Raw genomic sequence first — 72089 nt, forward strand, 5'->3', positions numbered from 1 at the left:
TATTATTTCACTTAGAATTTCACACATTAGGGCACTAAACACGCAGTTTTTAGGACATAGGTACCCAAAATCGTCCCAAATCCTTAACTGTTCATGGTGTTCTTCACTTTCTCTGATGAACATTGAAGATCTGGGGGCGGACCGGGCTCCAGGTCTTCTTTTGATCCGAAAAATCACTCCGACCGAACAAATAGCTTGTTTGCCTCAACCTTCATAGAAATCGGGGTAGCAAAAGGACTTGGCCGCTCGACTGGGCCATTCTCTGGTTCGCTTCAGCGACCGAGCTCCTTAGCTAGCTTTTACGACCGAGGTGGTTTGGCACAATCCATGACCGAGCTCAAGTCCAGCTCGTTTTGCACGACCGCGCTCCCACTTACAATTACCCTTCATTTTCCTGCAGAGTCCAAGGGGACCAAAGACCAATTCCAAGGCTCTCAAGGACCGAGCAGCCATTAATTCCCAACCCGTGCCAAACCGCCCCAACCGAGCTAAATTAGTCGGCTACACATGGGGAAATTTTGCTTCCTTGTGGACACACCTGCTGCCTTGGCGGCCTTCAGGGAAGAGTACGGTATCCCAGCAGACGTCCATTTAGAGCTCGCCGAGATGGAAACAACCCCCTGGGGTAGGCTTGACCAATGTCCCTTCACCGTGCTGTCAATAGTTGAAGGAGGCCTCCGCTTCCCGGTCAACCCTTTGATGACCGAATTCCTGCGCCGCACCGGGCTAGCTCCCACCCAAGTCTCGACCAATACCTACCGAATAATCAACAGCGTGCACGAGCTAAACAACCGGCTAGGAAAAAACTTAGGTTTAGCCGAGATACTATGACAATACACACTCGGGCACACCAGCGATGGCCTGGCCTACTATTTAAAAATAAGACCGGACAAAGAGAAAATAGTGACCGACACCCCAGACAAGGACTTACATGATAACGACTTCTTCTGGGTGTCTGGCAATTATGAAACAGCCGACGTACCGGGCTGGTTCATCAGCAAGAACTTCGGTTCCACATGTAAGCCACGCTAATTTGCTCGGTTAATACCCTGCCTTCAACATTCTGTACTTAACAATTTTTCCTGTTTCTTTTGCAGCAATTCAGGCCTTGCAATGCAACTACCAATATCCCAACGTTGAAGCCATCCGAACCGTGCTCCGTTATAACCACCGGGATTGTAACGAGTTGCTCGGCTACACATCAACCTACAGATACTCAGCTCCACGCCGGAGCAAAGTTACAGACTTTCTCCGTGCTCCAACGCCTCCTCCAGACCCAACTCTACCGGACGTGCAGCTAATCCGGTTGACCGAAGAACAAGAGATGGCAAAATGAAGCCGCATCAAGAACCTCCTAACAGCCACCTCAGCCGAGATACTGAGCATCACCACATACTCACAAGCTGTCGGACAATCCAGCGGCCCCGTGGTCGCCTTGGCATCTCCAGGTGCCGGGTAACCCAGACAAGAAGCTCGTCGGGCTGGCAAAAGGCCTCGCGCAGACCCATCCGCCAAGCTGGTTACCGAGTTGACCACCGAGCAACCCACCGTTACTGTCGACCCAACACCACCACGGCGACCGCAGTTGAAGCACCGGGGAAAGGACATTCCGGCAACCGCTTCCATCAAGGGCGACAAAGAGCACCTGCTCGCCTTTGACCTTTCCAAAGCCCTTCTCCTGTCGAGCGACGTGGTCGGCAGCGACCACGTTCCTAACACCCGGTTGGTGAAATCTTCTGTTAAGTCCATGGCCAGGGTAAGTCTCAATCTTTCACTAAAATTTTTACCAAGTGTTTGCACGGTTTCTTCTCTGATCAGACTGTCTTCTTGTAGGCCATCCAGAAGCAACACTTGGTCATGGAGAGAATCCATCAACTGCGACAGAAGGCGAATGACACTGCCGGCCAAGTCCAAAGCCTACAGACCGAGCTCGGCCGAGCAAAATCCTCACTTCAAATTGCCAATGCTGACAACAACAGGTTGCTCGGCCAGCTTGAGGAGGCCGAGAAGAAGAGAGATGAGCTCCAAGCCGAGCTGGACGCACTCAAGGCGTCAAAGGAGAAGGAGTGCGAAGATACCAACAACACCGGCTTCAAGAAAGCCGAGGACAGCTACAAGAAGCAGGTCTTCGCAACTCAAGACATTTATTTCAAAGCGAGCTGGAAATCAGCCTGCGAACATTTCGGTCAAGATCTTGACACCGATGTGTTTGCCACTCCTCCGGTTGCTTTCCTACCGGTCTACCTCGTGCCTTATGCTAACGACGTCTTCAGCGCGATGCAAGCTGAGGCCGAGGAAGAGCTTGCTAAAGAAACCGAAGTCAATGCCGAGGAGAGAAGCGGCCAGGAGCAGCCCGGAGAAACTGAGGCCGGTGTCCAAGAGCGAACTACGGTCGACCTGGAAGCAGCTGATGACGAGTTCTCCAATCTTTCCCCCCTAGTGTAGTTCTCTTTTTCTTTCATTGTTTGCTTTGCATATGTAACCGGGCTCTCTACCCCTCCTTTTGTACTTCTTTTACATCAATGAAAAGGCTTTAATTTCATTAAGTGTTTGTGCGGTTTTTAAGCCTCATAACTTTAGTCGAACAAGATATCTCGGCGGGCAAACCACTTTAATTAATTGATCTAACCAGAATAAACATCTCGGTTGAGAAGAGCTAAATTGAGCAAACCATCAATTCTTTCAACCGGAGTAAACATCTCGGTTGAGAAGAACTGAGTTGAACAAACCATCAACTCTTTCAACCGGAATAAACATCTTGGTTGAGAATAACGGAGTTGAGCAAACCATCAACTCTTTCAATCGGAATAAACATCTCGGTTGAGAATAACGGAGTTGAGCACACCATCAACTCTTTCAAACGGAATAAACATCTCGGTTGAGAATAACTGAGTTGACCAAACCATCAACTCTTTCAACCGGAATAAACATCTTGGTTGAGAATAACTAAGTTGACCAAACCATCAACTCTTTCAACTGGCGTAAATCATCTCGGTTGAGAAGAACTAAGTTGACCAAACCATCAACTCTTTCAACCGGAGTAAATCCTCTCGGTTGAGAATAACTGAGGTGACTAAACCATCAACTCTTTCAACCGGAGTAAATCATCTCGGTTGAGAAGAACTAAGTTGACCAAACCATCAACTCTTTCAACCAGAATAAACCATCTCGGTTGAGAATCTCAAAACTTAAAGCAACATTAAAAAATGCTAAGGCAAAGATGAGTTCTATATATTTGACACAAATGAATATTACATGTAAGGCAAAAAATTCCTTTGCACAAAAAGAAAGCTAAAGCTTTACACAAAAAGAGAGCTAAAGCTAGAAATAATGCAGCTTGAGGTTGGCTGCATTCCATGGCCGGGGTATTCTTCTACCATCCAAGTCCTCCAGGTGATATGCCCCCTTGCCCGCCAGACCGGTTATCTTGTAGGGTCCTTCCCAATTTGCCCCTAGTTTGCCTTCACCTGGCACCAGGGTATTCCCCATGACCTTCCTCAAGACCCAATCGCCTACTTTAAACGGTCTGTGGTGCACCGTTTTATTGTATTTCCTTGAGAGCTCTTGTTGGTAGGCAGCCACATGGATGAGAGCCTTTTCCCGACGCTTTTCTACTAGATCTAGTTCAAGAGCAATGGCTTCGGCGTTCAGCTCACGTTCAAAACCTTCACATCTGAGGGTGGGCACGCCGACTTCCAAAGGTATGACTGCCTCCATGCCATAAGCCAAAGCAAATGGAGTTTCCCCGGTAGATCACCGCGGGGTTGTCCGGTATGCCCAAAGGACGGTGGGGAGCTCTTCAGCCCACTTTCCCTTAGCTTTTTCCAGCCGTTTCTTCAACCCATCAAGTATGATCTTGTTCGACGCCTCGGCTTGTCCATTGGATTGTGGGTAAGCCGGAGTAGAGTTATAGAATTCGATCTTTAGATCTTCACAGAACCCCTTAAACAGGCGGCTGTCAAATTGAGTGCCGTTATCAGAGATCAGAATTTTGGGGACGCCAAACCGCATGACCACATTCTGCCAGATAAACCGCTTCACGTCTTTCTCCTTGATTGTTGCCAAGGGCTCCGCTTCAACCCATTTGGTGAAGTAGTCCGTGGCCGCGATGAAGAACTTCTTGTTGTCTGGTGCGGTTGGTAGCGGCCCCACTATATGTAGCCCCTACATCGCGAAGGGCCAAGGGCTGGTGAGGGGAAGAAGTTCCCTGGCCGATTGGTGTATTTGGTGGGCAAACTTTTGGCATTTCTCACACTTGCGAACATATTTCTGGGCGTCGGCTTGCATGGACGACCACCAATAACCCTGCGAAATAGCTCGGTAGGCCAAGGACCTGCCCCCTATATGACTGCCACAGATGCCTTCGTGAATTTCATAAAGGAAGGCTTCCACACTGCTCGGGTGCACACACTTCAGGTAGGGACTGGAGAAAGACTTCTTGTATAAAGCGCCAGATGGAGAGAGCCAAAACCGCTCAGACTTCACCCGCACTTTATGTGCTTCCTTCTTGTCGGCTGGAAGGGTCCGTTCTCTGAGAAAGAGGATTATGGGATCCATCCAAGAAGGACCTAGCTCGGCGCAGAGTACTTCTGTCTGCCCGGTTTCCTCAATGCTGGGCCTTGGAAGGAATTTAATCAAAAGAGGGTTGGGAGAGGCGCTGTCGACCATAGAAGCAAGGCCAGCTAACTCATCTGCTCGGCCGTTTTCTTCTCGGCCAATCTGTTAGACCCTGATCGCCTGAAATCGCTTGATGTGGTCTTTGACCAGAGCTTGGTACTTCATCATTCTGTCATCCTTTGCCTTGTAAATCTCGGAAACTTGGTTAACCACAAGCTGGAAATTACTGTAAACCATGAGTTCGGATGCTTGCATCTGAAGCGCGCTCTTGAGACCGGCCAATAGAGCCTCGTACTCGGCCTCATTGTTGGATGTTGGGAAGCCAAGGGTGATAGAATGTTCTATAGTCAGTCCGTCTGGCGAAATCAGAACTATACCCAGCCCGGCACCGTGACGGTTCGAGGCGCCATTAACAAAAAGTTTCCACATTTCGCCGACAAAGAGCTTCCAACACTCTGAGGGGTCCTGAGAAGCTTGAAGGTTGATGGGGTCACGGTTGCTCGGCTGTTCAGCTTCCGCTCCCGTGACGAGCGGTTCCACTTCAGCCCCCCTTGGTGATTCAGCATCGGACTCAGCAAGTTGATTCACAATGCCTAAGTCCGTGGGCGAATCGCCAGGTTACGGTATTATGCCAGCCGCAGGCTCTGTGCTGAGCGGTTCCATTTCTTCCCTCCTCGGTGAGGTGGTGTCGGACAAAGCGGGTTGGTCAGTGGTAGCCAACTCCGTCATCGCATCACCGAGCTGTAGTATCGTACCAATTGAAGGGGCTTCGGCGGGGCGCGCAAGCTCCGCGTTGCCAATGCCGCCAAGCTGTGGTATTTCAGTCGAGCTTGCATTCATTTCTTCATCTGCCACGGCAATATCGACCGGGCACGCCGGATGAGTTCCAGGTGAGAACTCAGTATCGAAATCGGCTAGAGTCTGGGCTTTTATAGCTGTGCGCGGCTGGAACTTCACATCAAACTGTCTCAATTCGACCGCCCACTTAAGAATCCGACCGGAGAAGCCTGCCCGTTCAAACAAGGCTTTGAGAGGGAACTCGGTCAAGACGATGATGGTATGGGCATGGAAATAGTGTGCCAACTTCCTTGAAGCCATCATTAATGCTAACGCAAGTTTTTCCAGCGGCAAGTACCTCGACTCTGCCGGTAGCAAGGTTTTGCTGACGTAGAAGATGGGTAGATGTTTGATTCCTTCCGACCGGACAAGCACGGCACTGACTGCATGCTGCGATGCGGCCAGATAAAGGTAAAGTTCTTCTCCGGATTTTGGTGTAACCAATAACGGCGCAGAAGACAAATACTCCTTGAGCTCCGCCAAAGCCCGATCACACTCTTCATCCCATGTGAACTTTGATTTCAAGGCTTGAAAAAAAGTGCGGCAGCGATCTGATGACCGGCTTATAAATCGGTTAAGCGCGGCGGCCATTTCGGCCAGATGCTGCACATCCTTAGCCGAGCTAGGCTGTTTCAATTCTTGCACGGCTTGGATTTGTGTAGGGTCTGCTTTGATACCTTGATTCGTGACTAGGAAATCCAAAAATTTTTCGGATCCCACATCGAAGGCACACTTAGACACATTCAAGCGTAACTTGTGCTTTTTGAGAATGACGAACATTTCGGCCAAATCGGACAAATGGTCTGCTTGATGCCGGTTCTTAACCACCATATCGTCAATATAGGCCTCCATTGTCCGGCCCAGCGGAGGAGCGAACATCTTGGTCACCATCCTTTGAAAAGTTGTCCCGGCGTTCTTCAAACCAAAAGGCATGACTCGGTAGCAGAATAGTCTCCTTGGTGTAGTAAATGAAGTGATCTCTCGGTCGGGCCCATGCATGGCAATCTGATGGTAGCCGCGGTAGGCGTCCAAGAAACTGAGCCTGTTATGTCCAGCTGTTAAGTCCACAAGCTGGTCTATTCTAGGCAGAAGGAAGCTGTCTTTCGGACAAGCTCGGTTGACGGTCTTGTAGTCAACGCAAACTCGCCACTTCCCATTCTTCTTGGGCACCACGACTGTGTTTGAAATCCACCGAGGGTAGTGCACTTCTTGAATTGCTCGCGCCTCAAGCAAGTTCTTCACTTCCTCCGCAACGACCTCGGCGTGATGCAGCGCCAATCTCCTTGTGCGCTGAATGACCGGCTTTACTCCGGGGAAGACATTGAGATGATGACATATAAAACTTGGATCGAGACCGGGCATGTCGTAGGGTGACCATGCGAAGACTTCGATATTGGCCATCAAAAATTCAACCATGTCGGTCATTTCTTGGGCTGTAAGGCTTTAGCCGAGCAAGAAGAATCTGTCCGGATGCTCTGTATCGATGCGCACTTCCACCAATTCCTCGACAGCTTTGTCCTCGGCCTTGGTGCCCACATCATCAAGGACTCCCCGGTCTCCCGGTCCCTCAATCATTTGAACGAAGCCTTTGGCAGCTCGGCTCCCGTTGACCGCCACGAAGCATTGCTTCGACATGACTTGATCACCCCAAATCTCCTCGATTGCCCCCATAACCGAGGGGAATCTCATCACCTGGTGATAGGTCGACGCTACGGCTTGCATAGCGTGAAGCCATCCACTTCCAAGGATCAAATTATAAGTGGATGGCACTTGCAACACCCAGAACTCCACCTGTTTGACAACGGATCCCGCTTTGACCGGCAGGATAATCTTTTCCAAAGGCCACTCCGGTTGTGAGTTGAAGCCAACCAGTGGCGAAGTTGCCGGGGCCAAATCTGTATCCTGGAGCTTGAGCTGTTTGAAAGCGTCGTAGTACATGATCTCGACCGAGCTTCCCTGATCGATCAAGATCCGTTTGACATCGAATTCTTTGACACGGAGTGTTACCACTAGGGCATCGTTGTGCGGTGTCTAAATGCGCTCTAGGTCTCTTGAGGAGAAACTGATCACGTCTTTCTCTTCGGTCTTCCCCCTTTTGATTGCAGGCTGAACCGACAAAACTTCCCTCATGTGTTCTGCCTTCTTGATCATTCCTCAGAGTTCGCATACACGCGCAGGTTCCACTATGCCGTGGATAACATTAATAACCCCTTGGGGAGGTGCATCTCGGTCATCCGGTCCCCGCGGATCAACTGGAGCTTGATTGGCCTTCACGCCGCCATCAATGTAAAGGTCCAATTGTCCGGCTGCCACTAGCTCTTCCAAGTGTTGCCTCAAAGGCAAACAATCCTCTATCCGATGGCCTCGCTCTTGGTGAAACGTGCAACGGTACCGTGGATTGAAGCCCTTCTGTCCGTCGCCTAACTTAGCAGGAAACCGAATATACTCCTCGTCACGGATTTCACTAAGTATGCGATAGATTGGAATCTTAAAGACCGTTGTGATGCCTGTCCTTGCTTTCAACTTTTTGTTAGCATCGGCTACGTCATCCCGGGGGTAGTCATCCCGGTCATTCTGACGTCCCCTACAGCGGTTTTTGCGATTAGTGCCACGGTCCGAGTCCTCAGCGCGGTCGCTGGATCGGCCGGCCTCCTGCCCGACCGCGTGCACTTTGCCAACTGACCGCTTGTCTGTTGCTACCGGAGTTACCTTCACGGTAGATGCTGATGCATCATCCTCCACTCGGATGTGCTCATTGATGCACTGCATTAGCTGTCCCATGGATGTCGGCTGGTACGTGGTAAGCGAGTCCCGCAGTCTATGTCTGACCGGGAGACATCGCTTGTATTGTGTGATTGCAAGGTTGGTCAGGCAATCCAAAATCTCGTTGAAGGTCTCCCAATATCTGGAGTTGTATGCCTTCAACGTGTCGCTCGGTTCCATCTTGACACTCAAGAGGTGATCAACTTCCTTTGGTGTTTTGGTGTTGGTTTTGAAGCGCGTCACAAAGGCTTCGGCCAACTGCTACCACATTTCAATGCTCCCCTCCGGTAGCCTCTCGAACCATTTCAAACCCAGCTCGCCCAAACTCGACAGGAAGATCGAGCATATAAGAGCGTCATTCCGCCTATGTCCGGCCATGACCTGTCGGAAATGACTTACATGCATATACGGGTCGGTTTTTCCGTCATAGAGTGTGAACTTTGGCTGGTGGAAGCCCGCCGGAAGCGGTGCGGTCTCAATATCCACGGAGAATGGGGTAGCACTCAACCTTGCCAAGTCTGTATCTACAAGGAGAGGCGCGGCTGGGCGGGGTAGAGGCATTCCGACCTCCTCGCTGGCGTGAACCCCATAGGATAGCCGCTGGAATCCCGGCACCCTTTGAGCCTCCCGCCGGCGAGCCCGCTCCTTCAAAAGTGTCCGCAAATCTTCTGAATGAGCAGAATAAGAATACCTTGACGTCGTCGCCGGACATGAGGGTCGGTAGGTATTATCTTGCGCGTTGGATTTCTCTTCGTGTGCGTCGGAATCTCTAACCTTGTAACTTCTGGTGATTGAGATGGACGGTGTACGCCGCTGGCTCTGACTGCTTGAACGGCGGGGTTGGGTGCGCTCACTGTGGTCTCCCTCTCCAGCTACACCCTTTCCTTTGACATGCTGCTTCAGCTCCTCCATCTCCGCCGCCATTCGCCAGATGACGACGTCCTGGTCCCTTAACTTGTGTTCCAGACGTCTGGCATGTGATTCTCTTCGCCGCCGATGACCGTCTGGACTCCGTGAATGACCATAACTTCTTCCACGCTTATCCCGCGCATCTCTTGAATGTCCTCCTGGAGAAATCTCCAGGTCCGCCATCGGAGGAATGATGGTGGGATGTCCTTCTCTTCGTCTGCCCGACTCCGGGGTAACTCCGTCGACGGCGGACAGTAGAATCTCCTCTATGTTCGCCATGGATGGCGATCAGATGAGCTTGGAAGACAACGTTTTGTCTGTCGAATTCCCACATACGGCGCCAATTGTACGGGGAGCAAATATCCAGGCCAGCCCGCACTCTTTGTTTCCGAGCTCCGATTTTATCCGATCACCTGCGTGCACAACAGCAATGAGCTACCCGGCGGTGTGTGGCCGGAAAACCCCTCCGACGATCAAGTCAGACACACACAGGGATAGAGAGAGAGAGAGGGGACTGAGTTGAGTGTAAGTATTTTTTTTACCAAATGTTCGTCTGCTCCAGTATGGGGGGCGTAGACTTACTTATATACCTTCTGCGCGCCAAATCCACTCTCATTCGTCTCTCGACACGTGGTGTTACTATTCCAATTGTCAGCACAAATCTTGCTGAACATCACCTAACCCGACTGCCAGCCCACTTTACTGGGAGCTCGGCAGCCGGGCTGCATCATCTCGGCTGTAGATGGCCGTGTTGTATAGCTGGCCAGAGCGCCCCGCTCGCCGCGCTCCGCTTCGACCGAGCTCGGGCATATCCCGGCATCGCCGAGCTCGGGACAGCTATGCTTGTTTGCCGTGGGCCTTACTGCCGAGCAAACACATGTAGCTCAGTCCAACCTTGTCTTTCTTGGCGCCGGACAACCCATTTGACAGGCTTCGATACCAAGAAGTTATGTAGCTCGGTCAAACCACGCCTTGCATTAACCGAGCAGGATCTTTCAAGACAGGGCCGTACTACCTCGGCCCAACCCTTGTTCAGCCCAAACCCGTCTGGTCCAATTCCAGATTATAAATCTCCCTCTCAGATAGATAAGTATAAAATAATAATATACAACTAACGGCCCAAAAAAAGGTCAGAGAACCTCTTTGTTGGCACTGGAATTATTTCACCGGTGCATTTTTTCCTAAAGTTTATAAATGCCGGTAATTTTCTCAGGATTTAATAAGGGTTGGTTTAGGATGTCCTAAAAAAGTGCACTTTTTGACTTATTGGTGGGTTTGGGTTGGGTTTGGGTTGGGTTTGATGTGATGTGTTTGAGAGGTGATGTGATTTAAATAAGATGATGTGACTAAAATAAAATAGTGACTTTTTGACTTTTTGACTTATTTAGTACATGCCAAACTAGCCCTAAATGATGGAATCATTTTCAAACTTCAAGTATTGAATAATTTCCCAGACTCTCATAGTAAGATTTTTATTTTTATTTAATTTAAACTTCTTTTTTTTTTCTTTTTCTTTTTTGGTAATAAAGTTTTTATTTTAATGTGGAAGGAATTGATCAAACTTAAATTATATACTTTTTTGACTCCTTCTCTAACATCACACTTTGCCGTGTCTCCGTCACCAGACACGGTTGTTGTTTTCGCTACGCATTACCTAACGTTAATACCAAACCAAATGCGCACAGCTAAGCAATTTCCTCATACCTGACTACAAAATTAGACCAATCACACTCTCTCTATATATACATCCCCACACATTCGATAGACCCCACTTTTTTCCAAATTCAATAATTCCTAACATATCCAACAAACCCATCACATTATTTAATTTTTTTTTTTATATATTCAGAGTTCTCCATCATGGGATTGTTAGGGCGGCTAAGGAACGCGGTGAAGAAATTAAAATTTCTTCTAGATTTCAATGCTAATCGATGGCGACTCGCTTCGATGATTGCGAAGAGCAATAAGAGGGTGAGTTTCAATGACCGGCCTGGATTGAGAGCGTGCTGCGAAGATGATTTTGTTGAATTATTTGATTCACCGGGATCTTCAAGCCTAGGAGGAGGAAGTGGACGAGGAGGAACACTTTCAAGAACATCGAGTTGTGTATCGGAAGATGATATTGACAAGAGAGCTGAGATGTTCATAGCTAATTTTCATCGTCAACTTCAATTAGATCGACAAATTTCTTTGGAACTCAGGTACTGCAGAGCTAATAGCATTGAGTCCACGTCAACTACCATGTCGCCTTAATCAACGTCGCTTAATTATGCACAATTCATGATTATTATGAGAAGGAACAGTTTGAAGTTCTCTGTGATGGAATCTGTGTTTTACGAGTCGATCTCCATTGCAAATTTTGCAGTAATTGGTTTGTTTTCCTTTTTTCTTATACAAAATTACAAATACTATTTTGTATGATTTTATTTCTTCTCTTCTTCTTTTACCCATCAATTTGGAGTGTGAAATTCTCTCTCTCTCTTTTTTTTTTTGGAAAGATTCCATCAAATGTTTGATTTTTTTCAGTTTTTTTTTTTTTTTTTTTGGTTTCGGATTCTTTTGTAAAATGTATTGTACAGATTGAATGAAAAAACTTGATATGAAATACGTGTTTGATTGTGTTGGTACATAGAAATTTTGTTCATCAATTAGCCAAATAAATCGGTTTGTGTCTACTGTTAATTTTAATTTTAATTTATTATTATTATTATTATTTTTTCTTTTGGTAGCTTGGAATCATTTTTTTTAAGGACACTTTCATTTTTTTGATCGTTTGGTACAGCATATCTGAATTGCTTTTATTTTAAAAGTTTGTACTAAATTGTTTATAAATTAAAAGTTAATAATAAAAAAGTATAGTAAAAAAACCACACTTCTCCTAACTTTTTGATATTCAATTTAGTTTAATACAGATTTTTAAAATAAAATAAATAATAATTGACTCATTTAAGCTATAATATGTTTGCCTACGTTTTGGTAATTACTTGTACTGTTATCACTATTTGGGCATGGCACGAGAAAACTATATACAATTTGTTTTTTGGGCAAAACTTGGATTTGATGATGTTCCTTCACTTCTTCGAAGCTTGAAATTAATTTTTTTTCATAATTTTTTTATAATTTTTGATATTTTATAATAAAAAAAAAGTATAAAAAAAATAAAGAGAATAATTTAACTTTTTATATTAATTTTTTAACTAAAATTTCTACTTTCAAAACAAGGCCCATGCAACTCTTTTATTGCACAAATGACTTTGTCAAAAACATTCCCCTCCCAAAGATAAATGATAGTAAAATATATTTGGCTTGCACAATAAAATTTCTAATATATATACAAGGGTAAATTACAAAAATATAGTAAATTTTATAAATTAGATATAATTATATTGATTTTTTTTAATAAACGTGAATAATATATACATTTTAGCATAAAATAAATGATAATATTATTTTTTCATCCATAGAATTAATGAATTATAATGAAAATAAACCTAAGTAGAGTAAATTATAGGGATACAATAATTTCTTTTAAATCTTTTTAAAAATTCTATTTTCAGTATAGCATATAGATGGCCATTGTTTTTGCACAACGAGTTAGACATCTGACCTCAAATGAGATCAATAGGCTCCGTTTGGCAAGTTGAGTTGGAGGCTTTTTTGGCTATTTTAGTCACAAAAGATAAAATAGGCTATTTTAGCCACAAAAAATAAAACATCACATCCAACCTATAATCATTACACTCTTCTCTCACAAAAAAAGTCAAAAAAGCCAAAAAGCCAAAAAGCCCTTCCCAAACCAAGCTTTTTAGCCCAGGCTAAAATAGCCAAAAAAGCCTAAAAACCAAAAAGCCAACCCACTTCCCAAACCAAGCCTAAATGGTTTACCTCATCCATGATTTAACATCGGCGATAAATAGTTTGTTTGGTTATGTTCGGTAAACATAATTTCACCTCCATTTATATTTTATGTTTGGATGGAGTTTTCAAAATGTGATTCTATCACACATTTTAAAATGTAATTTTTCTTCACGTTTGGTTACACTCTCTCTTTCGTGTTCTCCATTATCAAAAGTAGATGATTTTTGAATTTTAAATCTATCCGATCATTCCTCCGGACGTCCCCAGATGTCTAGCCGGTTATCCGACCGGTTGACCAGAACAATATATATATATATATTGCAATTGTCAATCGCCAATCGTCACCAGTTATTTCAAAGAAAAAAAAAATTATATTTATTTTTGATATTTTTTTAAATATAAAAATTATTTTTTTAGATCAAAATGACATTTTTTTTTTTTGAATGTTAAAAAGAGTTTGGTCATGAGTTTTGAATAGAATTTTCAATAGAGTTTTGAATTGTGTGTTTGGTTATGAGTTATAAATTTTTGAGTTATTTTCAATTAAAAAATTTTATGTTATTTTTTTGTTGATAATTAATTTTTTGAATTGAATTTTAAAAAGAGTTTGGTTATGGGTGTTGATCAGAAATTTCAATAAAGTTTTGAATTGTGTGTTTGGTTATGAGTTATAACTTTTTAAATTAAGTTTTGAAAACTCTTTTCAAAATTTATAACCAAACAAATTTTTTATTTCACATATCACATCAAACATTCAAAACTCAAATCAACACTCAATTCAAAACTCATAACTAAATAAATTTTCTACACTTAAATCATAATTCCAAAACTCACAAACTCAAAATATAATTCTATTTTCAAATCATATTTCTAAAACTCTATCAAACGGTACCTTATTCTCTTTAAACTTAGTGTCGATATAGAAATATGGACCAAGGCTTTTCTCCCGTCTATATTGGACTGGAAAGTATAATTAGGCTTCCACGAGTTCATTAGGAAACCCATATCAATGATTTTATTTATTCAATGTGTAAATCTTGTCAAATATTTTATTTTTATAAAAATTTATGTTCATCGATTACAAATAGTTACATGATCTTGAGGGTAATTATTCAGTAATCCCAAATCATGGACATGTGGTATTCCATAGTATAATGATTGGTGGAGAAGGTGGATAAGTGGAGTATTATGTTGGGTGATTGAAAAATATGAGGGCACTACTAAAAAAAATACTTTTTGCGACTGCTACAAGCCGTCACAAATAATAAAAAAACAGTCGCAAATGACTTTTTGCGACGGCCCCTGCGACGGCAAATGAGGGTCGCAAATGTGGGGGTGACAAATACTTTTTGCGATCGCAAAATAGCAGTCGCAAACTATTTGTGACTGCTTAAGAGCATCTCCAACCCTGAACCAAAGTTTTCATCAAATCTGAGTAAAAAAATAACTTTTTCCTCAATCTGATACCGAGTGCTCCAACGGCTGATTTTCATCAAATTTTCATCAAATCTGTGCCGGGATAACCGGTTGGTCGACCGGCCGGTCGATCGGTTAAGCCAAATTTTTTATTTTTTTTTTGAACTTTTTGAACCTTTTAGTGGTCGACCGGTTGGTCGACTGGCCGGTCAACCGGCTGGTCGACTGGTAAGGCAAATTTTTTTTTTTTCAACTGTTTGACCTTTTTTTTGGAACTGTTTGAACCTTTTGGTGGTCGACCGGTTGGTCAACCGGCCGGTCAACCGGTTAGTCTCCCCCAATGGTCATGCACAGTGTTTTGATGAAATGCGGAGCCTGTCCTCATTTTGGTGAAACGTTTGGTGAAATCTCGATTTGATATCAATTTGGTGAAACCGTTAGAGCATGAAAAAGTGCTTTTTTCACCAAATTTTAAATTTGATGCCAGATTTGGTTTAGGGTTGGAGATGGTCTAACCTACTTATAACGACTGATATTTTGCCGTCGCAAAAAAGTTTAAAAATGCCTACAATGTATTAGCGACCATCTTCTTACCGTCGTAAAAAAAACAAAAACAAATACCAGCAATCATATATATAGATATATATATTAAAATATTATATACAATAAACGTAAAGACATTTGCAAAAATCTCAAAAAACTGGGATCTAGCTTTAAAATAAACTCTCTCAGTGAAGCTAACTCAAAAAAAAAATAAAATGTGAACGTTAGACCTCTGTGTCATTGAAAACAACATCTATATCATCAAGGTTCACATTCTCTCCCTACTCGAATTGTGGTGGCTTGTAGCTTTTCTTACACTAACCATTTTCTAAGATTTGAGGAATTGTTATTCGCTACAATAGAACAAGCAGAGTTTAACAAGAAAATAAAAGATTTCATATGTGCATCTTCATTGAAGTTTAAACCAGGAAAGGATGTGGAGCTCACGGTGAGTGGATTAGGGTCCAAAATACGCATAATCAATTTTTTCCCCCCTAATGAAAACCACGATGGACAAGAAGAATCGGCCTTGTGGATCTGAAAAACAGTTAGTCCATTCATAATGTTCTTAATAAATTTCAAAGCATCAGAAAACAGGTAGTAGAGTTCTTGAAACCTACTCTCCTGTACAAAGCCATGTGGTTCGGCTCGTCAAAAGGTAAGTACCCAGCCATAAGAACAAATAGAATGACCCCACAAGAGCATATATCAGCTGTTGTACCATCATAACCTTTATCAGTGAACACCTGATAGAAAGGGGAAAAAAAAGAAAGAAAGAAGTATCACAAATGCAAGAAACTTATAAGAAAAGAAGAAAAAAATTGCATCAAAGCGACCATCCATTTCCATGACATCATAATTGATACCTCAGGAGCAACATAATTCGGGGTTCCACAGGCAGTGTAAAGCAGCCCGTCTTCCTACAGTAAAAAAGGTAGTCAGTCTTTGATTAAGCAAAGCCACAACACTAACTTACATTGATGAATGAGGGTTAGGTTTAGGCAATCCATGACTTATGTGTCTGAATGACATTGAGATCATATAACCTCCATGTGGATTAGATCAAGTCTTAAAAAATGGTCACTGAATGTTTTCAAAGTGTCGAAATCTAGATGATGCATGATACAAAATCTTCATATGAAGAAGTCAAGTAATAAAACTAAACTGCCTCTTTCATTTGGGGAAACTAATATAAAAAGAAGGAAAGGAAAAAAAACAAAACATAAGAAAAAGTTAATTTCCAAATTAATAGAAACAAGAAATGAACAAGCCACTGAAGGATAGAAGAAAAACTAATGGCCACATTATTCCTGAGGAATTCCTTTCAGAATAGGGCACTGCTCTTGGCTAGAAAGGTAGCTTCTGGACTAGGTGATTTTAGTAAACCAAATAGACTGCAAAATTGACTCAGTGCTGTAACCACTTTTAAAAATTTAACGTTCAGTTTATTAACACCCACCTGCTAAAAATCTGTTCTTAGATGAGGAAATTGTTGCAAACTCACATAATACTTACCCACACTTGCTGGGAAAATGCACTCAATCCAAAGTCTGAAACCTTGAGAACACTAAATGAGTCTAGAAGCAGATTCTCGGGCTGCAAAAGATGTAGGGTAATGCAAATTTTAGTGTCATGGTCGAATAGATAGCCAAAGAAACCAAATTACTGTTAGATAATAAATTCTTTTTTATAGGAAAAAATTAGAATAAATACATTAATTAATCAATGAAATATGTAAGAAAGTTTGTTAAACCTTTAAGTCTCTATGGTACACACCTCTACTGTGGCAGTAGTCTACAACATTGATGAGTTGCTGAAAATATCTCCTAGCTTCATCCTCTTTAAGTCTTCCTAGTTTGGCCTAGTTATAAAAGGGTCAATAAGGGAATATTATCAGACAAATACAAGACTTGGTACCCACATGATTTACATAAATGAGCCTCAATAGAACACACATTACCACAACAAAATGGTAAGCATGACATGAACAAATGCCTAAATTAAGATGTAATGCATTACACAATTTATTATATTATGAATGAAATTATAGGTGCTCAGAGAGTAGAAGCTCAAAAAACAATGCCTTACTATTTTGTCAAAAAGCTCGCCCCCGCCAACATACTCGAGCACAATGTAGATCTTTGTCTTGCTTGCCATAACCTATTTTCAAGCATAGAAAAAGGATGCATTAACACGTAAAGCATGAAGCACTTAGACCATCATATTTCTAGTAGTGCAAAGAGCATTTAATTCCTTTTAAATTCTGCTCATAAATATTAAAAAAAAAATCAAAAAATGTTGCAACAAATAGACATATAGGATAGGCTACTAGTAGTTAGTTAGTTACCTTGGCATAGCAATTGACTCTTCTTAATCTGGCTTTCCTGTAAGATGGGAGCACATTAAGGGCAGAAGTCCAGTCCTCGATTGCTTTCTCAAATTGACCGAGTTTGGACCTGCAAGTGGCTCTGTTGCACAACAACACCGAGTTGTAGGGGTCATGGTCAAGTCCCTCTCCATATACAACACAAGCCACTGAGTATCTTTATCTCCTAAACAAATCGTTACCGTTGGATCGAGCCATTGCCACCGCCTGTGTCCTCCCAACCACCATGTTCACTTCCTTGCTGCTTGAGTCTAGTCGTGCTACTCTTTGAGTCGCCACCACCGCATCATCAAATCTGTCGACATACGCCATTGCCCATATATATTAAAAAAACCATATCTTGGCTTAACAATTCAAAGTTAAAAACAAGTTTAAATTAGGGAAAATTGCATATACCTCCATCGAGGTTTAGCTAAATTATAGATAACCCCCTGAGGTTTCAGAAATTACAGATACCTCCTTGCAATTTATATTTTCATAACAAATTGCCCCCTGAGGTTTATATTTTCATAACAATTTGCCCCCTAATTTGTTATGCAAATAGTACCTTCAGGGGGTATTTGTAATTTCTAAAACCTCAGGGGGGTGTAGACGTCGTCGAACGTCCCAGGAGGGAATCCCATTTTGTTCATTGGACTCACTACAGTTCGGACTCGAAATGTCATGGTTCTGAATCTAATTTCGCAAAGTGCAATGCAAGATCGATAAATCACCAAAGAGTCCAAATCCGACAAATCGTTTTGAAAAACTTATTTTTAGAGAGAAATGCCAAACATGGACTGCTTTGCCAGATACAGAGTCGCCACCTAAATATTTTATTTTGGGAGAATTTAGGAAACCCTGACTCGTGCCTAAGGCCACGTGTCCGTCATCACCAAAGTTGTCTCGGCTCGGGAACTTGGGTACGATTGGAGAAGGTCACTTCGTGAGCACCTCCGCTCGCCCGATCAAAGATCGGCCTCTACTAACCATGATATCGAGTTTTGAAAACATTATGTGCTCTTATTCCGATTTATCAGCTTAGAATTGCTATGTGATGCGCACAGCATACAAGTATAGACTGGATCATATAAGTTGGAACAAAACATCTCATGTTTGTTTTTTAAAGCAGTTTGCTACTCGTAAGTAGGCTAAAATGCGGATTTTGCCACCCTCAAGTGGGCTTAGAAAATATAGTGATTTGCCACTCTCAAGTGGGCTTAAAACTTGCAATCAATGAATTGTTCTAATTCAAATAATCCAACCTTCACCCACAGGCATTCAGGCAGTTATATCACATAAGCACATAGCCTCATGGTAAGCATGCTATCATGGCAGTCACTCACACACATGCAAGGATGCTAAAGCATAAACACTTACCGAGTACTCCGAGCCAAAGAAAGAAGCTAATTAGAAATCATGCATGAATCCTAATTATGCTAAGAATGCCTAATGCAACACATGCAAAAATGCAACTACAATAAGCTCGGCTATTCTAAGATGGCATATGAGATGCAACAATCGATACATGTATTCAACTTGGAATTAAAATACAATGCAGTTAGCATGATGCGCCGAGCCCGGTGCATGCAATACAGATGAATGAATGCAAATATGCGAACATATAGATGCTAATTGAAACATGCCCTAAAACTAACCATCATAAGCTGGTAAATAAAAGGGAGAAAGACGTGGGGTTGGAAGACATACGTCACACACATGCGCACTTATTACAACATTGCCCTCTCGCAGAGGGTCCGAATAAATATTACACAACCAAAATGAATAACTAATTATTACACAACACTAGCTAATTAACAAATTAACTAAGAAAGCGAGTAAACTAGCATGCAATGCTTCATGAAGTAGACTGCCTCAGCTCTGTTCGGAATGATGAAAGATGCATGCATGCTCGAGTCGCCTTGTCGGGAAATCCATCGCGATGCCCCGATTTTCCTCTGTTTACAATTGACCCCGGAATACTGTACATAACTCCATGGGAACTTGTAGGGATACTGCTGACTAGTTTTTGCTGCTGGCTTCCGGTTTGCTGCAACAGAGAGCAAGAAAGGGACATGGCAAAGTATTTTCAACATATGTATGCACAACTACTCTCCCTGTCATTGCATGAGCTCTAGGGAGTGTAGTCCTCGATTCTCGTGCCACCAATCACACATCTCGATGCATGATGGCCGAGGAGTCGGATTGCACGACTCGATGTAAAATGAATGCACATATAAACGCAACAAGGCCTAAACTCCATCATGGGTAATTCAGAGTGTCGGCGACCGAGAATCGAGACACGTTTCGTCACTTGGAGTACGAAATGTCCTTCGCTTCCCATGTTTGGACTAAACCCTACTCCAAATACTATGCAACAACTAGCATGCAATCCTAAATGAAATGCAACTAAGACATGCAAACATGCAATAAATGACATGCAAAGATGCAACTAGCATACGCAATGCTATGAACTAAGAATGGCATACTCAATGCACACGAACTATATGGCATACACAATGCACATATGAAGACTATCAATGAGACGATCAAGGCATACACAATGCAATGGTCAATTATGCAACAACATGGACTACATGGCATATACAATGCAAGATAGACTTAAACTAAAATGAATGGGCCTCAGCCACACTCAAATCAGTGGCTAATACATGATGAAAATGAAGCAACAACACACATGCAATCATGCACAAATGCAATGGATCAAACCTAAGGCACAAAGTGCAACTCCACCAAAGCATGGTAAGCATGAAATATGGCATACAATCACATATTTTCCAGCTCTGAAATGACATGCAAGATGGTCCCGAAACATGCAAACACCTCACACAATGCATGCTAGATGGCCCAAATACCGAAACTAGTGAAGTGGATTACACTATAGGTACCCAAAGCAATGCACAAATGACCCAACCAGCCCCAAACAGTCCCTATGCAGGTCCAAGACAGTGGAAAAATGGCCTAAAATGATGGCTCAAAATGCATGGAAATGAAGCTCATGCAATGGTCCATAAACGAGGCATACAAGCACAACTCTCAAATGCATTTAAAGAGTGGAAAATATGGGAATATAGCACAAGTATAAGCTCTGAAATAGCATGCTCAATGACCCGAAAACATGAAAACACCTCAGTATAAGCATGCAATAGGCTCCAAAACTCAAAGCTAGACAAGGGTATTGAACTACAACCATGCATAGCAAGCATCATTCGACCATGAGGCATAAAAACAGAGCTAAGCCAGTCCAAAACATGCACAAAATCAGTTTAAGGCATGGCCAAAAAGTGCTAGAATCAAGGGCCAAAACAACATGCAATACAAGCTAGTGAAGAGGGTTTACACTACAAGTATACAAGGCATTCAAGAGGCCACTAAACCAGTAAAAGGAAGAGGTATGACATGCCAAATAAAGCCCAAAAATCCACTAAAACATGGTCTATGCATGCAAGAATGAGATGCTCCTTTGATAGGCCATGAAGGTTGTTCTACACATGCAAGATGGACACCAAATATGACAAAACCACCTCTGGACAGAGGTTATGTAGGCCCTAAAACTCACTGAAAAGGGCTTGAAATGAGGCTAGGAAGCATGCAAGTATAGGCTCCTTTGATATGTTATGAAGAGGGTTATTCTACATATGCAAGAGGGACACCTAATATGGAAAAAACAGTTCTGGACAGAGCTCATGCAGGTCCTAAAACTCACCAAAAATTACCTGAAACATGGCTTGGAAGCATGCACACATGGGCTCCCTTGTTAGGCCAAATATGCTATGAAACTAGACAAGGGGTGAGAGGGTCACCCCTCTCTGATTTTGGCTCTCAAAAATACATAATAATCACTGAAAATCTGCTAGATTTCAGTGGTCAAAAGGGCCAACAAAGCTCAACACAAAGGCCTTAATGCATGGCTCAAAACAAGGTGAAATGAAGCATGCAAGGGGGTAGATGACCCCCAACATAAAAATGATCTTAAACAAACATGTTAAAGACCTCAAAATAAGATTTTTTTTCAGTTTATGATAAATCCCAAATATGCTTGTAAATATAGATAAAAGATGAAGCTAAACAATGCTTAAAAGAGGGAAAGAAGTGTTACCCTTGAAGCCAAGAACTCCAGCAACTTCTGGACCACAAATGCAAACCTTCAACCTCTAAAAATGGTCTCCAATATGCTTAGAGTGATGGTGGAGGGGTTAGGATAGGAGGTGGTATGCAATGGGCCAAGAACAAGGGACTTTGGAGCTTGAAATAGAGAGATAGAGATGAGTGTATGTATATGCCTTAACCAAATTTTTTTGAACCCCTCTAAAGGAGAGGGAGGGCCTCTCTTATAGAAAAACAAGAGGGTTCAGGCTTCTTGGAGAAGCTAAAAAAAGGTTCAACCTTCTTGGAGAAGCTAAAAAAGGTTCAAGCTTCTTCAAGAAGTTAAAAAAATGTTCAAGCTTCTTGGAGAAGTTAAAAAAGGTTCAAGCTTTTTGGAGAAGCTAAAAAAATGTTCAAGCTTTTTGGAGAAGCTAAAAAAGGTTCAAGCTTCTTGGAGAAGCTAAAAAAAAAGGTTCAAAAGGTTCAAGTTTCCTCAAAAAGGTAAAACAAAGGTTTAAAAGGTTCAAGCTTCCTCAAGAAGCTAAAACAAGGGTTCAAAAGGTTCAAGCTTCCTCAAGAAGCTAAAACGAAGGTTCAAAAAGTTCAAGCTTCCTCAAGAAGCTAAAACGAAGGTTCAAAATGTTCAAGCTCTCCAAAAACCGTGCCAAACGGAGAAAGTTAAGCGGTCCCGAACCGAGACGCACGGTCAACGACTCCGAAAATCGAAAACTGGTCTCCAAACGGGAACAGTGGTCTACGATCACGAAAAGTAGCCTACGGCCATTGAGAGATGGTCTACGAGGCCTCTCCCTCCCTTTGGGAAGAGAAAACAGAACCTGATTCGCAAACCGAGGCAAAGCACAAAAGAGTCCCGAGGTCCGGAGGCAAGGCTCTCAGCCGAGACTCTGTAACCTCAGAATAAGCACAACATGTGTCATCACCGAGCGCTCAATCAATGACGTCTGAATCTTAAGTTCGGTCAAAAATGGGGTGTCTACAGGAGGTATCTGTAATTTTGCTAAACCTCGAGGGGGTATATGTAATTTGCCCTTTAAATTAATAGCATAAGCTTTTTATGTTAAATATACTTGAAAATGCCAATTGTTTTCATGTTTACACTAGACAAAATTATATGCATAGAAAGTTGCATAGTGAAGTGGTTAGAAAATTAACTGTGTGATGAAGAATCAAGGTTTGTGAAAAGTGGTAGCAAGAGACAAATTATTGGTTGTGGTATTAGAAATGTTGAGCAATATGTATCCAGAATCAGATGATACAATTGTGAATTTTATTTTATTTATTTTTAAATCATCAGTAGCAAAAAAAAGTTTTATAGTAACTAAATCAACTATAATCAATCATGAACCAATTGTATTAACTGTGAACCAAATCATGAATCAGTTATAAACCAATATACGTATCGCAAACTGGCTGATATATATGATTTTCATTTCTATTAATTCTGGTATTAAAAGGCTAAAACCCAATACATACTGCATCTATGAATATAAAAAATCATGAGTGAGCACTACTACAAAAACAGTTAAAGATCACACTTTGACAAAAAAAAAAAGATCTCACTTTTATTGGAAGTGTGATAAAAAAAATTAGATTGATCTTTTAATCACACTTAATTTGATTGAGTGTGATAATATTTATTTTTTATGTCATTTTTCAATTAAGTGTGATTATATATATATTTTTTAATCACACATTCTAATTAAAGTGTGATTATATATACACTACTACTTTTTAATCACACTTTTTAAATAAAGTGTGATTATATATATATTTTTTAATCACACATTCTAATTAAAGTGTGATTATTTATATATTTTTTAATCACACCTTCTAATTAAAGTGTGATTATATATACACTACTATTTTTTAATCACACTTTTTAAATAAGTGTGATTATATATATATTTTTTAATCACACATTTTAATTAAAGTGTGATTATTTATATATTTTTTAATCACACATTCTAATTAAAGTGTGATAATATATACACTACTACTTTTTAATCACACTTTTTAAATAAGTGTGATTATATATATATTTTTTAATCATACATTTTAATTAAAGTGTGATTATTTATATATTTTTTAATCACACCTTCTAATTAAAGTGTGATTATATATATATATATATATATATATATATATATTTTAATCACACATTCTAATTAAAGTGTGATTATTTATATATTTTTTAATCACACCTTCTAATTAAATTGTGATTATATATATATTATTACTTTTTAATCACACTTTTTAAATAAGTGTAATTATATATATATATATATTTAATCACACTCCCCAAATAAGTGTGATTGTATACAATATTTCAATTTGATTTTTATATAAAATATAAAATTTTCAAATCTGCGCCTCTATTCTACCCATGAATGACAGAACGGCTCACTATTAGTTAAATGTTTTTTTCCTTAAAAACTATAAAAAAAAAAAAATTGGGTGAAAAAATAAACTTATTATTTTTATGAATAAAGCTTCCGACCCCCAGTGGGGGTGCTGGGAGGTCGTGCGTGTCGAACCAGGATTGGCCAAAAAAAAAAATATTTTTACTTTTTTTATTTTTAGCGAATGGTGTGCCGCCACGTCACTGGGAGTTGGACCCCAATGGGGTCTGAAACAAGGTTCTATTTTTATATAATTTTATCTTTTAATTCATACACTGTGTAACAAAATTGACTTTTTACGCAACACATCGACATACAAGACACTGATATGGGTTCTAATCATAAGTGACATATTAGAATGAGGGGGAGAAGAAAGACAGTGAATTGGTTGAAAGGGGAAAGGGTTCTTCAAACCCTTGTTCTTCAAAGTTCTACTATCAATTGAATCGGTGGAGATTGAGAGGCAAATACAGAAGTCCCGAAGCCCTTTCGAGGTTCTTCAAAGCCATACGTTGTGTCGACCTACACAAAACAGAGAAAGGATCTTGCTGTGAGAAGCAAATGGTACACTCTTCTTTTCGGCGGCCAGACTAGTTCGACGGTAAGGCACTCATCTCATCTCTCTTCTCTCCCTTCTTCCTAAAACCCTTGTTTTGGTTCTTTCTCGCTCTCGCTCTCGCATTCGGTGCAGTTGGCGGTGTGATTGAAGTGGCTGTGGGCAATTTCACTCTACCTAAAACCCTAATTCAACAAAGAAAGAGAAAAGAATTTGAAGAACAATTAGAAAATCTGAAGGTTTTCCTCTCTCAATTGATTATTTCTGAAACCCTCCCTCTCCTGAAACCCTATTTTCTCTATCTGAAATCGTCCCTCTTGTAAAATCCTCTTCTCTCTGATTTTTCCCCTCTTTCTCTGTGTAGGGTTCTCTCAGAATTCTGATTCCAATCTTTCTTGGCTCTTACAGATTTGGTATTTTTACATTTGAAATGAGGCTTGCTAAAATTTTATTTTATTTTTTATATATTTCAGTTGACAAGTAATGAAATTATCGATGAATATTCTCAGGCATTGGGCTTTTTACATTGATTAGTGTAGTATTTTGGAGCCATACTTTTTGCTTCTAGGGTGTAAAACACGTCATATTGTTTTGGCATTAGATTTATAGATCTAATTATGTTCTTTGAATTTTGATGATGTTTGTAAAAATGCATTAAATTGTTAGCAACTTAAACAAAAGTATTTTGGAACTATATTTTCATTGTGAAAACTTGTGATTGATTTAATTCATTCGCACCTCTGTTTGTTTTCGATGAAAATAGTAACAGAAACAAAAAACCAAAGTTTGAAATTTTTTTCAGTCTTCGTCCTGTCATGATAATGCAATTATTTTGGTTGAATTAAGGCGAAATCTATATTCTTGTATTACATTTTCGTTTTGTTACAAATGTATTGTCGTTAATTTTTTTCTTCTTGCTACGAACTTGAATGAATTTGAATTCAATTCTGAATGGAGACACTGAATTTTGTTCTGTTTTGTGATCTGTGTTGGTTGAGAAAAATTAAAAATGTCTGAAAAATGTAACACATCACTCTGATTGTGGATTTTTGAGCTTTCCCATTAGGTTGAAGTTATGCTGGTTGATTATGTGTATTCTTTCTTACTTACTATCATGGAATTCAATGTGCCATCTGTACTTTGGGAATGGTAGTTGCTCTTGGTTGTCTTTAGCATGCAAATGGAGTTAAACTCTTTGTTCTTGATGCTCATTATCTCATATAATTTTTGGATTTCATTGGAACTTGTCATATGGTATAAAATGTAGTTACAATTCCCGTAAAATTATAAAACTTGGCTCCAAAATGGTATCTTTATGCCAGGTAGAATTGCAGTGGTAGTAATTGTGAGAGGGGTTGAAGGTTTCATATCTCGTTGACTGTTGTGGTTATCTTAAGGCCTCGTTTGGGGAGTGGCTATTTTAGCCAAAAAGTCAACTAAAACTAGTCACATCACCTCTCTACTTTTCTGCACATCTTTTCGTAAAAAGTCAAAAAATTACTAAAATAGTCTATTCCCAAACGAGGCCTTGTAAATGATTATGAGTTGCCAAAGGTAGGGTGAGGTGGTTTACTTTGAAGAAGTGATATTGTAATACTGAAGTTCATTTGTGGTGTTGGGTTAGGGTAGTGCCTAAATGGTGGTGGTAATGATGGCTATTGTTGTGGCAATACATTGTGGTTCTTGAAATGAAGGCATCAACAATGACCACTTTTGTCACATTGACCACTTTTCACTGTCTAATTTACTACAAAAATATTAGAATTCTATAAAAAAAAAATTATATATTGCTAAAACATTTATACAATATTGACATAAATTTTTAATATTGTTTTTGAATCACTAACATTACTCAATTTATTAGGATCATTTTTGCCTCTTTTCATAGAAAAATTATATGAGCAGTTTATTGTTGTAATTCGCGATTTTTTCTTGAATTTCTAAATTCTAGGGCATATTTGGTTTCTATTTTAGTCAACCAACACTTTTTCCCTCAAGAAATCCAGTTTCTTTTTCATCAAAAATTGAGTGTATATATATATTCATTTATTTCTTTATCAGTATGTGTACTTTTCTTCATAATATGAAGTGTATTGAGTGAGAATTGTTTGAATCAGTGAGAGAAAAGTTGAAAGGTAATTGGGGTTTTTAGGATAGCGAGTGTGGTTTTATTTTATTTTTTAGTAGTTTGTAAAGCTTTATATATCTATGTATATATAAAGATCAAATGAATTGTAATACAATGTGAGAGAATATTGATTCAACAAAGAGGATCTATATATATATATAAATCAAAACAAACCAATAACAAACGATTTTACTAAAAAAAAAAATTTGGAAGGGGAAGCAACAAATTAGTTTTTATTTTGAGGCTTGTTTTCATTATGTTGCATTATTCTTGTTGAATGTTTGCTTTTGTGCTGTTTTTTTTTTATTTTATTTTGTCTATGAATATGTGTCCTGTTATTCACGTCAAAAGAATTCATACCTTATTTATCACACAAAATTGAACATTAGTGTTTTTATCATAATATTCAAATGTAAGATGTACTAAATTTCAAAAATGAATATTAGTCTTTTTGTGTTCCTATGAATTTCGATGGGTCTATGAGAAGCTTCAACAACTCAAAGGATCATAAGCATTCTAAGAGCTCCTCCGAGAAGCTCGTCAAGAGCACCTCTTTTGGTGAGAAACATACAATACCTATTTTGATTCTTAGTCCATAGTATGCAATACTCATTGAGTTTTCATCTGGGTAACTGATAAATTTTGATATAGGGACTTGGGAGGATATGATTTGTTTTTACCAGCTATTACCAGTATAGGTAGATTTATCTTTTATTTTTATTTTTTATGGTGGAGTGGCTTTAATTTGTTGTTTCACTAGGTCTATTCATTAAGCAACAAATTGGGATTTGATTTATGGTAAGAATAGAGGTATTGACCAGTTTCTGCAAATGTAAGGTCCAATATGGATGTTAGTAATGGCTTTGGTAATAGGATGGACAAGGACATGTCTCAGATTTGTGCGGAGGTTTTACATACAAGCAGTTCATCTCCCCAAGAGCTTGGAGATTCATTTAGAAGTCATGTGAGTGAAGCGATGACTGTCTATAATTCTGATTCTGCTTCTGCTTCTGCTTCTACTTCTGCTTCTGCTTCTGTTGATTCGGATTCACCGGTAACTTCTCACCTGTTAAGAGATGATTCTCTTCAAGAGACCATATCTCTAGGTCTTGGATTTCTTGTTTCAGATAGGGAACGAGGCCAGGGAGGTGAAAGTGTACTTCAAATTGATGTGGTTAGTATATCTTCCAGCATTTTGTCTAATAGTTCCACTGAAATAAGTAATCGTGAAGCAAGACAGAATAGTAGAGACTATTCTGGGATGCTTTTTCAAGACACAGTTCCAGAAGGCTTATTTATTTTTATTTTTTTTTGAAAATTAGTTCTAGAAGGCTTATTGATTCCCAAACATTTGTTTTCTCGACTGTTGATGATAATAATGATGGCCTACGATCTCATGACAGATGGCTCCTTAATTTTAGTGGTGATTTCTTTGATGATGAGGTTGGTGGTGATTCCGGGTACACGAAAAGTAGAACTCACAGCATGAATGAACAACGTTGGCATTCAACATCTGAGGTAGGCTTTTAAGTACTCTCTTCTGACTAATACCCCCATCTATTTTGAACTGATTTTGTATTCTTTTGGCTAATGCATATCTTTTTTTGACGCATTAAGAGTAGCTCCACTCGTTGTATCTTTGTTCCTTGATGAAGCCATCATGCATTTCATACTTAATATTAGACATTATTTCATTAAATGCTTAAGATATCTCATACCTCTCAATATCTCTACTGTAAAGTGAGAGTGCAACCTTATTTTATTGGCTACATAAGTTTTGGGGACATTAGGTCTTACATGTCTGTATACTGCAGAACAGCAACACTTATTTGACTATAGGATTTTTTTACCAGCAAATCAATAATGTTTTTATTTTTTTAAAAAAAAAATTCATTTTTAAGTCAGCAGAATGTATTTTTTTTCCCCCTTCACATTATTGGTTTACCTATTGGCTTTAACAATTTTGTAGTGGAAGCTATATGCAGCAACACTTTTATTTACTTATTTTATTAGGGTAATTTTACCAAGTGCTAGCTCCAAAAATTTTTGCAAGTTTGGGAAAGACTTCGTGGTGGCCATGAAAGCGGTAATCTTGAAAATAGTATTTGTCCATCTGGGTTTCACCTTGATGGCACATGCACATGTGGATCAATATTGATGGCTGAGGAATTTGGTACTCATGCAAGTATTTCACGATTAGTGATGCTAGCAGAAGCATTATTTGAGGTGATTCCCCTTGATGAGCTAGTATGCTTTCTTTAGTTTGTACCAACTGTATTGTGGTTGTTAGCTACTTTGTCTGGCAGGCTTTGATTATTTGCTAGATGACTTGTGAAGCATGACTTATATTACTGTATCTAAAAGTCATGTTGCTGGCCCCAAGTAGTTGGGAATAAGGCTTTGCTGCAGCTGCTGGTCTGCTGCTGCTGCTGTTACTTGCTGGTCTGCTGCTGCTGCCCTGGTGGCTATTGGTTGTTTGGCGGCTGCTGCTGCAATGTTGCTGTGAGGTGGCTGCTACTAGATGCTGGTTTATTGTTGCTACAATGGTTCTGTCCCTGGCCTTGGCTCTGTTTTGGTTAGTTTTGTGTAGTGTTTGGGTTTTGTTTGTTTTATTTATATTATTTATCAATTAGGATCTGCACAGAGGATAGATGAGAGCAGTGTCCAACTAGCTAAAAACCATGCATCATTTGGATTCCTTTCCAAATTGTTAAGTGACAGTACTCGGAACCGCCTTCCAAAAACTTTTTAGCCTCCACTATGAACCCATCAAATTTTAAAATCCAGTGGTTGATATCTTCTCGAATTTCTCTCTATTTCTTTTTGCATGATCAATGGATCTCTGCACTCCATTTCACAGAGCCTCTAAAGTTTCAACTTGGATTGTCAAATTTTCAATGTTTTTCTTTCTGTGAATCACATAACTAAACTGGCACTCAACTAGCTCCACCAATAATTCAGCAACTTTTCCTCCAGTGGAAATTAGAATATCTGTCATGTCTGAGGAAAAACAATGTATAGGCAACGCTTAAAAATACCTATAGTATTACTGTTATTAATAACTAAACACTTATGTCTAGGATCTACCTCTTACATTTATATCTTTGGGGTTAGTTTTTGACTAATTATATATAGCATTTTTTATATTCTATCTTGCTGAAGGTTATGGACAAGTTTATTCAAAATAGTGCGGTATCAAGTGATATATATGTTACACGTCACAAATAAACTATTGTATGGGATTAATGTTGCAGATTTATTTTAGCAAGGCCTTAATGCCTTGAGTTACAAGTATAATGTTTATGTTATGCTAATGACCACTTTTTAAAATGAAAAGGAAGCCTTACCTTCCTGCAGTAAGAGTAAATAAAACAAGGTGTGCAGTTAGATCTTGTCTTCTCAATTCTCATACTATTGTAGCAGCTTATAGTACTTATCCTATACAGTGAAGAGATGTTTGAAAAGCCTCTGTATTATGATTTAGTTTGGCAGGAAAATGAGGAACACTGCTGGAAGTGGATCATTATACTTATCCTATAAAGCAAAGAGCTGTTTGAAAAATCCTATGTATTGTGGTTTAGTTTGCAGACTAATGAGGAACACTGCTAGAAGTGGATCATTCCCACTGCAATTGCGGATACACTGTCACAAGTATGAATTGTCTTATTGAGATTGTCCACATCTCAATTCATGCAGTTTCCTTCAATTTGGTATGGCCATACTCTACTGTTGAACTTCTGCTGAGTTGAAATGTGTTTTTGTTTCCACAATTAATTGAGATAGAATTTCACTTGTCTTGTATAATTATTATTTATATTATGTGATACAATACTAACATAAAAATATATGTACTTGTTCCCCAACGGAAACTGCAAAATGCAATTGAGCTGGTAAAAACCCATTAACAAAGTTGGCTTTCCATTGGCTGGAAATTAACATATCGGAATTTAATAATTAGATAATGTATACATAATTATAGAGCTTTATGCAGAACTTGTGGTTGCAAGAATTAGGAAACCAACTAGACTTCAATAACGGGTGCCACACTCAGTTCAAAGTATCAAAACACAATTTAAGTTATATGACACTAACATTGTCCTATTCTTGAGTTTAAATTTTCATGAATAGCTTGTCTGTCAGGCCTTAATAGGTTCCTTCTAGAGTTTTCACTAGAAGGCTAAATGCACTCTTTAGGGTCAAAACATTATTTGAAGGAAAAGTGACATTTTGAAGATCACTTTTCTTCTACAAATAGTTTTCCATACTTGAATGAAGTTTAAGCTTGTAGCTCTGTTTCTTTCACATCGTTCACTGCTGATATGATCACATTGACTTGACATTTTTGTGTAATTGGTGTCATAGTGCTTGTATTATAGCAACTTTGATTGTGTAGTGGCAAAAATGTTATGCACTTCACTCCTAATACCTTCACTTTCCTTAATTGGAGCATGATTTCTTGTTTTGCTAAACTATGTGGTGCATAATTGAAGTTATTATGGTAATGCAGCAGTCATGTTTGTCAGGAATTGATTAAGGCCGAAATGTACATCATTGAGGCCGTTAATTAGAATCTCTTAACTTCACTTGTTGGTCAAACTGTATATTTTATGTGTGTTGAGTGTCAATCAGGTTGTACATCGTCGGAGCATAAAATGAGCAAAAAGATAGAATTTGAGCAGAGTTGACTTTCCCGTACGTGCGTTGACTTTTTCCGCACGTGCGTTGACTTTTTCTGGGAAAGTCGAACCGACGTTTTAAACCTGTTTGGACGAGATTGGAAGTATAAAAGGGCAAGTAACAGGCTGGATTAGGGTTCTGAAATTATTTTGACCTAAAGAGAGAGGCTAGGGTTTGAAAAAGAGGAAGAAACAAGAAGCTTCAAAGATGTCTCCCATGGTGGTTCCTTCTCCATCTACCTCCTCCCACTCCTCCATGAGTGGCTAGTCTCCTTTTCTAGGGTTTTGAAGAAACCCTAGCCATGTAATAGGTTTTTCTTTTTTGATTTTATATTATGTAAAGGTTTGAACCATTGTATGGTGTTTTAGAAATTCTTTATATATAATTTTTATTATCTTTTCAAATATTTGACTTTCTGTGATTGTTGAATATTATCCATACATGAGTTTTCTATTCCTTCACATTCAAGGTATGAGACGAACCATGCTATGAGGAACGAGTCGTATCACTACCCTAGTTTACAGTGAACGATTCGTATTACTTGAGATGGTTCGTGCTCGTACATTGAATGTGATGATCTTCTTGTTAAATGCTTTGAGCTTGTAGTTGCGAAGCATTAATCCGTTCAAACCATAGCATAATTAATTTCAATTGGAAACCCTAATTATGTGGTTAGTGGTGAATTCTCTACCCTAGGATTTTTCCCTAATTCAGTAAACCCAATTTCATATATTATTGATAATTTAATTCCTTAGTTTAATTTATTCGTTATTAAATTAGGTTATAAACAACCAATCTTTTTATCAAAATTAATTTAGGAATTTGACAATTAAATTAGTTTAATTTCACAATAGTCCCTGTGGATCGATACCTGGACTTTCCATTATTCTGATAGAATTTGGTATAGTTTAGTATTTAATTTTGGTGCGTTCAACGACCCATCAAATTTTGGCGCTGTTGCCGGGGACTTCTGGCGAAATTAGTTAATTTAAAGTTACATTCTTATTTTAATTTTTAGTTTAGGATTTTATGCTTTTGGTGTTGCTAAGTGTGCAGAGCGTTTGAAATTGGAGCTATCACTGAAGTGCAAGCGGAGCGCAGCCAAGCTTCAAAAAAAAAAAAAAAACCGCAGCGCTAAAGTGAGTAAACAGAAGCAAACACTCACAAGCAAAGCACCAAAGTGCTAAAACGGAAGTCAAAGCTCAAACAGAGGTTGGAGACAACGTCTACACGTCAACCATCAGTAAGACGAGTAAAGCGTTTTCGTTAAACCGCTGTGAGTATTTCTTCCTTTGGTATTTTGCTTTCATACTTAGTGCACAGAGTCGGAACTTGTTGTGTGTGTTTGGGTAGTGTATGCACGGGTGTCGTTTTTGTCGCCCTGAATTGTGGAGTTTGGACCTTGAACTAGAAAGGACCCTTAGGAGACTTAGGACCTCTGCCCGTATTCCTAGGCTTGAATATTCATATTCATACATTGAGCCATTAGAGATGGCAGATCCTAATGTCCCGAATGTGCCTAACCGGACCCTTAAGGATTATTTTACACCCACTGCATATACATCACCATCATGCATCCAATTGCCCAATACCACTACTGCTCATTATGAGATTAAGTCCAGCACTATACAAATGCTCCCATCATTCCATGGACTAACTCATGATGACCCTTATAAGCATTTGAATGAATTTCTGGAAATTTGCTCGACAGTGAGGATCCAAAATTTCACAAATGAGGCCTTAATGTTGCGATTGTTTCCATTCTCGTTAAAGGATAAAGCCAAACACTGGCTAAATTCTCTACCTGCTAATTCAATCACAACTTGGGACCAATTACAGCAACGGTTTTTGGAGAAGTACTTTCCCATAGGTAAAACCAACCAACTTAGGCGAGCCATCACAAACTTTGCTCAAATGGATGGCGAGCAATTCCATGAGACGTGGGAAAGACTTAGAGACCTTCTCCAACAGTGTCCCCACCACCAAGTGCCTGATTGGCAACTTGTTCAAACATTCTATTATGGCTTAACTGAGCCACACCGCCAAATGGTGGATTCGACCTGTGGTGGGACATTTATGTCTAAAAATGATGCTGAGGCATGACAATTGTTTGAGAACTTAAGTGATAATTCCCTTCACCATGCCTCCGCAGCTCGCCAAGTCCGGCAACCCGTAGTTGGAGCCCCGAAAAGAGGGGGCATTTATGAGGTCAGGCAAAACCTAGAGTTAGCCCAACAAGCAGAGGCACTATCCCGCAAGATAGACCACTTATTAGCTACAGGACATGCCCCTACCCAGCAAGATCAACCTCAATTCCGTGAGGCATGTGTTATATGTGCGAGCCCTGCTTATGACTTGAGTGAGTGCCCTTCGGCATCACAATTTCCAGAGTTAGTCCAAGAGCATATGAATGTGGCTCAAGGATTCTCCAACCCGGGTAATGACCCATACTCCAACACATATAATCCGGGATGGAGAAATCACCCTAACCTCTCATGGAGACCTCCTTCACAAGGCACTTCTTATAATCCTCCACCACCAAGGCAGAATTTCAATAATTTTGCCAACCAATCATCCTACCAACCACCGCAACCTTATCGACCCCCACAACTGTACCGGCAACCACAACCCCCGCCTATTCCTCAGGGCAACTTTGTCTTTGAGACTCAGGTGTTGGAAGTTCTCTCAGAACTTAAGGGGTTAGCACCAATAGTTCACTCCCACACTCACTCTATTGCCAAGATAGAGACCCAATTGGGTCAAATAGCTAACTACATGAATCGGAGAGAGGAAGGAAAATTACCAAGTCAAACTGTGGCTAACCCTAAGGGACAATACGGGGCAGAGAGTTCGGGTGGGAATGGTAAGCAACATGAGCAAGTGCAGGCGGTGGTTGCTTTGAGAAGTGGTAGGGAGTTAGAGCCTCAGTCAGTTACGCCAGATGCAACTAGAGTTAAGAAGGGTGACCATGGGGGTACACCTAATGAGAGCAAGGGTGAGGGGGAAACACTTAAGAGGGATGAGTTAGTCCCTAGCACTCCATATGTGCCTAAGGCACCCTTTCCCCAGTGCCTCGATACACCGTCCCCTTTTAATAAGAAAGCGGCATCTATGGAGGCAATGATGGATGTCTTTAAACAAGTAAAAATCAACCTCCCCCTGTTGGAGGCGATTAAGCAAGTACCATCATATGCCAAATTTCTGAAGGAGCTTTGTACGCAAAAACGTAAATGTAGGACACATGTGTCCCAAAAGGTCCTACTCACGGAGCAAGTAAGCTCCATCTTGTTGAATGACACACATCCTAAGCTTAAGGACCCGGGTGCTCCAACCATTGCATGCATTATAGGGGACCATTTCATTGATAGGGCCTTATTAGATTTAGGGGCTAGTGTCAATTTATTGCCGTACTCTGTGTACGAGGAATTTGGGCTTGGCGAGTTAAAGCCTACTACTGTCACTCTTTAATTGGCTGACCGGTCCCTCAGAGTGCCACGTGGCATGATTGAGGATATGCTAGTTAAGGTTGATAGGTTCTACTTCCCTGTTGACTTTTTGGTGTTAAATATGGAACCGATAACCAGTTCTAAGAAACAAATCTCAGTGATCTTAGGTCGACCTTTCTTGGCTACGGCCAATGCATGCATAAATTGTCGGACCGGAGTTATGGAAGTTTCATTTGGCAACATGCAAGTGAAACTTAATGTTTTCCAAGCATCCCAACAACCTCATGAGAGAGAGGAGTGCTTATTAGTGGATGTTATGGATGAGATTGTGGAGGAGGCTTTGCCCTCCATTCTTGTAGAGGACCATTTAGAGGCTTGTCTAGGTCATTTTGGGTTTGAAAATTTTGATATTGATGGGTCAGTTAAAGAGGTTTTGAAATTGTTGGATGCAAGTATCATATACCCCATCTCAGTTAGCAAGTGGGTGAGTCCCACACAAGTGGTGCCCAAGAAATCGGGCATCACCGTTGTTGAGAATGAGGGAGGAGAGTTAGTCCCCACACAAACCACTACTGGGTGGCGAGGCTGCATTGATTATAGGAGACTAAATTCCTCGACTAGGAAGGATCGTTTTCCTTTACCCAGGGGCTTGATGGACCCATTTTATTATGATTGATAGATTGATTTCTTGTTCTCTTTTCTTTCCCTTCTATGCTATTATGTTTTTCTTTGTTCTCGTTATGCTTTACTTGCGTCTAGGAGACTTTAAATCCTCTAAAGGTGTAATTCCTTTAATGTTTGCCGTGCCCGAACGGCATCTGACGGTCTGGTATAGCCACCTAACCGTGTTTGTAGTGAGTTCCTAAGAAACCAACTGAGATGGTGGAAACTACAGTTCGAATGGCAAAGCCTAGAACACAAAGGTTTGGGATTTCCGAGACTAGAGTCTGGTTTAAATACCCAGGGGTGTGGAGATTGCTTCAAAACTACCTCGGCTTGAACTCTGTATGGAAGCCCCATAGGTTGAGGTAGCTTTATGCGCCTCGATTCTGGATACCGAATCAACCTAGTCTGTCACCCTGTTGGAGAATAGAAAAAGTTACAAACACAGTTAGGGAGAAAAGTAGTAACCGTGGTTTTCGCGTGAAGATTATACCTTTAGTGGGCATTCCGTTATTTTCTTATGTGCTATATTTATTTCGGATGTCAATTGAAGGTAGAAATGGTTAAGTATATTTGGGTTGTACTAGCCCAAAGGGTATAAACTACGCTGGGTTTTATTACCTGGGGGATTATGAAGTGGCAACTTTATGCCATAACTCTGGTGCCTTTTGTTAGGTGCTGAGAGTTAATTAAAAAAAAAAAAAACATTCTTTCATGTTAATTTTTTGTGTTTTTTTTATAAAAAAAAAAAAAGAGAAAATTCCGCATGTGCGGCGCTGTGCGCACATGGGGTAAAAAAAATCTCACAAAACAAGTTTGCCCCCTGCTTTAAAAGCAGGTGCGGGCTGGGCAACTTTGACCAAGCCGCACGTGCGGCTTGGGCCCTGCACGTGCGGGACGCCTATTTTAAAAAAAAAAAAAAATTCGCGAGGAGTTGCAAATCGCCGCATGTGCGGCCATATGCGGAAAAGTTTGTGCATCTGGTTTTGTTTTTCTTATTTTTATTATTATTTTTTTTCTTTTCTTTCATTTTTAATTTGTTGAAGTAAATAAATTTTAAATAAATACATAAATAAATTTTTAAAAATAAATAAATAAATATACAATTATTTTATTTATAATTTTTTTATATAAAAAAATCGACTTTTATTTATTTTTATTTTTTATTTTCTATTTTCGAAAAAAAAACTCAGAAAGCATGGTGCTAACAATAATCTTAATTTTGTTTTTTTTTATTTGCTATATTTGTTTAGTTTAAATTGCTTTGTAGTGATTCTGGTTAGTTTAATTAGTTAGTAGATTTTGGTTTTATTTTTATTTTTATTTTTATTATACTTGTGTAGTTAGTGATGTTATTTTTATTTTTCTTCTGTATTGTAATTGTTCATTTAATTAATAAGTAGTTTCATTTTTATTTTCTTTTATTTTTTTTTAATTTTCTTCTCCTTTATTTTTCAAAAAAATAAAATAAAAAATAAAATAAAAATAAATAAAATAAAATAAAAAAGAAAGAAAAAGAGAATCGGTTCGTTTAGGCTATTTTATTCTATACTTTAGTCTCTTTTGTAGTTTAGTTATTTTATAGTTTAGTTTAGTTTAGTTTAGTTTATAATTTAGTTAATTTAATTTAAGGTCATTTTTATTCATTTATTTAATTATTTTCATTTTTATTTAAAAACAAAAAAAAAAAAAACAAAACAAAACAAAAACAAAGGAATTGCATGTGGGACATTAGTGGGCCAACTTGTGCTTTCATATTTTATTTTATTCTGATGATTGGTTCTACGGTTTTGTGTCTATTTGCTTTTGGTGTGTGCCGGCTATGAGTAGAACGTGTATCTGCTCGGGCCTCCAAAAAGGCCAGAGGTTCCAGCATTTCCCACCACCATCGCCATCGGCTTCCCCGTAGTACCCACCTGTACACTGCTTTATCTCTTTTATTTTTGTTTTTATTTTTCTTTTTCTTTTTCTTTTTCTTTTTAGTTCTTTCTTTTCTTCCAAAAAAAATAAAATAAAATAAAAATGTGTGACGTGTGTATATGTTACTCTTTGCCTATCTGGATGTGCACCTACAATTCTGGTAATTTTCTCTCATTTCTCTTTACTTTTCCATTGAGGACAATGTCATATTCAAGTTGGGGGATGAGGGTTATATTTTCTTTTGTGCATTCCTATTTGGCTCATAATTCATGCTTATACCTGTTTTCACTTGATTGCATTACTTCACCTGATGTGACTTTTTGCTAGTACAGTGATGATATTTGCATATGTTAATTAGAGAGCATAGTAGACTTGTATGAAAATGATTTATTGGGTAAATACTTGCATGCCATGTTTGCACGAGGAGAGTTGTCTATGTTTGTGGTATTAGCACACTTGTCATGAGTATGCCTTAATTCACATGAACACACTATCATAGCAGTGATCTTTTTATTATAATCTCTGGTGTACATCATTGATAATAGCTAGAGTTACAGAAAAGAATAAATGAGGAGCCATGATTCTTAAAAAAAAAAAAAAAAAAAAAACACTTGACTAGTTTGGGTCCGTAGCCTTTTTAACTCGAGTTATTAAGCCCGTAGGGGTGTCTCTACACCTAATGCCCTAAAACCGTCTGGTTTGGGAGTCATTGGCCCAATGCTTGTTACATGGGTTAATTAGAAAGCTTAAGGGACATGAACATTGCACAGTTAAGGAAAAATAAGAAGAATGACTTGTTCGGATTCGTAGCCTTTTCAACTCGAGTTATTAAGCCCGTAGGGGTGTCTTTACACCTAGTGCCCTAAAACCGTCTGGTTTGGGAGTCATTGGCCCAATGCTTGTTACATGGGTTGATTAGAAAGCTTAATGGATCAGGACATTGCACAGTCATTTAAAAAAAAAAAAAAAAAAACAACTTTTGAAAATCTTGGCTGCAACAGGTTAGTTTTTCTGTTTATGATGGGTGTTATTATGAGTTACACTGGGCTATTATAGTGGATAGTTAACTAATATGGAGATTGCACTTTACACCGAGGGTACTCATGACTTGTCTACTAGCATGCACAAGTATAGGAAACTTTACTTTTGTATTAACTGAATTGTGATTTTGACTCAATAGGTTCCTTCATGCTTGTCCACTGTGCCTTTAATGACTCATGATGTCTAAATATCACACTATAGTGGCACATAAGTTGATTGTTAGGTGGAGTAGTGTGGTCATTTGTTGTTGAGTATATATGAATATGTTAATTTTTGTGGGTATCATTTCTGGAAACCCTCACGAGACTTTACTCGTCCACTTGGGGTAACCTTGTGGTTTAAAGGCTTGTTGCATATGCTAAATGCAACCGTTTTCCCACGAAAGAGGAAATAGATAGATTTTGTTTAATTTAATTTTATTTTATTTGCTTGAGGACTAGCAAGTAGTAAGTTGGGGGATGTGATTAAGGCCGAAATGTACATCATTGAGGCCGTTAATTAGAATCCCTTAACTTCACTTGCTGGTCAAACTGTATATTTTATGTGTGTTGAGTGTCAATCAGGTTGTATATCGTCGGAGCATAAAGCAAAAAGACAGAATTTGGGCAGAGTTGACTTTCCCGCACGTGCGCTGACTTTTCCGCACGTGCGTTGACTTTTTCTGGGAAAGTCAAACTGACGTTTTAAACCTGTTTGGACGAGATTGGAAGTATAAAAGGGCAAGTAAAAAGCTGGATTAGGGTTTTGAAATTGTTTTGACCTAAAGAGAGAGGCTAGGGTTTGAAAAAGAGGAAGAAACAAGAAGCTTCAAAGATGTCTCCCATGGTGGTTCCTTCTCCATCTACCTCCTCCCACTCCTCCATGAGTGGCTAGTCTCATTTTCTAGGGTTTTGAAGAAACCCTAGCCATGTAATAGGTTTTTCTTTTTTGATTTTATATTATGTAAAAGTTTGAACCATTGTATGGTGTTTTAGAAATTCTTTATATATAATTTTCATTATCTTTTCAAATATTTGACTTTCTGTGATTGTTGAATATTATCCATACATGAGTTTTCTATTCCTTCACATTTAAGGTATGGGACGAACCATGCTACGAGGAACGAGTTGTATCACTACCCTAGTTTACAGTGAACGATTCGTATTACTTGAGATGGTTCGTGCTCGTACATTGAATGTGATGATCTTTTTGTTAAATGCTTTGAGCTTGTAGTTGCGAAACATTAATCCGTTCAAACCATAGCATAATTAATTTCAATTGGAAACTCTAATTATGTGGTTAGTGGTGAATTCTCTACCCTAGGATTTTTCCCTAATTCAGTAAACCCAATTTCATTTATTATTGATAATTTAATTCCTTAGTTTAATTTATTCGTTATTAAATTAGGTTAAAAACAACCAATCTTTTTATCAAAATTAATTTAGGAATTTGACAATTAAATTAGTTTAATTTCACAATAGTCCCTGTGGATCGATATCTGGACTTGCCATTATTCTGATAGAATTTGGTATAGTTTAGTATTTAATTTTGGTGTGTTCAACGACCTATCAGGAATACTCAAAAAAGTTCATATTATTTAGAAGCCATAAATATAGGCTGATGAGTCTTTATTTGCTTTCATAGCGGGAGCAATTTTTTTTAGCAGTATTTGTAGAGTAGATTTCAATTGAAATCAAATGGACATGGCTATCATGCGAGAAGTTATTGGTTGTTATTGGGATACTGCTACATGGCACCTCGGAACCAACCAATAATTTTTCCTATCATGCTGAGCATATTTTCAGAACAATGGATCAATAATGGGGACTATCAATTACTGTGTTGCTGTGTATTTAACAATGTCCATCATTGTAAAAATATTTTCTTAAATATCATTTGTTTCATATGGAACATCAACTAGTGGGTTTAATGTATTTTTCCATATGAAAGAAATCTGCTATAATATGACAATTCTATATCAGGAATACCATATCCAACCTTTCAATGCCCCACAAGTGGTGCCAATGACGCCAAAAGTTGTGAAGGTGCTATTGAGAACTTTGTGACAAGTATTTTATTTGACAAGTTTCTGGTTTTAGTTCTGTTGGTAAACATATGTTATATTACACATTTCCGGTTGGGGTCCATATTAATCATTGGCAAATTAAGTGATTATACCTCTGATTTTAGTTCTGTTAGTAAACATATGTTAATTTCCCAGCACCGTGTAGCTCAAATACACTGACTTTTCCATCTAAGCTCATTCAAGTTCTATTAAAATATTTTTTTACATCTTCGGTTCACTGCTAGTGGTTTAGTATTTGACTCTATGCCAACGGTCTGTTCTCTTTTCAATGTTGAAAAAGAGGCTCTTTGCAATGCTGGTGGGAGAATTTTGCAATGATATGGTTTCTCATATAATTGGAATGATTTTTAGTAACTATTTGAAGGGGAATTTGAGATGCATTCATAGCCTAGGTGTCACGTACTCTTATTGAAAACTAGTTGACTTTGTTTCGACTTAACTGTTGTCTTCTATTTGTAACTGCAAACTATGACATCATTTATATGCTCATTTTCTTTGATTGGGTTTGTATAGGAAGTCGTGATAATGCACTAGCCATGTGCAAAGATAATAGCTTCTTTAGCAATTCCTGATATCACTCTTCTTGAAATTTTACTTGATAAGGTTTGTGTTATCTTTTGTAGTTGTTTAGTTTAGCCTAGAAGTGTGGTGATTTTGTTCATTCTATGCCATCTAATTGTAAAGTATGACAGTAATTTTTTTTGTTTTTGTTGTTTTTGTCCAGCTGAAAATATGCAAAAGTATATCTTATGCAGCAGTTGCTGCTCATGCAGATAAGAGTGGCAGACGTAAATTGGCTGCTATGCTTGTTGAACATGAACCACGTTCTTCCAAGTAGGTTCTTCTTTTTTTTCCACTATTTCATTATTTTTCTTTCTTTCAATCCTTTGTTGAAGAAATGTCTCTCAAAAGAACTGAATGATGGCTTTAGTCATTTTGTAAGAGATTTTGATCGTTGTCTCAGGTTCCTCTACTACTAAGCATTGGGGAGGAGGATACAGCTCTGACAAAGGCTACTGAAAGTGGTGATACCGACCTTGTTTATCTTGTCTTATTTAATATTCGGCAGAAGGTATCACTTGTGATATATACTTATTTTAAGTAATTTGTATGCCTTAATATACTTCTATAGATGAATCCATTAACATTTGTGGAGTGAAAACAAATGTCACTTTCTTGGGTTATGATTTATTTGTCTTTTCCACATACATTTGTTAAACACAGGCCACCATTGGAGTTATTTGGAATGATACAGGCCTGAACACTGGCACGTGATTTATTTATCAGTTATGCACAGTAGGTACACTCTATTTGACTCTTTTGAGGGTCGTTTCTTTAATCTGGGGACCTTGTTATGTAAACCTGTTATTATTTCTTTATTTGTGCAGATACTGTAAGCATGATTTTGTGACAGACTTCTTTCTTTCGTCTGGGCAGCTTCAAGTAGGTTGACTCGACTTATGTGGGTTAAAATCTTGTTCCTGCATTTTTATTTTTCTTTTAATGGACATCATATATTGGCTGCAATATGCTATGTCATTTGACCGAGTTATTTGGTGGTTGGGCCACTTATCTCCAAACATGCTGCATGTTACCAGATGATATATTTGTTTTCCAATTTTTTTCAATTGAAAATAAGAAACTGACAGAGAGTTATTTCATGATTCATGACTTTGGGAAATGATGTGAGCTTTGTTGAATTGCTAAGAGGATAACCATTGAGCAAAGAAAGAAATTTCAGCATAATCTTGTTATAGGTGATGATTGGATAATAAATTTTGTTGATTATTAATATTTAAGAAGCAGGCAATGTAAAACAAAGTGTGATCTATTTATGATTTTGTAATAGTGTCTATGTATATGTCATATCTATATGGTAATCCAAACATTTTATACTAGTCACAATCAAAGTTGTCATTCATTTTCTATTGATACAGGAGATGAAGAGTCAGTATGATGAGAAAACGTTTGATTTTATCTTTTGTAAGACAAGAATAGTCTTTACAAAAATAGTAAGTTTATTCATATGCTTTTAGCGATTTTTTAATAAATTTATGTTTTTATTTTTCAGGTCAGAAATTTCCTAGAGGGATGTAAAATATGGTCAAAGAATTCAAGAACTTAGTTTTTTCAAGTTTTTTCATTTTTCATATATGTAATCATAGTTAAAAACTTTTTATTAATTCCTTTGTATATACTTTTGAACATTTAATTTTCATTTATGAAACATATGACGTTATTTCATTCAATATGTGGGTGATTCAAAATATAATATATAGTGTGTATTGCATTTGAAAGCGTACAAAAGTGTGATCTCATTATTAATCATATGTTTTATTAGATATTAATTATACTTAAAATCTATGATCTAAATGTTTATTATCACATATTTTATTAGTTATTAATGGAATCATTTTTAATCACACCTAAAAGGTGTGATCTAAATGTTATTAATCACACTTAAAAAGTGTGATGGAATCATTTTTAATCACATCTTAAATGTTATTAATCACACTTAAAAGGTGTGATGAAATCATTTTTAATCACACCTAAAAAGTGTGATCTAAATGTTATTAATCACACTTAAAAAGTGTGATGGAATCATTTTTAATTACACCTTAAATGTTATTAATCACACTTAAAAGGTGTGATGAAATCATTTTTAATCACACCTAAAAGGTGTGATCTAAATGTTATTAATCACTTAAAAGGTGTGATCTAAATGTTATTAATCACACTTAAAAGGTGTGATGGAATCATTTTTTAATGACACTTAAAAGGTGTGATTAAAAATGACCATTTTTAATCACACTTCTAAAAATCACACTTTAATAAAACTTAAAAAGTGTGATTAAATAGCATCCATCACACAAAAAAAGTGTGATCTATTCATGATTTTGTAGCAGTGGAGAGTCATACTCCAAATTAATCTTATCCATGTATACATTTTATTTTTGATCACTGGGAACTTTTTCTAACTGCATAGAATCGTTGGTGACCAACACCAGCAATTTAGAAAGAGATGATGCATTTTGAGTCTGGCTTTTTGGGTAACAGGTCAAAGGTTTACCAACTCTAATCTTTATGCTTTCTTTTTTACTCTTTTCTTTATCCGTAAGTTTTTACCTTTTGAACTGTTCTTAAAAAAACACAATTAGCGTCTTCAACACACTAACAGACTTGCATGACCAATAGGCCCAAAGAATTGAGTGCAATCATCAATGTCAAAATTTGGTTCCTTTGTCAATGCTTCATCTGCTTCTTGAAGCCTATGCAGCTTCAGCAAGGCCTTAGCTTGCAATGCAAAAATCTTACCAACATCCAAAACAAAGAACTCATGTCAATTTCAAGCCTATAGCTGTGGCACCAAACCTTGAAAAGAGAACATAACATTTAAAGGCTGAAATTGAAGTGTATAGCTAACCTGTGAGGCTGAATCAACACCAGCTGATATGGCGAGCCTGGTTTCTTTCAATAGTGTGTTCCAATCTCGTTGCATCTTGGCCTCAGTACACTTATTCAGATGAACCTGAAGATTTATAGCTTTAGTCAAGACATCAGGGTCTGATTCAGCACCAGCTTGTTTATAGTGATACATTGTCTTTTCTGCTTCTCCTAATCTGCAATCACAAATTTATATTACAACAACAATAGTAATGCCCAATCAAGCATAATGTACATAACTAACTGACAATTAAAGATCTAAAAACTAAAAGATGATTAAAAAAAAATTATCATGCTTTAAATAGTAAGAGACGAATTAGTATTGGTCGAAGTGCAGTGATATATAGAGTATTGAAAGATATGTATTGAGAATTTTGGTGGCATAATTAAAGATATGAACAATGGCCTCCAATATAGAAAATCAAATGTTGTCACGAACCATTCTTGTTGCAGGTTTCCAAGAAAAACATTCATAGATAAACAATGGCCTCCAAGTGCCATAGAACAATGCAAATGAAAAGATCAAAAATACTAATCTGTTCGATCATGAGCATCTCATCGAACAGAAAAAAAGAAAAAGAAAAAAAAGATTGACTCACTAAGTATAACAGCTATATAAACAATAGAGGATTGGATTGAACAGCTATATAACAGCTATATAATCTATTCAATTTTGTTATTTATCAAACGCTATAAGGTCTGAATATATTGTTAAGCAAATTACATAAGAGATATCAGAAATTTGGATATAGAAAATACACATTCATCATTTTTGCAGCACAGAAAAACCAATGCTTAAATCAAATTCTAGAAAGCACATATGAAATTCACCAAAATACGACTATAGCTAAAATCCACACACATGCTCCAATCTAACATGACATAAAAAAATAATAATAATAATTCGAATTCAGAACTGAAATCAAGCAAGTTCAGAGCAAGTTCATCATTTTCGTAGCACAGAAAATACACAATTAAGAATTGAATGGTTCAACTTGTACCTGTAGCAGATGAGAAAGGATTGATTGAAACCAAAGCTTCGTCGAAATGTGATCTATGGTTGTGACTATAGTGAGTTCAGATGATAAGAAACAAGTGATCGAAGTAAAGAGACAAAGAAGTTGAAATACGAATGAATGATTCGAAGACTCACAGAGAGAGAGAGAGAGAGAGAGAGAGAGAGAGTTCATGCCGTTAGAGGTCTCTTCTTCAGACGATCATGGTGATCTATAGAGCGAAATCGAGAGAGGGAAATCAGATTCTCTTACTTAGACACGATCGAGCGAAATCAGATTGGGAGGGAAATGAGAGTCTTGGGTGAAATCAGTCTCTGTTAGGGCATAGGAAGAAAAGGGCAAAATAAACAAAAGAATAAATTATCCAGGTTGCTACTGCAAATATTATTTTTTGCGATGGTCAAATAATCAGTCGCAAAAAAATTAGTCGCAAAAAGCCACTTTTCTAGTAGTGGGGGCATATTAAATAATGATTGGTTAGGAAATATAACCACGTGGTACTCCGAAAATATTAAATAATTTCCCTTTGATCATATCACATTTATATCAACGATAAGTATAGTTTTAAAAATAAATTGTTGATATAAATATTATTTGATCAAGTAACTTTCAATATACAATCAAGGTGATTTTTTGTAAGGATAAAATACTTAATAAATTTTACACATTAAACAAATTATTGATGTGAGTTCCATGATATATCTATAGAAACCTAACAACACCCTCAAATTGATTTTCAAGCCTCTCCCTAATTCTAACCACTCAAAAAATTTGTCATGAAATGTAACCATCAAAGGTGATGTGTGGTCTATATACAAGTTTCGTTTGGTTTTAAATTTTTGGTTAAAAAAATATAAAAAAATAAAATTAACTACATAAGTCAATAAAATAAAATGTCACATTCAAACCATAATCATTATACTTTTTCTCTCACAAAAGTAAAAAAAATCAAAAAAGACAAATCAAACGAAGCTAAAAAAACTAAACTAAAAAAGTCTCAATACAAAAAAACCAGCTAAAAAAGCTAATACCAAACGAAGACTTTGTTATTTTGTGGTGGATTTTATACATGGATTAGTGGCTGTTTTGGTAATAATTTATTTTAATAAAAAAGGCAAAAATCACTGTACAAAAATTAATTATTTTCTCTACATTTTGTAATTTAAATTTAGATCACATGTTAATTTGTCCAAAATCCCTTTGGTTTGTGACTTTTTGACAAAAAAGGCTAAAAAAAAAAAATATATCATATTATACATATCGATCAGTTTTTTCCCTCACAATAATCCATTCATTAAAATAAATAAATAAATAAATCATTCTACAGAATCAAATCACCAAATCGGCACTGACTCTGAGTAAAACTTTGAGGTAAACTTTCTCAACTTATATATTGGCAGCCGGCCAACTCATGGGTCTTTTTACAATCATTTTCTTTCGGACCAAGTAACACCAAGCAAACACACACAGCTAAGCAATTCCCTCATATCTGACTACAAAATTAGACCAATCACATATATATATATCCCCACACATATTCCATAGACCCCACTTTTTTCCAAATTCAATAATTCAAATCTCACATATCCAACAAATCCATCATATTATTTCATTCCATTTCATTTCATTTTTTATTTATTTATTCAGAGTTCTTCATCATGGGATTGTTGGGGCGGCTAAGGAACGCAGTGAACAAAATAAAATTTCTTCTAGATTTCAATGCTAATCGATGGCGACTTGCTTCGATGATTACGAAGAGCAATAGGAGGGTGAGTTTCAATGACCGGCCTGGATTGAGAGCGTGCTGCGAAGATGATTTTGTTGAATTGTTTGATTCACCGGGATCTTCAAGCCTAGGAGGAGGAAGTGGACGAGGAGGAACACTTTCAAGAACATCGAGCTGTGTATCGGAAGATGACATTGACAAGAGAGCTGAGATGTTCATAGCTAATTTTCATCGTCAACTTCAATTAGATCGACAAATTTCTTTGGAACTCAGGTACTGCAGAGCTAATAGCATTGAGTCCACGTCAACTACCATGTCGCCTTAATCAACGTCGCTTAATTATGCACAATTCATGATTGTTATGAGATGGAACAATTTGAAGTTCTCTGTGATGGAATCTGTGTTTTACGAGTCGATCTCCATTGCAAATTTTGCAGTAATTGGTTTGTTTTCCTTTTTTCTTATACAAAATTACAAATACTATTTGTATGCATTTTTTTTCTTCTCTTCTTCTTTTGCCCATCAATTTGGAGTGTGAAATTTTCTCTCCTTTTTTGTTTTTTGGGAAAGATTCCATCAATTTTTTTTTTTTTTTAAATTTTTTTTATGGGTTTCGGATTCTTTTGTTAAATGTATTGTACAGATTGAATGAAAAAACATGATATGAAATATGTGTTTAATATTTGATTGTGTTGTACATAGAAATTTTGTTCATCAATTAGCCAAATAAACCGGTTTGTTGTCTACTGATAATTTTTTTTTTTGGTAGCTTGGAATCATTTTTTTTAGGACACTTTCATTTTTTTGGTTTTTGGTACGACATATCTGAATTGCTTTTATTTTAAAAGTTTGCACTAAATTGTTTATAAATTAAAAGTTAATAATCAAAAAGTATAGTCAAAAACCAAACTTCTCCTAACTTTTTGATATTCAATTTAGTTTAACACAGATTTTTAAAATAAAATAAATTATAATTAACTCATTTAAGCTATAATATGTTTGCCTACGTTTTGGTAATTACTTATACTGTTATCACTATTTGGGCATGGCACATTGATCAAACAAGAGAAAACTATATACAATTTGTTTTTTGGGCGAAAATTGGATTTGATGTTGTTCCTTTACTTCTTCGAAGTTTGAGGGTTGGTTGGGAAATTAATTTTTTTCATAATTTTTGATTTTTTAACTAAAATTTCTACTTTCAAAACAAGGCCCATGTAACTCATTAATTGCACAAATGACTTTGTCAAAAACATTCCCCTCCCAAAGGTAAAGATAGTAAAATATATTTGTCTCGCACAATAAAATTACTAATATATATACAAGAGTAAATTATGAAAATATAGTAAATTTTACAAATTTAATATAATTATATTGATTTTTTATTTATTTATAAACATGGATAATATATATATTTTAGCATAAAATAAATGATGATATTATTTTTTCATCTACATAATTAATGAATTATAATGAAAATAAACCTAAGTAAAGTAAATTATAGGGATACAATAATTTTTTTTAAATCTTTTTAAAAATTCTATTTTGAGTATATGATATAGGTGGCCATTGTTTTTGCACAAGGAGTTAGACATCTGACCTCAAAATGAGATCAACAAATGGTTTACCTCACCCATGATTTAACATTGGCGGCTGAAGCTCTTAATGAATAGTTTTAGAAAACTTTCAAACCTTATTCTCTTCAAGCTTATTGCCGATATATAAATATGGGCTAAGGCATTTCTTCGGTCTATATTGGACTGGAAAGTATAATTAGGCTTTCGTGAGTTTATCATGAAATTCGCATCAATGATTTAACATATTTAATGTGTAAAATTCGTTAAATATTTTATTTTTGTAAAAATTTACGTTGATTGAATACCAATAGTTATATGATCATATCACATATGTATCAACGATAAATATAGTTTTAAATATAAATTGTTGATACAAATATGATTTGATCAAGTAACTATATATTGATATATAATCAAAGTAATTTTTTACAAGAATGAAATACTTGATAAATTCTACACATTGAACGGATTATTGTTGTGAGCACCATAATAGATCTATAAAAACCTAACAACACCCTCCAATTGATTTTCAAACCACTCCCTAAATCCAACTACTCAAAAAAGAAATATAACCATTAAAGATGATGTGTGGTCTATATTTAGGGTCAATTTGGGAAGATTGGCTTTATAGCTTTCTTTTTTCTAATTTTTTTGATTTTTTAAGTCTTATCACCTCTCTATTTTCTTATACAAAAAAAATAAAATAAAAAAAGCTAAAAAAACCAAAAACTTATTTTTTACCATCTTCTCAAAACAACACTTATTTTGTGGTGGATTTTATACTTGGATAGGATGAGTGGCTGTTTTGGTAATAATTTATTTTAGTAAAAAGGCAAAAATCACTGTACAAAAATTAATTATTCTCTACTTTTTGTAATTTAAATTTGGATCACATGTTAAGGCCTCGTTTGAGAACAGACTAATTTAGTAATTTTTTAGATATTTGGTTAAAATATGAGCTAAAAAAAATTTGTATGTTTGGGATGACTTTTTGACTTTTTACGAAAAGATGTGCAAAAAGTAAAAAAAAAAGAGAATCTTTGACTTTTTGGTATGAATTGTTGACTTTTTGACTTTTTTAATAATTTTTTGGCTTTTTAGTTAAGCCGGTCGCTTCCCAAACGAGGCCTAAAAAAATTAAAATATTATATTATATATATCGATCAATCATTTTTTCTCTCACAATAATCTATTTAATAAAAAAAATCATTCCAAAAATCACTAATAGAATCAAATTATCAAATAGGCACTGACTTTGGGAAATTATTCAATAATCCCGAAAGACCATGTAGTTATACTCCAAATTAATCATCAATTATTTAGCTCTATGTTATTCTCCTATTTTTAACATAAATCGTAAACCTCTAACCCTCTCTACTAATCAAAACTATATAAAACACTACATATCTATATTCCGAGAATACTAAAAGTTGTTTGAGATGATTTACATAAGTACACTTTTTAATTTTTTACGAAAAAATATAAAATATGAGTTATGTTTGAAATAATGTAATAGAGAAATAATTTAATTTAAATAAAATAATATGACTTAAATAAAATAATAACTTTTAAATTTTTTTATATTACACCAAACTAGGCCGAAATAATTACTCCTCCACTCGGAGTAAAACTTTTGATAAATTTTCTCGACTTATATATTGGCAACTGGCCAACTCATGATTCTTTTCACAATCATTTTCTTTCGGACCAAGTAACTTGCAGCGTACAACAACCAAAAAGTACTCTCTTCGTTTCTAAATAATAATTCTTTTTGAAAATTTAATTTTTTTATAATATAATTATTATTTTTAAAAAATATTAATCATCATAATTATACTTTTTATATTATTAATAAATATAAAAGAAGGATAAAATAATAAATCAAAAATGTTAAAGATCCCAGAAATTCTACCAAAAGTTATATCAAATGTCTTACACAGGTGTGAGATTCACATGAGACTCATATTATGTGGGTCCTATACTCATATGATACATTTGATTGAAATTTTGATAGAATTTTTGGGATATCTAACATTATTCATAATAAATTCATATTATTTTATTCCTTAATTTTTGAAAATAGACTAATATTATGAGATAATAAAAAATTAAATATCTGACTAATATTTTGAGATAGAAAGAGTAATTTTTAATTTAAAAACAACAAGGAAAAAGTTAAAATGCCACCGACTTATTTGTCATAGTTAAAAAAAAAAATTAAATATCATGTTAATTTTTTCATTAAAAAAAATAATTATGCTAGAAACTTTTTAAACACATTACTTTTCTTTAGGGTTTGCTGTTTAACTGTTTACTTATTTTATTTTATTTTTTTTTGAAACTTATCGTCTTTAATGAACTTTAAAAAAAAAAATCAAAAAATCTTAACTTTTTAGATTCAACTGATGAAACGAATTATAAAATTAAAAATTTTAAAACAAATTTCAGAAAAGACAAAAAAATAAGTAAAAAATAGTTTACTTTTTCAAAAAAAAAAATTAATTTTTTTTTTAGATTCATCTACATGAGGGATAACAAAAGTAAAATATTTTAACTTAATTTTAAAAAAAGTCACTAAAAAATAAAAGAGCAAAATTTATTTTAGTCATGTGAATTGAGGTCAAAGCATTTTTATCTCCTATGGTTTAAATATAACCAAAAAAGTTCACATGTAATTTTAGACTAAAATGCAATCATTAACATTGAGGGATGACAACGGATTGATTTTTTCAAATTTTGACGTGAACTTTTACTTTTAGACTAAATTATTTTAGTGATACAATTTCATACTTTGCTATAAACTCGATTGTTTTGACGTACTTACCACTATATTTTATCCTATCCAATCAATGCTCTCTCAAATAGGGTTAATCAAATTACCCATTGTATCGACGACCTGAACCAAACCAAACCGACCCTTTTGAGTTGGGTTGGGTTCTAAATGCCTGGGTTTGGTTATGAGTTTTCAAATTATCAAACCAATAGGATTGGGTTGATTATTAGTTTAGGTTTTGCCTAAACTGAACTAACTCAAGAACCGAACCTATTTATATTGACATAATTGGTCTATTATAACGAACTTGATTGGATTTAATAATTTCCCACATGTATGAATTATTAGGTCAATCGAGAAAATTTTAGAAAACACTAGAACTTTGAGTTGGATTTTGTAATTGATTTAATTTATATTGATTACATTTAAACTTGAGTTGGATTTAATTTGTATTGGTTTGCATTAAATAATATTTTACTCTTTATTTGTGTTATGTTTAAATGTTAAAGACTTATTTATTTTAATTATTTGTTATTAATTGATTCATTTATTTTCAATATAGTGGAACCATGGTTGCAACTCGAACTAATCTGAGCTACATTGGGTTGGGATGTGTTGGTTCTATTGCATGAATGGTTTGGTTTTTGGATCTAAAAATTCGGAACCAATTATGATTAGGTTGGTTTTAAATTTAGTGTCAAATCAAACCAAATCGATCCATGAACACCCCTACTCAAACTATTTATACTAAAATTGGGTTGGAACAAATACAACCGAGTCGGGGAAATTTTTCCAAATGACTGTAATACCCTCAAACCCTATATATATATATATATATTTTTGTTATTTTCTTTATCTATCATCTCTCATATTGTCGCATGTTCGGGGATACCTGAGCATGCTAAACAATTCAGACCCTCGATTTTTTTTGATTTAGTCTCACAAGTGCAATATGAAACATGGATGAGAGTTCAGATCCGATAACTTTTGTAAAAAATCTATTTTATTGCAAAACCTTTGCCATAAATGGACTGCATCACTAGATCTCAGAATCGCCACCTAATCTTTTGAAAAAATTAGGAAATTCGAGACTTGTGCTAAAACCATTGTTTATCATAACCAAAGATGTCTCAGGTCAGAACCTTAAGTATAAGGGGAGAATGTCATAAATTGAGCACTCCGGTTCACCCAATCAAAAGATCGACCTCTATTAAACCATGATATGGGTTTTATTGACCTTATATGTTCATATTTCGATTATTAATAATCCTAAAAATTACTATATGAAGCAAACAAGTATAGATTATGTCATTCATTTTGGAATAATTTAATTTTATGTATTTTAAAAGAGTTTTGAATAGTGTACAAAACACAAAAAATTGAGTTTACAAACATGAAAATTAATTTTATTCCAAATTAAACAACACAACCTTTATCCATTGGCAATTATAGAGACATGTCAATTAAACAAGTAGCCGCATGATAGGATGCTAAAACATAAGAAGAAAATTATGTATAGACGAGATGCTAAAGGTATAAACACTCGCCTACTATGTACGAGCATCCCTCGAAAGACTCGTGATTGTGTCTGGAACGGTTTGTTTAGCTAGGAATAAGTATTTTCGCCTCAAAAAAGCCCAAAATTACCTTTTCAGGAGAATATTTCGTTACATGAAAGAATATTCCATCAAGACAGGGAATTTTCTGTCCATATGCAGAATATTCTGTCAGTGCTGACTGTGATGCTAATGTGGCTATCCAATCATTTACCCAAAAAAAGAAATGCAAGGATATTATAAAAGGGTTTTGGACCCTTAACTTGGGACTTAACACCATGAACCTTTACCAAAGTCTCACATTGTGTTATGTTTTCCCTTAGATAATATTTAAACACTAAAACCAGAGACTAAATTACCTAAGGTTGAACATCTAGAAAGACGTCCTGATGGACGTTTGGTTGGACGACTGATGGTCACTCTCTGGCTAGTGTGGGTACTGAAAGATGAATGAGAAGTATTTCCAAAAATTTACTTTTAAAAGAAAAGATTTTGATCAACAAACTTTTTTCTTAACACTCTCAATTTATGAAATACGTTTTTGAATCTTAACAAGAAAATTCAAATCTTAGCTTTAATGGACTTTTGGGTGGTATATATTAGTGGAATATATCAATGAAAGGTAGGAAAATGGAGGTTTATATCTCACTTTGTATTTTCTCTCAATTTTGACAAAGCAAACTCTTCTTTTTTATTTTTTTATTTATCAAAGCTTAGACCTCTCTATCATAAAAACAATTTCACCATATTTTCATAGCTTTTCTTAGTGGAGAAGGTGGAAGACAATGTATAATAGAGGTGGAAGACTATAACGCCCTGAAATTTATTACCATAATCCATCCACAGTATTAATAAACGACAACAATACTAACATAATTACCTTCCATTAAATCTCATGTGATTTACAAAAGAGAAACATACGCGGTATACATTAAGGCCTAGTTTGGGAAGATTGAAAAAAGACAAAAAGTTAAAAAGTCACTATCCTATTTAAGTCACATCATCTTATTTAAGTCACATCACTTCTCTAACACATCACTTCAAACCCAACCCAAATCCAACCCATATTTCATAAAAAGTCAAAAAATGCACTTATTTAGTCTTCCCAAACTAGGCCTAAATATGTCTAGCTATGAATCTATAGCATATATTACAAATATAAGAAAAGAATGTAAGTTAAACAGATAAGAAACGCCCTAAATGCTTACAACTTTCTAAGATAGTTCTTGGTTACAACAAAAGTGGACTTTAGGTCCAATACATTTAAAGCCCTTGGCTATACAAAAATGAATACAACCAAAAAAAAACTTTTGCTCCAAATTCTCCCAAGCTACTACCTTGGCGGAGGTATATCATCAGTATCTGAAATGTTTTTCCCACATAGGGTGAGCCAAAGCCTAGTACAAATAATCCAACACAGTATATGAATCTTAACAAAACTATAAGCAGAATGCATATGCCATGTTCTTGCCAAAACATATTTATATTCCTTTTCAGAACTATACAATGCCAAGTTAATATTTTGATTCACAATTCATTTCCATTTCAATAGAAAACAGGGTGGTGATTCACATTTTGAGAATTTCAAAACAATACAACCTTTCTTGGAAATTTTGTTCGGAGGAAACCGTAAACCAGGACCCATGTAAACGTAGGCTATACAAGCACTATTATTGTCATTTCACAAAAATTTTGTCCGAGGGATCGACACCCATGTATACGCGTGATTTTCGGGACTTTCACCCAGGACACTCGAACCAATTTAGTTCAACAACACAATTCATGTTTTTCCAAATTCACCATTTTTCTCAAAACGATAACATTTTCAATGTATAAGTGTGAAATAATATTCAATGCAAATAAATGAGAAAATAGTTTCATTTTTCCTAATTCACATGCAAATTCTACAACAATAATAGTTATCCTCCACCGATAGCCCAAGACAGATATTTCTAAACAGATAGTTTATATTCCATAAAGGTAAACTTTCCAAATCTCAATAGGTGAGTGATAATACATATCCAACTCTTCCATCCTCATCAATACCAATTCAATTTCATTGTTCCAACATCAATTTTATTTATTTATACAAAATAAATGTTTGAGATATTTAGGGCAAAATTCCCACTCTTCTCAAAATCAAACCCAAGTATTCAAAATTAACCATTCCCACCCAACTCATTGTTTTCAACGTCAAAACTATTCCTAAGAGATTATTCGAAAAACCCCTGTTTTGATTTTTTTATTCAAAACCCTAGATTTGTTCCAAACCTTTCAAATTTGCAATATAACTTAAAAACAACAAATAACTAAGTTAAAACTCATAACAAGTATGAAAAATATCCTTATCTCAAGCTAGTGCATGAGTGAGAGAGTGAAGGAAACCCAAAGGGACCAAAAACCAACTTTGCTCTGGTTAGAACGAAATCCTCGCCAAGATCTATCTTTTTAACAAAGACACACGAGTGAAAAAATCAACAAATCTAGGTGTATTTGAGGGAAATAGGTGAGTTTTAGAGAGAGAGTGAGAGAAAATAAGGTTTGGAAATGTTTAGAGAGGGTGTGATATAAAAAAGTGATTTTTACGGACTGATATATACACAGTTCGCTCCAGCGTAAGAAGTGACGCTCGAGCATCCAAACACAATAAGTCGTTTCACTCGAGCGCAAGAAGTGACACTTAAGCGTAGAATACACACTTCCAGTAGTTTTGCAGACAGCCGACCAACGTTTGAGCGCAAAGGAGGTCGTTCGAGCCGAGACCGCTCGAGCGCAGAATACACTCCCCCAGTAGTTTTGCAAACCTATAAAAGTACCTAGAGTTTAGAAAGCCCGCTCGACAGCAGAAATTGACGCTCGAGCGGAAGAGTAAAATTTTAGGCATCAAAAGTTTGAAAATTAAGCAACCAACCTGTTCCAAACGCAACCACTACAATCCAAATAACCAAATTCAAGGAAGTATAAGAGAAGCAAGACACGAACAACAGTACGAAACCATAAAACCTGAGTCCAGAATGGAAAATGGGACGGGTTTAATAGAAAAAGTAGAAGACAATGTATAATAGAGATGGAAGACAAAGTATAATGGAGGATAAAGAGAATGTATAATTGGGGATAAAGATAAATCCTTTTAGGAGTGGAGATTGATGTGTATGAAATTTGGTAGTGGAGATTAAAAAGCTAAGATCCTTTTTGGTAGAGGAGATTGATGTGTATGAAATTTGGTATGAAGAAATATCTGAAAAATGGACAGGTGGACAAAACAAGCTTCCGAATGGGTCTAAAATAATTTGGCCAAAACGGGTGAAGGTCAGGATTAAAGCTTAAATTCGATTTTTCTGCTAAGAAATTTATAAAATAGCATATTTTAATTTTCAATATTCGGTGTTTGGAAGCAAACGTCAAAGTCTTAAGGCCGGTCAAAATGGGATGTCTACAGTTGCCCCTATTTGACAGAGCTCAATATATCATTTCATGACATGAGTAAATGTCAAAGCCCAGAGACGGCCTTTTTGATATGGCCGTAAGACTTGAGCAAAGAAAAAAAATGCAAATGCAGTCAGTTAAATTCGAAAGTTGCTTACGTATCCCTTTGTAAGGAATCAAACCAGCGTAGTTCGAGAACATGATGCAAATGATATGCTCGAAATGAAGTTGAAAGTTAGACTTATATGCCTTGCAAAAACAAAGCACATTGATGTCCGGTATCATTGGATACGAGAAATGAAGTGGGAAAACCAGTAGAGGAAACCAAGAGAGAGTGAGAGATGTGAGGCAGAGAGACTGTCTCTCTCAGTGTGAAAGAGGAAGACGGGTGAGTGTTTAAGTGAGGATGGAGTAAGCTCCTCTTTCATTGTAATCTTTCTATATTTTCTCTATTGTTTTAGTGGTAATCGATTTTTCTCCTGTGGACATAGGTAATTGTCGAACCACGTAAATCTTATATGTTATTGTTTGTGATTGCTTGTTGGTGTGCCAAACAAGTTCCCTGATCCTAACAAGTTAGTGGAGATTGATGTGTATAAAATTTGGTAGTAGAGATTGAAGAGCCAAGATCCTTTTTGGCAGTGGAGATTGATATGTATAAAATTTGGTACGAAGAAATATTTGAAAAATAGACAAGTGGACAAAATAAGTTTTGAACGGGTCTAAAATAATTTGGTCGAAACAGGTGAAGGTTGTGATTAAAGTTTAAATCTAATTTTTTTGCTGAGAAATTTATATTCTAATTTTCATCATCGGGTGTTCGAAATAAAGCACCCAAGTCTTAAAACCAGTCAGAATAGGGTATCTACACATACACATAATTTATACTAATTATAAATTCTTAATTATTTATTATAAATTTTAAATTTTTATTCTAATTTTAATTTAATTATATTTTAAATCAAAATTAATCCTAAATATTTAATTATTTATTGTAATTCTTAACTTTTAATTTAATTTTAATTTAATTATATTTTAGATGACAATTAATTCTATATTCTTAATTATTTAAGGGTTGTTTGGGATGATCTAAATAAGTGCACTTTTTGACTTTTTATGAAATATGAGTTAAATTCAACTTATGTTCTTTAAGCTATTTCTACCTAATAAACTATAAAGAGAAGTTGAATCAAACAGTCTAACATACACTCCCAAATCAAAATAACTTATAATCACTCCCAAAAGCCGTAACAAACACATCCAAAAGCCGTAACAAACACATCTCTAGCGAACTGAGCTTCCATCTTTGGCGACTTTGCCATCACCGGTGACTAACCTCCAGCCTGGCGACTCTTTTTTCCAACGGCGACGTTTCCTCCTCCCCCATCGACAACACACCCTACCATCGTGACCCAGGCCTGCTACCATCATGACCTAGTTTCTTCGCCCACCCCGCCATTGTAACTCAGCTTTGCCTCATTGTGAACAACACCACTGCAACTCAGCTTTGTTCTTTCATCGCCCCATTATGTACAACGCTACCGTCTTGTCCCGAATAGTCTTGTCCCAACGGTGACATTTCCCCCTCACCTATCGGCAGCACACCCTACTATCGTGACCCAGCCCTGCCACGATCATGACTTAGTTTTTTTCCCTATCCCGTCATCGCAACTTAGCTTTGCGCGATTGTGAACAATACTACTACAATTCAGCTTTGCCCTTTCGTCACTCTATCACAAACAAGAACATTGCCTTATCCCGAATAACCTTGCTACCCATCTTCGCCATCATGACCCAACCCCTCTACCCTCTTTCATTGCTGAGAGAGAGAGAGAGAGAGAGAGAGAGAACCTAGATTTGGGGAAAGGAAAAAAAGAAAAAAAAAAAAAAAAAGAAGAGGAGAGGGGGAAGAGGGGTCGTAGGGGTTGGTTGTTGGTGTGTGGTCGCTGTTGTGAAAGAGATTGGGGGGTTGGGTGTTGGAGGCGATGACAGTGGTGTCAGAGTGATGCTGTAGGTGGTGATTGAAAATGGGGTAAGGTTTGGGTGTGAGAAAATAAAGCGTAAATTTGGTATTATCATGTGTAAAAGAAAAAAATAAAATTTCAAATTATTAGAAATGATGTAAAGAGAAAATAAGTGTAAGGAGTCCATTGGTGTTGGTAGAATTAGGGGTGGGCATTGGCTTGCTGGCTCATTCGGCCCGACTTTATTTTTTGGGTGTTTGGAAGGTTATTTTAGCTCATAATATGGTTGAATTGGCTAACAGTTTTAACTTGATATATTAATAGGTTAAGTTTGAGATTTATACTTATAATATGGTTGAATTGGCTAACAGTTTTAACTTGATATATTAATAGGTTGAGTTTGAGATTTATACTTTTAACTTGGCCTGGTTCGGCCTATTATTAAATTCATTAATTATAATATATGAAATATATATATATATATATATATATATATATATATATTTTATTAATTTTATTAGAACTCACATTTGTGATGATGTGAGATTGAATATATTTAAGAAATCCTTTAATTTATATACAAAATTCTTCAATTTATGATGATGTCAGTATATTTATTTAAGAAATATAAGAAGTGTTTGATAATATGATTCAATACTTAAAATTAAATACATTAAGTGATAATTAATTAAGTCCGTTTAATAACCACAATTGATATTACTTAAAAATTTAAATGACTCTTAAAATGTAAGCTAAAACTTAAGAAAATTTTAAGTTATATAAAATTGACTTAATTTTGATTGAATTTATAAATATTAAACATAAATACCAGTATATACTATTATAAACTCATTACTACCACTACTACCACTACCACCGCTACTACTACCATCATTTATACCACTACTACTAGCATCGTTATCGCTATCACCACCACCATCGTCACGCCACTGCCACCATTATTGCCACTACTACCATTGCTACTACAACTACTATCACCACCATAGCTACAGCTGCCACCACCACCACTACCACCACCACCACGCCACTGTCACCACGACTGTTACTGCCACTGCCACCACTACTACTATCGCTACCATTACCACCACTACTACCACCACTATTACAATATAAAAATTGAAATATATAATTTAAAAATTATAAATTTCAAATTTAATCAAACAGCTACACGAGCCTCAAATTATAGGGATTGTTAGTGTAATTTGCCCATCAAAAGGAAAATTACACTAACGGTCCTTATAATTTGGGGCTTATATCACTTTAGTTCCTGACTTTTCAATTATGACACATTTGATTTTAAATTTTGAATTTTACTCCAAATAAGGATAATTGAAGATATCATTACTCAATTTTAAGGACAAAGTTGTCAATTTGATAAAATATAAATTAATTTGACAAAAATAAATGTCAAAAAAAAATATTTTTGAATTTTTAAAAATTATTTCCACCCATTAAATATAAAATTATATAAAATTGATAAATCTTTTACACATTTATTTATTTATTTATTTTTTACGAAATTAATTTTTATTATGTGTTTGGATAATGATCATATAATGGATAGTTGTTTTTATTTTCATTAAATTAGTTTATATTTTTTCAAAACTCAAATATGGAGACAACTTTGATATCATTATTAAACTAATCCATTAAGTCAAAAAATTCAAAACTAAAAAATTTTCATATATTAAATATATTGATTATACATTAAAAACATAACAACTACACATTATATGATAATCATCCAAACACATAATAAAAAATAATTTAGTAAAATAAATAAATAAATAAATGCGTAAAAGATTTATCAATTTTACATAAATTTATCTTTGGTGGGTAGAAATAATTTTTAAAAATTTAAAAATATTTTTTTGACATTTTTTTTTGTCAAATTGGAATTGATGAATTTGCCCTTGAAACTGAGCAAATGTATCTTTAATTGTCCTTATTTGGAACATGATTCAAAATTCAGGGTCAAATGTGTCACAATTGAAAAGTCAGGGACTAAACTGACACGAACCCCAAACTATAGGGATTGTTAATATAATTTCCCATCAAACAATTTATTTTTAGTTCAACATTTAAATTTTACCAAACAACTTTTTTTCTTAAAAAATTCAACATTTAATTTTTAATACTTAATTTTCAATTTTCAACTTTATTAATGTGTGATTGAATTTAATTATAAAATATTTTAATTTTTTTTAATATATAAGTCGAGAGGTGAACTTGAAATTTATAATTATTTTATGGATCAGACTTAGATAGATGTAAAAGGCTGATATTAGGACTGAACCAGATTTAGACATATACAATTTACTTATTTATTTTATTTTTTATATTTAGGCCTCGTTTGGGGAGTTTTTTTTTTTAATATTCTGAAAAAATAATTTAGAGAATTGACCTACTTTTCAAACTATTTAGAAAACTAACCTGCTTTTTGAAATCGCATTTTTAAAATGCGATTTTGAAATTGAAATTGCATTTTCAATATGCAATTTTACGTTGGAATCGCAAGTTGAAAATGCAATTTATGATGATATGGTGAAATTACATGTTTAACATGCGATTTCAATTGAAATCGCATTTTCAACAAGCGATTTTAAGGTGAAATTACATGTTGAAATTGCAATTTCAATTTCAAAATCCCATTTTCAAAATGCGATTTAAAAAATAGGTTAGTTCCTAAATAGTTTGAAAAGTGGATTAATTTTCTAAATTTTTGTTTAGAATATTAAAAAAAAAAAACTCCTTGTTTGTGAATATGCTGTTTTAGTAATTTTTTGACTCTTTATAAAAAAATATATGAAAAAATAAAAAAAATAATATAACAACTTATATTGACTTTTTAACTAAAATGTATAGTACGAATGACTACCTTTAGACTTGTCTGGGAAAGTAGAAAAAAATATAATTTATTGATTTTTTTGATTTTTTTTTAAAAAATAAAAATAAATTAGAGAGATGATATGATTGTCAATAAATCAATAACCTCAATTTTTTTCTACTCCCAAAATAAGTCAGAATTAGATTTCGTTTGGAAAAGGAGTTAATTTTTTAATTTTTTGACTATTTGACCTGGGGTTAAAAAGTTTATTTATGTTAATTTTTTTTGGCTTTTTTAATTTTTATAAGAGAAAAAGTGAAATAATTATAATTTGAATATAATATTTTATTTTATTAATTTTTTAATTTATTTATCTTTTTTTTAAGACTAATTTAGTCAAAAAAAAAAAAAAAAAATCCAACCAATATGCCAAACGAGGTCTTACCCAAAGCACAAAACGGCCGCTGATATCAAGAAACTGCCAAAACCAAAAGGGTAATTTGATAAAACCTCCGTTTGGGTAGTGGGTTGGCTTTTTGATTTTTTTGGTTATTTTAACTTGGGCTAAAAAACTTGGTTTGAGAAGAGTTTTTTGACTTTTTGATTTTTTTGACTTTTTTTGTGAGAGAAAAATGTAATGATTATGAATTGGATGTGATGTTTTATTTTTTGTGACTAAAATAACTTATTTTATCTTTTGTGACTAAAATAGTCAGAAAAAAAAAAAAAATCCGAAAAAGTCCTTCCCAAACGGACAAAAAAAAATCGATTTTCTAAACCAAAACGGAATGAGTGATGAATATTTTTGGAGGTAGAGATTTTTGTTTGATGAGAAAGTTCCCCCGGAAAAATATCTAATTATATCATCAACAATGATTCATCCCACTAAAAACATCACCACTAATAGCACTAATGCATTAAAAAAGTAAAAAAAAAAATAAAAAAAATACAACTCCAAGACCAAAACATCACATCATTAATAACGAGACCCACTGCCACCTAATTAGTGGGAGCACTAATTAGTGCTCCAAGCATTTTTCTTATATCAACAATGATTCATCCCACTAAAAACATCACCACTAATAGCACTAATGCATTAAAAAAGTAAAAAAAAAAATAAAAAAAATACAACTCCAAAACCAAAACATCACATCATTAATAACGAGACCCACTGCCACCTAATTAGTGGGAGCACTAATTAGTGCTCCAAGCATTTTTCTTATATCATCTTATATCCATCACCACAATTTGAAGTAGAAAAGTATCTCTCTGCAGGTAGAGAGAGAGAGAGATAGAGAGATGGAGAGTCAGTTGGTGAGAAGGAGGATGAACACCATTGCCGGTCACTTTGCTACCGCCGCCGCCGCTGACGACATCGCTGCCGCCGCATCTCACATTTTCCCTCTGGTAGCATTCCTCATTTTTAATTTTTTTAATTTTTTAGCTTAATACTCTGTTTGGTTGTTGAGAAAACTGAAGCAAAAGATTTAAAGTTATGCAACCCAATTCAATCCTACTTCTTAATATGCAATTTTTTGCTCTGAGTCAGTGAAAAATTGCATTGGTTTGCCCCTACACAATATCAAAAAGGGGAAAAATTTGATTATTTTGTAGCATTTTCTATCCTACCAAACAACCATAATGATTACTTTTGCATTCATTGATTTCATCGGCTTCCTCTTTTCTTTCTTAATTAGTTCACATATCTATTGTTGCTAGATTGATTAGTTACCTTAATTCTTTGTTTTAGGATTTTTTGATTGATTTTCCTCTGTTTGGTTCAATAAAAGATTAATGAACAAAGTAAGGTAAATTGAATCAATCATCATTCATCATTCATTTCATAAAGATGCTAAATGATGATTATTCTGCTCATATTCTATTCATTCCATCTTTGTTCCACCGAACCAAGCTTAAGCTATTAGAGAGGACTAACTTTATTATTTATATTATCAACAAATCCCTCACGGGTGTCTACAGTGTCCTTTATTAGAGGGCCAAACATGTATTAATATTTTAATTATCACGTAGGAGGTGAGGTTGGAACACATGACTTATTGTCTACTTTGATACCATGTTAAATTGTTAAGTTTAAAAAAAAAAAAACTTTATACTTATATTCTCAACAAAAATAAGGGATAATAAAATAAAATATAAATATATATATATATATATATATATATATATATATATTTGTAATTAGTTTGAGTTGATGCATAAAATCTCAAATCATTCCAAACTAGTTTGAAAATGGAGGTATGGAAGATGCCTTGTGATCACCAAAGAAAGTAATGGTTGGTGGAGTAGAAAGTTGCAGCTGATTGAGGCTGATTGCAACATGTATTAATTTTCAAAATCAGAAGATGTTTGTGGTTTATATTGTTGAACAAGGTTATTTTTCTTAAGCAATAGCTATTTTACTTTAGGCAAACAGAGCAGCCCACTGGGTGGCTAAGAATTCTTCTATTTCTCTGTCTGTCTGTCTTAAAAAACTGTCCACAGTAAGATTATTTTTGACTTCAGCATTCCGTTATTTGGATTAAAAGACAATGAAATTGTTAAGATTATTCCATATTTATAATTGGGTACCCATTTCCTAGCTTAAGACCTTTTGGGGCAGTTAATTGTTTAACATAGCGGTTCTTGGATTCATGTCATTTCATCTGTGTTTATTCCCATTTTATCTGTTTGTTTGTTAATGATCATATTTTCTTGTGATCCAAAACCAACGAATCCAAATTAATCTCATACAAATATGTAATTTGTCATTGAATACTACTGCCAACTAGCCATCATATGGTAAGTTTCTTTCTCTTGTATTTGTTTTTTAAATTTCCTTGAAGCATGTGTGTACAGTATATTTTTGTGTGTATGTCTTGAATTCAATTCGGATTATGTTTATTATCCGTTGGTGACTCACACCACCCAATTAATGTGCAAATGGATAGGCCCTAACTAGTATTTTGACCCAGTTTATTACTTTGGAATCCTTGAATTTATTGGGTTATTTTTACATTCTAGGGCTAAGAGGATCTTTTCAAAGAGCTTTTGTAACATAGGGTTGTTGAGAGAGCGAACTCATTATAATATCTACATTCATAGTGAAACACCTTTGCTGCTTTTTGCCCATGGACATAGATCCTTGTGTGACTGCCTGTTTGTTCTGTTTTAGTTTTTTGTCATCTTCGCCTTTGTTGTGACATTTGTTATTGTTCTTCTAACCATCTTTTCCATTGGTTCACTTCTCTTTTTTCGTCAGAACTGCAGTAGTAGTTTGAACTCTGTCATCCGGAGGTGTGATAATAGAATGCATTTTGCAAGGCAAGGGTCTAGTTCCCAAGCTTGTTTCATGAGACAGGCTTCAACTTCAACCGAGCAGGTGCTTAACTTTTTTTACACTCCTTATTAAATATATTGTTTCACCATTTTTATTTTCCAGTTGCTGATTGTATTTGTATGTTTTTCTCTGTGTTTATTTGATATTTTTAGGTTAGTTCTGCCCAGTCTTGTGTGTATCTCAACAAGTCCTGTGGTTCTGCAAATGAGGGCTCTTCCAATGCCTTTGAAGCGCCTTTGTTTTCTAGACCTATTGCTAGGATGCAACAAAACTACCCCAATGTTGGTTCTATCCAACCTGTGGTGGAAAAGTGCAAATCAGCCCCACCTGAGCCTCTGAAGTTTTCTAGACCAAACAGAAAAATTAATGAACAATTGCATTCCTGCTCCAGGAACAGAATACACCCTTTTCAATCTACTGGTAAGGAGTTTTGATGTCTAAAGACCTTTTGATTATTACTTTAAATTATTATTTATTATTATTATTTTTTAAAATTTTAGATTAAAATTTAGATCCAGGGAATACATGGCTTTATTTATTTACACCAACTCACCAAGTAAGCCATTACTAATGAAAACTGGAATTTGTTCAAGCCTGTGGTACGCAATGAAAACTGGAGTTTCAGAGAAGAAGTTCACATTTTAGAATGTAGAAGTACCCAGCAGAAAATATTATATAAGTGTTATCAGAAAATGCTAACTCCCTAGTGATTTACTTTTTGGAATGCATGTTTCAACATACTTTCATATCGAAACAGTAACTTTATCAAGGAAAATGATATTCTCGCTGAAAAGGAATCTAGAACTAACCAACGTGATTCATTTTTATTGGCTGATGCACGAGCCCACAAAACCTTAGGCAAATCAAAAACCAACCACCTAAATGATTTCGGTATGTTCTGTTTGAGTAGCAGTGCTCATTGTCCCGAAATTTTTTCCGTTATATTTTCATAAAGCCTTCCTTGGGAGGAAGATTATCGAATATGATGAACTAAAATCTAAGGATAGTGGAGTTTTGGTACATAAAAATGGGTCATAATACTAATAATAATGTGTTATACATGATTAATTTTTAAAACTTTTATTAGATGTCTAATTATAAAAAAAATCTTGATGTCCAAATAGTCTAATATTTACAAGTTTGTCCATATCGTGCCACTTTTTAGAGCATGTAGCCTTTCGTGTTCCCATATTAATTCCACGTACATCTTCAAAGAAAGTTCCTCTCATGCCATCTTTCTATGAGAATATGGCTTCCTTTGGCATAGATTCCATGTTTGAGATGCATACTATTTAGTATTTACTAAATTACTATATTTCTTTCTATAATGTAACACAGGACTTGAGTGGTCCCCGAGAATGGATGTGGCAGAATCTGGATGCAATTACATTCTTACGGTAGAACTTCCAGGTGTCAATATCAATGACATCAGAGTGGAGATCAATGATCAAATGTAAGATAGAGTTTTTGAAGATTCACGCATCCAGCTTTATTTCATGTTTTCCTTATCCATTCTTACAAGAAGATCTTGTTATTGTTGGTCTAATGAGGAATGCCATTTTCTAACAGCTTGACTGTGGTTGCCAAAAACTCAAACCAGTGCTGGGGAGTGGCAAGTTCAACTGATACATATCACAAGAGGGAGATTTCACAAGGGCCATACAAGGTTGTTTGGACACTGCCGAGTAATCTGAACAAGGACGGTGTCTCTGCTGAGTTTGTGTAAGTCACAGCTTGATTTCGTTGCCTTACTGATATAATTCATCTTCTTTTGGCACTGGTGATTCTCTAAAAATGAATCGTTTGTTATCCAAATTTTCCAAAATTCGTTGGATGACAACTGCTTTTGGATTTGTTTTGAAAAATATCCAAGTTCAAGATTTAAACTGTGGTGATAGTTTGCTCCTAGGAGTGAATAGGTCAAAAACTCAATTGATTTACTCCAATTCAAAGAACATGTTTAAGTTGAGGAATACAAACCACAATAAAGATAGAGACAAGAACACACTGAATTTAATGTGCAAACTTAAGGAAAAATCTCCTCAAGGACAATACCACAACCAAAACCACCCATAACAAATTTCACTATTGAAACAAATATGAAAGATTTAGATGTTATGAATTACAATAGCTCACCACGAAACTCCTTGCCTTGATCTTCGTACCACGACAACTTGCATGAATTTTTCTAAATTTGTGAAGTATTCATGTTGGAGACTTGATATGTGTGTGAGGGTATGACATATGGGTCTGATGTGCCCAGTTGGAGACTTCTATTTTGTATAATTATGTATAAGTAGTTAAGTTTATTATATAACTATGCATAAGACTTCTATAATAATAAAGTGAAGTGTAGGTTTTCGGGGAAGAAAATCAATCTGAAACATGTATTTACAAAATCTATTAAAGAACTTTCTTCTAGATTGATCAAAACATGGGATTCAATTCCGAAACCTTGAACAATAGGTTAAAGCTCTCTAGGATGCGAGAAGGGATTGTACTCTTGTGACCTTAATTCATTTAAAAAAACATGATTATTATATGTTTATAGAAGTGTAATCCAACTAAAACATGGTTTTTGGTAAGTCCACTCGAGACCTCTGTCAAGCAGGGTAGTGAGTAGACATCTCAGCATTTTTCCCACTTGAGCTCTCTACCAAGATCGTATCTGGCAGACTCTTTAGTAGTTGTCCTGTTAAAATCCACCTACTCTCCACCTACTTCACCCACTTAAACCTACTCCACTAAACCTAACCCACTACACCACTACCACCTCACCTACTCCACTAAACCTAACCCACTATACCACTACCACCTCCACTTCACCTACTCCTTACCTACTACACACTCACCCTCTTCTATATATAGGAATCATGAATCATTGTAATTGATATCAACATACATCAATCAATAATACATCAATTTTAACATGGTATCAGAGCTAGGTTAAGAACCTGGTAATTTTGTTTCACCGGCGGGCGGCAATCTCGCCTTGGCCGCCCGCCGGACAAACCCAAATTTCCCTAATTTCTTCTTCAACGGCAGATTCTTCAACAACCTTACACTAATCCAACAGCAGCAGCAGCAACAGGCACTCCATTCTCCTCCTCATGTACTCATATTTCCCCCACCCTTACAGGGGCCTGTAAACTCCATGCTGAAGCTAGCAGAACTTCTATGCCTATCCGGACTCCACGTCACCTTCCTGGTCACCGACCACATCCGCAGTCATCTCCTCCGATTCACCAACATCCAATCCCATTTCAGTCACTATCCCGGATTCCATTTGGACTCCATCTCCGATGGCCTTCCCGAAGACCACCCTCCATTGATGTTGCTAAAGAGATTGGTCTTCCCATCGTTTGCTGCCGTACTATCAGCCCTTGTTCTCTCTGGCTTTTCTTCTGCCTCCCCATCCTTCTTTCCTAGCCGCTACTACTACTACAGCCTGCGGCAGCAACATTACCATTCACCCAAGGACAGAAGTAATTGTGATGCCTAATTAGATCAAACTCAACAGCTTCTTCATAGTTGCTTTCTCCATTTGGAGGCCCTATCCCATTTGCCACCAAATAACCTGACTGAGGGTGTGCACAATCATCAGTAGGTGATGCCTTGCCACCCTGAGTCACTTCTTCTTTGGATGCTTCATAGCCAGAACATACCACTGCATTGCAAGAAAGAGAAGGATGGGCACTGTTCTCCTGAGGTAAAATGTTCATGTTACTGGTTTTATCACCACTTTCAACAGAATCAGCCTTCACAGAACCAACAATCTTTGACCCACTATCTGCCTTTCTAACAAATCGAAACATCAAATCCTTGACCCACTATCTGCCTTTTTTGTGCACCAGCACATGGTTTTTGCCGTGTATTGTGGGTTAGTGCTTGAGCAGCTGTAAAGCTTACTGGTAAACGTGTGTATAGTGCAGAGGTGGGACGTGTTTTGTGATGAGGTATGTCACTAGCTAGTTGATATTATATATATATTTATGTATATTCGACTGCCAAAAAAAAAAAAAAAAAAAAAAAAAAACAACAACACCCACAGGCGGGATTTTTTCTTATCTACTCTGCCGCCGGTCTCTTCTTCTTGCCTCCGTCCTGGACGGCCCTTGCAGGTGTAGCCTCCGTGCTTCCTAGACCACCAAGCAAGTTGCCTCCTCCCTGCTCCTCCACTACAGCATATGGTGGCCCTCCAAATCGGAACATCACGGTGGCCTTCCGCTTCAGCTCCTTGTTTTCTGCCTTTAGCACACTTATCTCTGCTCGCGCATCCTTATACATGCGTTGGAGCAGAGCCAGTTGGGCGTTTAAATGCTGCACCTCATTTGTTCTGCTCTGCAGCCGGTGCGACAAGTTTGTGACCGCAGTCATGGTTTCCACACATGACTTCAGAGTATACTGATTGGCCTCAATATCAGTTTGCACCGCCATTTTTTGCTCCACCGACCGCATCGGAAAGTTCAACGGAGCAAACACAGAGGTGTTTGGTTGAGGTTCACTGGCCACCGCACCAGTTCTCTCTCTTGTTGACTCATTGAGGTCGGGAAAGAGAGTGAGCAGACCACGGGACGAAGAGGCCATATTCTGGGTAGCTGAATGGGAAGACAAGGCCATGTTATGGGTTGCTGAGTGTTTCAGAGAAAGGTTGGTTACAGAATGGCAACAGAGTGTTCCAGAACCTCTTTCTCAAAAACGAAAGAGTTTTTTCAAAGGATTTTTCGGAGGTTTCAGCTTGGTTTGGTTTCCACTGCCTCCGCCTTGGTTTATATCGACACTGACGACGCGGCCGACACGCCACTCTGTCGCTCACGTGCCTCGCCGCGTCTCCGGCTCACCTTTTGATGGCTCGACGCTTTCTGTCGGGCACACCTTTTGATGAAGTGGGCGCGCCTTTTGAGGGCGCGACTTTTGAGGGCTCACTATATATATCCATATATATATATATTTGGGCAGCCTATATACATCATCATAAAGTGTATTTTTTATGGGTCCGACAAGACTCTGTAAACTGTCCCGACATTGATTCCGGTTAGCTCCTTCATGGGTCCGACAAGACTCTGTAAACTGTCCCGACATTGATTCCGGTTAGCTCCTTTAAGGGTCCGACAAGACTCTGTAAACTGTCCCGACATTGATTCCGGTTAGTTTCTACAAGGGTCCAGCAAGACTCTGTAAACTGTCACAACAACTGTCAGAACATTGTCTGCTACAACGGTCCGACATGACCCCATAAACTGTCTTCTACATCGGTCTGACACCGCCATCCAGTGTCCTCTACACCGTTATGACACCACCATACAGTGTCCTCTACAACGTTATGACACCCCCATACAGTGTCCTCTACAACGTTATGACACCACCATACAGTGTCTTCACCATCGGTCTGACACGACTATACAGTGTCTCCTATCCTCTTTTATTTTTATGTATTTTCTTATTTTGTTACTCTCTCCAAACTCAAGTTGGTTAGTTCCTATCCCCCTTGAGTTTGCGGGGGGCTGTTAAAATCCACCTACTCTCCACCTACTTCACCCACTTAAACCTACTCTACTAAACCTAACCCACTACACCACTACCACCTCACCTACTCCACTAAACCTAACCCACTACACCACTACCACCTCCACTTCACCTACTCCTTACCTACTACACACTCACCCTCTTCTATATATAGGAATCATGAATCATTATAATTGATATCAACATGCATCAATCAATAATACATCAATTTTAACATGTCCTGTGAGCGCTTTGTTGAGCAGACCTCTTTGAATGTTTAAATTGGCAATGATGCTGATGGGTTAGAATTGGAAACTTGAAGATGACCAAGCCAAATGAGAAATCTTGGAAATATAGTGGTGTAGGTCGAGGTCAAGTAAAGTTTATAAGTATCCTTGATATATATATTGACAATCTTATCAAATGATAAATCTCAACAATTTATTTTTCTTTTTCAAATGAATGATAGGTATCCTTGTAATGTTCATGTGCTTGCCATTTAAATGGATGGACTTTGTCACTATTGCAAATTCACTTTGGATATTATATACTATATATTATATATATATATATTTTTTGGCAAGATATATATATTGACAAGTATTGTTGTGCAGGGACGGACTTCTACGAATTGCCATTCCTAAACTTTAAAAATGTAGTGGCGGACGCGTGCATATATACATGGATGCAAATGAATGGATCTATTTGCGAACAATGTTTATAATCATGTACTAATTTCTGTGTATACGTTGGCCATTAAACTACACTACTCGTACTAGACTTAACAAAAAGATGTTCGCTATGAGTTGTTCTTGATAATATTTCACTACCAATGTTGTTAGCAAGTTGATTTTAGACACAAAATAACAAGTACTTGCAATTGCTGAGTTGAATGTTTCAAATTCACTATGGCTTATTTTGGGGTTGAAGAACATTTTACAGAACATACATGGTGCTTGGTATTGCACTATGAGTTGCTCTCAATAATATTCGCAATCAAATTCATCTTGTCCCATAAATGGCAGGAAAAAAATACTTATACAGAAACCGATCATACAACACTCACAAGAGGTGGGGCCTGCTGTGAGACAGACACACTATGAGACTCACACCATTGTCGAGTCTTTACTATATGAGTCAGGATTTGTATGGTTCTCACTTGAACAACTAGACCTGATTATCATGTATGGTTATGTGGTGTTGATTATAATTTATTGTGGTGTTGATTATGATTTATTATGGTAGCTTTGGTTACCATCAAAATGGTATTCAATTATGACACAAATTGCTATTAATTACAATTCAAATTCATTTTTTACATTTTTTAATCCAATGGTTGCAATTGGGGTTACACATGGTGTGTATTTTATTTATTTTTTATTATTTTTTTTTGATATTGTAAATTTTTTAAGGAAAAATTAGTGAAATGTCCAATACATAGAATGTTTTGGGTGGAGGTCTAAGCATGACATTTCCTGATTGCTAAGTCTAAACATGTAGTGACAATGACAATTTTTGACATTTTTACTCTTTTTTTATTATTTATGTTTGTGCTAATTTTTTTTTTTAAATTTCATAATTTCAGTTCTACAAATTTATTTTTAACAAAATTAATATATATAGATTTTTCTTTTTGAGATCTTTTAAACAAGATTAATATTGAATGAATTAAAAAAAAAAAGTAAATAGATTAATTTTTTGATCATCAAAGCAACGAAACAATATTTTTTTGCGAAAGTAAATACTTGAAACTGCCTTTAGTTAAAAAAATGAGAAATACTATGATACATAGCCCATCTAGGTATGTATCATATGTAATTATGCTATTTGTGAGTTTGATTATCACAAATGGCATAATTCAATACCATGTGAGTGACAATTAAAAAAAAAATCGAGTTATAACTAAATATTGCATGAGGTATAACCAAACAATTTTTGAATTATAATCAAAATTTTTTCATAATCAATGTCACAATGTGTCATAACTAATAATACAGTAGATCATAAATATTGATTCAGAGTTCGTAACTAAAGGTGCATATGTGTACCATAGAATTTCTCTAAAAACATATATAGAATAAAATAAAAATTGTCTAAATGAACTACATAGTGCAAAGTTATGACCTATTGAAATTTTAACATTATAAAAATTTATTTTTTAATTTATTTTTACAGCTTGAGGTACCTATCTGTCCCCACCTATTTATCCAAATTATTTTAATCTACCCGTCCGTAACTCAATTGGGACATAGGTGTAAATTATTGTATTTTATATCATTCATTAAGAGTAGTTTAGTCTTTTAGGTTATTAGGGTTTTATTCTATTAGATTATATATTTGTATTCAGCTTTTAATTGATTAATTCAATATACAATATTCATTTTCTCTGTTATCATGGTATCAGAGCAAGGTTTCAGACGTTAGAATACCTGTCGCATGTCATCATCGACCATTGCAGTCGCTTCTCTCTTGTTGTAAGGTCGTTACAACTGTCTCTTTCTCATTGTAAGGCCATCGCAGCCCTTTCTCTCTCTTCGCATGGTTGTTACAAGGCCTTTGTTGGGATTCTCTTCTTTGCACATTGAA

The 72089-nt window shown here is 36.2% G+C and overlaps 1 protein-coding gene, 2 long non-coding RNA genes and 1 pseudogene across 9 annotated transcripts; 3 read left to right on the forward strand and 1 right to left on the reverse strand.

The window, feature by feature from the left end:
• Positions 1 to 15146: 15146 nt before the first annotated feature.
• Positions 15147 to 17641, reverse strand: LOC114317849 (CBL-interacting serine/threonine-protein kinase 9-like; annotated as a pseudogene).
• Positions 17642 to 24156: 6515 nt separating this feature from the next.
• Positions 24157 to 31549, forward strand: LOC145824507 (uncharacterized). 4 transcript variants are annotated; one of them, XR_014366086.1, is made up of 5 exons: positions 24159 to 24436; positions 24527 to 24630; positions 24756 to 24804; positions 27923 to 28037; positions 28533 to 31548. It is a non-coding gene; the product is annotated as an uncharacterized LOC145824507 (long non-coding RNA). The 4 variants fall into 4 exon arrangements; XR_014366087.1 differs by lacking the exon at positions 24756 to 24804 and having other exon boundaries at positions 24157 to 24441; XR_014366088.1 differs by lacking the exon at positions 24756 to 24804 and having other exon boundaries at positions 24162 to 24436; positions 28906 to 31549.
• Positions 31550 to 39820: 8271 nt separating this feature from the next.
• On the forward strand, positions 39821 to 41999 carry LOC145824508 (uncharacterized). 4 transcript variants are annotated; one of them, XR_014366092.1, is made up of 4 exons: positions 39821 to 40934; positions 41056 to 41169; positions 41296 to 41627; positions 41720 to 41999. It is a non-coding gene; the product is annotated as an uncharacterized LOC145824508 (long non-coding RNA). The 4 variants fall into 4 exon arrangements; XR_014366090.1 differs by having other exon boundaries at positions 41056 to 41165; positions 41296 to 41631; XR_014366089.1 differs by having other exon boundaries at positions 41056 to 41165.
• Positions 42000 to 61863: 19864 nt separating this feature from the next.
• On the forward strand, positions 61864 to 70409 carry LOC114311431 (uncharacterized). The gene is made up of 6 exons (XM_028257568.2): positions 61864 to 62068; positions 63921 to 64040; positions 64151 to 64418; positions 65337 to 65451; positions 65568 to 65720; positions 70118 to 70409. The coding sequence occupies exons 1-6, from the start codon at positions 61961 to 61963 to the stop codon at positions 70152 to 70154; spliced, it is 801 nt and encodes a 266-aa protein (XP_028113369.2). The 5' UTR covers positions 61864 to 61960; the 3' UTR covers positions 70155 to 70409.
• Positions 70410 to 72089: the final 1680 nt, after the last annotated feature.

Source organism: Camellia sinensis, chromosome 4 (genome assembly GCF_055761805.1).
Source record: "Camellia sinensis isolate YWXY chromosome 4, ASM5576180v1, whole genome shotgun sequence".
NCBI classification, from domain to species: Eukaryota; Viridiplantae; Streptophyta; class Magnoliopsida; order Ericales; family Theaceae; genus Camellia; species Camellia sinensis.

What these genes read in the sequence shown, in the direction of transcription:
- LOC114311431 (XM_028257568.2), top strand. Translation starts at nt 61,961, where the DNA reads ATGGAGAGTCAGTTGGTGAGAAGGAGGATGAACACCATTGCCGGTCAC. An exon ending in CATCTCACATTTTCCCTCTG is followed by an intron (nt 62,069 to 63,920) that starts GTAGCATTCCTC and finishes TTTTTTCGTCAG; the next exon opens with AACTGCAGTAGTAGTTTGAA. An exon ending in CTTCAACTTCAACCGAGCAG is followed by an intron (nt 64,041 to 64,150) that starts GTGCTTAACTTT and finishes TGATATTTTTAG; the next exon opens with GTTAGTTCTGCCCAGTCTTG.